The 72,089-nt window shown below is 44.0% G+C and overlaps 1 protein-coding gene across 1 annotated transcript; it reads right to left on the reverse strand.

Annotated features, from left to right (window-relative positions):
* Positions 1–15,935: 15,935 nt before the first annotated feature.
* On the reverse strand, positions 15,936–49,557 carry LOC308426752 (uncharacterized protein; the record flags this gene model as incomplete). Its single annotated transcript, XM_080924663.1, has 5 exons — positions 15,936–16,166; positions 18,573–18,746; positions 22,337–22,476; positions 37,989–38,185; positions 49,493–49,557. 5 exons carry the CDS (start codon positions 49,555–49,557, stop codon positions 15,936–15,938), a joined length of 807 nt encoding a protein of 268 aa, XP_080780789.1.
* Positions 49,558–72,089: the final 22,532 nt, after the last annotated feature.

A 72,089-nucleotide genomic window follows, 5' to 3' on the forward strand; every position in this document is an offset into this window, starting at 1 on the left:
AAAGACCCCTCACGAAATCCATCTCCTGGTTTCCAGGGGCTAAGAGTTTTTGTGAAGGTCAGTCTTCTACACTCTGGTGATACCTGCATACTTCACTTGCTCCACTGAGAATAGCAGTAGCGATTTTTGAATTGTCTTTTAACTTCAGGATCCTTTCTTTATGGAAAGAGACCACTGTGAAGACATAGACTCTTTAGTGTAGGTAAAAATCTACTGCACCTTAATGGATTTTACTTTAACCTAGATGCAGATGGCCTTATTTCTGCATATCTCTCTCTCTCTCTCTCTCTCTCTCTCTCTCTCTCTCTATATATATATATATATATATATATATATATATATACACATGCACACACACCTACCTATCATCTATCAATCATCTATCTACCTACCTATCATCTATCAATCATCTATCCACCTACCTATCATCTATCAATCACCTATCTATCTACCTACCAACCATCTATTTATCGATTTATCTATCTACCTACCTATCATCTATCTATCTATTTATCTATCTACCTATCTATCATCTATCAATCATCTATCTATTTACCTACCTATCATCTCTCTCTCTCTCTCTCTCTATATATATATGTATATGTATATGTATATATATATACACACACACACCTACCTATCATCTATCAATCATCTATCTACCTACCTATCATCTATCTATCTATCTATTCATCTATCTATCTATTTACCTATCTACCTACCTACCTACCTTCTTCCATTTTCATTCCTTCCTTTTTCCCACTCTTTTTTCCATATATAAATGCACGTAGGGCATTTCCCTATTCTTTCTGTCATTGTTAAACTCTTCTGCTATAGTTACATCAAGAGTGGGCAGGTATATCTGGAGAGAAAGTCGGTCAGGTGACTTGTGCCATAGACTATAGAAGAAAGCCAAACATTACACCTCCCAAGAGGGTGTGTGAAACTCAGGGCAAGTAGAAGCAAGGCCAGGTTGAGCTGGTGGACTCCATGGCAGACTGGTCAAATTATATCTCTTGCCCTGGGATCCTCACTAAGGGTCTGTGCCTTGGAGACATTTTGGCCTACCAAGGTGCATCATTAAGGCAGCCTGGGCATAATAACAGTAATTCGGATGAATTTAAAAGAGCCGTCTAAATTAGAACACACATTCCTGTTTCTCTTGAAGAGTCTCTTGGATAAAGGAAGTTCACTGAAGGAATCATTAGCAAAATAACCAGGTGAGGTGATCGTTGCCAGTCATCATGTGCAAGAGTTAAGAATATATATAGAGCACATCCTGTGACTGGTTCTTGTGTCTTCCCCAACATTGTTTCCTTACAGAACAGTTCTCAACAGCGCTGGGTCTACCCGGTGATTCAGTAATGCGAAGTCAGGACTTTTCTGCAAGGTGGCCCTGTCTCTACTTCATGCATTCATAAAGAAATCTTTGCATGTGCTAAGTATGCTAGTTATGTTTTTCTCAGCTACTGATGACTCTCTTGAGGTATCTAGGAAGGAGGGAAGGGCATTTCCCCCATCATTAGCCGTGTTCCACTATAATCTTTCACCCAGGAGGGTAACAGTAAGAGAGCTTCTTGGAGAAGGGGTGGGGACGGTTATTTTCTTGCTGTACCTCATAATACAAAACAGAGGAAACACATGGCACGGGCGTGGGAGTTTGGTTAACTTAAGGTAAAAAATAAACATGGTTTCCTGTATGGCTCCTATTTCCTCTCTCTGTCTTTACTCATCTCATTTTTATTTTCACCAGAATGGCTGCTGGGTACTTCCCGTCAGGGCTCACATTTTTATGCAGGCGACTAAGGTAACATTTAAGGACCAAAAATACCAGCCCCTGCCATGTTCCAAAAATTCCCACCTTTCACTCCTCAGCATCTTTTCTTGAAACACTGTTGTCTTTTAATCTGACCGAACTCATTGTGTGATTTGTGTTGAGTGAAGCGTTGCAATGCTGAGGCCTTACAGTTGTCTAACACGCCTTAGTGTGAAGGGATGGCGAGTCCAGAGAGCAGTTAGTTGTCCATCACCCATCATTGTCATCGTCATCCAGCCAGCCATTATCCCTTCCTTCCCTCCTTCCCTCCCTTCCTCCCTCTCTCCTTCCCTCCCTCCCTCCCTCCCTCCCTCTCTCCTTTCCTCTTTCCCTCTCTCTCTCCTTCTTTCCCCCCTCTCTCCCTTCCTCTTTCCCTCCCTCTCTCCCTTTTTTTCCTTCTTTTTTCCCTCCCTCCCTCCTTCCCTCCCTACCTCCCTCCCTCTCTCCCTTCCTCTTTCCCTCCCTCCCTCTCTCTCTCTCTCCCTCCCTCCCTGCCTCTCTTTCTCCCTCTCTCCCTCCCTCTTTCCCTCTTCCTTCCTCTTTCCCTCCATCTCTCTCTTGTTCTATCTACCCATCTATCCCTCCATCCACAGAAGGGACTAAAGTGGACCCCAAAGAACAGTAAGAGCAACATTCCAAAGCAGGTATGGGAGGGTATATGACTAACTGAAGTACCGTGAGGACTGGAGAAGGGAAGTAGAGTGGTAGGGGATACAGAAGAGAGAAGGGGAAGGATTGGGGGGATACAGTCATGGAGCTCTGTATAGAGCATGCGTGAAGAATCCCAATGACTTTTTAAGTATGATGGGAGCCCAGTGGTGGGCTCTGACCCAAAGGGTGACACAGTGCTGTGTAGAGTTCATAAGCATCCCTCTCTGGCTGTATTTAGGGAAGGAACTTCAGGAGGCCAAACCAGAGGCTATAGGTTCCAAAAGACATGGAGAGAAATGGAAATACTCAGGCTAAAGAACATCAACAAGAAGGACGAAGAGTGGAGGAAAGAGAGCCGTCACTTACGGTGTGTGGGCCTGTGGCTCGAGAGACTGTCTTGACACTGCTGGCTAGGACAGAAAACACCTCGGGCATAATCAGACTGGGGAACAGCAAGGAGTCATAGTGATTGTTTTACAATAGTTACATTGGCGACTTCCATGAGTCCTGGGAGAGAAGGCAGAGGATATGCAAGATGTGTGTGTGTTTGTGTGTGCACGGGTGCTCGAGTGTGCATGTGTGCAGGAGCCTTGGAGGTCAAAGGTGGGTATTAGATTACCTGGAACTGGAGTTATAGATGGTTGTAAGTTCATATCCTAATGCTGGGAACCAATTTCTGCCCTTCTGATAGGGCAGTAGGCACTAACTACTGAGCTATCTCTACAGCTCCACTCTGTGCCCATTTTGAGGCAGGGTCTCTCCCTGTACTCAAGGCTAACGTTTTCTAGTCTATGCTGGAAGCCAGCAAACCCTATTGATACTCCTGTCTCTGCTCTCTTTTCTGAATCTGGGCCTACAGGTCTTCATAGGGATGCCTAGCTTGTTATGTGGGTGCTGGGGTGTAAAGAACTCTGGTCCTTAAGATTACAAAGCAAGTGTTCTCAGCGGAGGCACTATATTCCCAGCTCTGAAAACGAGTAAGATTTCTAAGATATATTGTGTAGTCACTGCTTTTCTTGTTGGTGTGACAAAATACTTGACCAAAGATAACTTACATAAAGGGGAAAGTAATTTGACTCACAGTTTGAGGGTCTAGCCTGTCCCAGCAGAATCTTGAGGCAGCTGATCACATGGCATCTGCAGTCAGGAAGTGGAGAGAGAGGAATGCTGGTGCTCTGCTTGCTCTCTTCTTTGTATTCGGTCCAGGACCACGGACCACAAAATGGTGGCACCCACATTTTAAGGCAGATCTTCTCACCCACATTAATTCCATCCCGAAATTCCCTAGAACAACTGTCAAACGTTTGTCTTCTAAGCAATTCTAGAGCCTGTCTCAGTACCATTATTAATACCTTCAAACCTAGAAACCTAGTATCCTGGGGAAACTCAGCTTCACGGAAACCAAGGTGTTTGTTAACCCATTGTTTACCCAGTCATTTCAGTGCAGGGTTTAAAAGATGTCAGCAGCCTGGATTCCCATCCTGTTTCCGACATGTACTAGCCCATAGAGTTATTTCAGGTTCCACAGCCTCACCTCTCTAACATGCCATTTTGAGTTAGCAGAGATTGCATGGCTGTGCATGTGTGCATATGTGCACAAGAGGAACAGAAACAGCATAGGAAAAGGACAAGTGTTGGTTCTTGTTGTGATTGTTACTAGAACTACCTTCCTCTTCTCCTAAGACGGCAGTTTCTGCCCCACAGTATGCTCGGTTTAACTGTTTCATAGTTTTCTTGCATTTTTGTGTTTTATCCTTCTATTCTTTCTTTCTACTTCATATCTGTATTCTGTCTTGTGTGTATGTGTGTGTTTGTGTGTGTGAATGTGTGTGTGCATGATTTTCTTCTTAGCCGAAGATAATATTGAATTTCTTTGATCCTCGTGCTTCCGTAGGAGTGCACCATCATGTTTAGTTCTAGTTGGTGCTGGGAATTAGACTTAGGGCCTCACACATGTACAGCAAGCACTCTGATAACTGATCTATGTCCCCAGTCCAACTTCTTTTGTTCTAAATTATTAAGCAATAATCAAGAAATATGCTTACCTGTTGAATCAAGCATTGGTACTTTTCCTTGAATATGTCAACTTACCATGCATGTGTGTATGCATGCATCCATCTATCTATCCATGCATGCATCTATCTATCCATCTATCCATGCATGCATTCACCCATCTATCCATTGATGCATTCGTACATCTATCCATTCATGGATTCATCCATCTATCCATGCATGCATGAATATATGCATGGATATATCATGCATGTATGCATGCATGCATCCATCCATCCATCCATCCATCCATCCATTCATCCATCCATCCATCCATTTATCCATCCATCCATTTATCCATCCATCCATCCATCCATCCATCCATCCATCCATCCTTCCATCGATCTTTTACAATATAACTGATTTAATGTAGTCTTGTGACTCTTATTAATTGCAAATGTGTATCATTTGCTTCCTTAAATACATCTGTAATTTCTTGATGGGAAGAAGAATATCTACTACTTAAGAAAAATACGGGGCCAGATACTCAATGGGCACGCATTGTATTCGTGTTGAAGTAAAAAGTGATTTAGCCAGACTGATTGGGGATGTCTTCCCAGGACAGTCCTCTCCCTGATTTCTTGTCAGACGGCTGCAGCATGGTTGTTTTCTGACTGAGATTTCCAAGATGGGCAGAAATGCCTTAATTACACAAATCACACATTGCTGCCTAAGGAAATGCCTGCCAATTTCAGGGGAATCTGCTGACATCCAGTTTTGTTTGTTGTAGCTTTCAAACATCCAATTTGCCCCTCTATCATGGAAGCACTCACCTCCAAGTCACCTTTTGCTCTTTCTGACACCTTCTCCCACCCCTGGCAACAGCAGCTGTCACAGTGCACAGCCACATTTGATATTTTGATGCCTGAGCACCATTACCCCGTCTACTTATTATCAGAATACTTAATGAGTAGCCTGTGAGGACCTGGCACAAAAATGGGATGAAGAAATTCAATGACAGATAATCCATGATCATCACTGTCTAAGAAACCAGAGCCTTCAGAGTGCACAACAGATAACCTCAAATCATGATGATCAATAAAAGGATAAAACAGAGAATAACTAATTCTATCTGTGAGTTGTGGGAGTCCATGGTAGCCAAGGGTGTAAAGGGGAATGTGGATGGATATGGGCTAGTGATTCAAAGTAGAGAGAGAGAAGGAAGAAGTTAGGCTGGTGCCAGTAAAATGGCCCTTTGTGGATTTGGGCTCACTGTAAAACATGGGGCCATTGAAGGAGTCATTCAGAAACTCCCATCAGTGGGAATGTTCACCAGACTACTGTAAACACAGGAAATGAATGATGGGCCAAAACTGATGTGTTGTCAGGGATGTAGAGATAAAGGATTCAACCAACCTGAAAGATGTTTACAAGTGTAGCAGCCACAAGTTTCAGGTACAGAGAGGCAGGAGCATCAAGGATGCCCTGAAATGTCCATTAGAAATGGGGAGAATCAGGGGTGAAAACATCAGAATGGACATAATGGTTCGGAACAGGAGACACCAGGCGAGATCAGGGCTTTGGAGTGTGGCCTTGACCTTTGTCTGCAGACCAACAATTTTAGTGGGAGATGGAGATTGTTATCTCCATGAGTATCTGTATTAGGCAGGCTTGGGTACCAAGTCCAGTCTTTTCTTTTATCAACATGCTGACGTTGTCCTGCAGATCTAAAGACAATAGTGGAATTGCTTACGTCAACTCTCTGGGCAGATGGAGCTGTTCTTCAATCAAAACAAGCAAAATGCCACCTAAGCAGAAAATCTTCCAGAATTACACCCGTGCCTGATGCAGGGGTCCTGGTTATCAATATCTTCCTTCCTTATCTTGGATATTTCCAAAACAAAGCTCAAAGGATGCTGGGGCCCTTGAGTCCCTGCATGCATTTACTTTCCTGACACACCAGGAAATACAAAAACAAGAACAAAAACAACCAACAAAACTTGCTTTGGAAAAGCTCCCTAAACCTCATTGTTGAAACAGCAGTCTTTGGCTTTTGTTGCAGTTTCTCAATTACACACACACACACACACACACACACACACACACACACACACACACACATCTATATATTACAGGGTAACCCAGCTGAAGACTGTGGGACTCAAGCAGATAAAACTAACCTGCGGGGGTGGTGGTGGTGAAAAAAAAAAACAATTCTCAAACATGCAAACGTTGGACGTTTTCTGAGCATATGGCAGCGTTTAACTCTAGTCAGCAAGAAATAGGAGCAAGTCCAAACAAAGGCCAACTGTGAACGAGGCTGCTCCTTCCTCTCTCTGTTTTGTTTTGTTTCTCAATTATGTATGTGGCTGCCTCAGAGCTGGGCTTGGTTATAAAGAGCAGGATTTGCCTGAAAACTCCTATGTTACTTAAATGGCAAATGAATAGGCTTCCTGCGACTTCTGTCTGTGTACTCCGTTCAAACATCAGTTGTTGGGTCTGTGGTTGAAACTTGGAATTCAGTTTTGTATAGAGTTAAGGTGGTGTGTGTTGGGGGTGTAGGGCTGGGAATCCAGGAAGTATCCCCTAACATCCACTTAGTTGCCTAAGCCAGAAGCCAGAAACCAATTCAGAAACCCTTTCTGTCCTACCTGGGCTAGGCACTCCAGCATCAGGTAGGACCATCTGCATAAACCTGTCTGACATCTTGTCTTCTGTCCACAGCAATGGCATCTTGACCGTGGTCTCTTGTCTCCAAAGCTCTCCCGTTCTGCACGATGTGTTAGGGTCATTCTTTACTTTATCGTAAGGATTACATGAGCCCATTTTCCTCCAAGTATCTGATTGTCCTTCTGAGCATGTCCCCCTCCCCACGTCTCATTCTTCCTGTTAGTGCCCTTTCTTTCCCAGACAGCCTTGTTTCTGTTTTCATGTCTCATCTACATATGATTTTGTGGATTTGTTAGGTCTAGGACACACAAATGGGCGACGTGTAATATTAGTCTTCTGGAGACCGATTTAATTCACATAATCATCTACAGCCATATCTTTTATCTTTTTGTCTGAAAAACAATTCTGTTACATATATAACACTACACTATTTTCATCCTTCCTTTGCTGATCGACATTTAAGTTAGATAGCTAAGTTAGTGCTCTTCTGTTATTGGACAGAAGCCCACCCCATGCTTAAAGTGTTCCCCTGTTGTCTTTGTGGATAGCATGTGATGTCTTTGCTTTGACCTCTGACCTTATCTGCCCTGATCTAACTTTCCTCTTTGCACCAATCCCTGGCCCAGCTACCTTGGTGCCCTTCATTGTGTTTTTATGACTCATCTTTCAATTTATTTTTTTTTTTTGTTCTGTATTTTGAATTAAAAAATTAAGACTATAATTACATAATTTTCTCTTCTTCCCTCTCCACCCATATCTGCACACATATCTGCACACATATCTCCACCCATCCCAAAATTCATGGGCTCCTCTTTCGAAACCATTGTTGTTACATACACATATAAGCAAATAAACATGAATCCATCCTGATGAGTCTGCTCCGTGTTGCTCGTATGTATATGTTAAGGGGCTCATCCCAAAGGAAGACTAATTCTCCCCCTCTTGGAAATTCTTAATTGCCTGTAGCTCTTCATCTAGGATTGGGGCCCTGGGATATTTTCCCTATTTACATTAGACCTGCAGCCTTTGTAGGAACTGTTCAGGCAGCCATGCTCTTGAGTGTATAACTTCCCTGTCAAAACTAGAAGGCAGAATATTACAGCAGAATTTGAACATTATAAATTAAACACAACATACAAGTTACCCTATTAACCTCTTTAAAATACGTTTGACTAACCCTGAGAATTCCAGGTATGCATAGAAGGTCTTTAAATAGTATTTAAATGGTGTTTATTCCTTATTGCCAATCCCATCTTCTGGGTCTGTCCCTACCTTTTCACACTCTTCCAATTTCAAGTCCTCCTAAAAAATAACCCACCAAGTCCAATCTGTGCCATCTAAATACTCCTGGTATACGGCCACCCTATGGAGTGTGGTTGACCTACCGGTGGCTGTACCTTTAAATGACCCCCGCCCAGCGCCTCAGGAGCCATCAGCTCTCAATATCTACTCAGTTGCTTGTGGGGTCTTGAGAGCACCTCTCCCCTCATGCTAGGATGTGCATGTGGGGTCTTGGGAGTCCCTCTCCCCTCATGCTAGGATGTGCAGGCAGTCACAACTGCTGTGAGCTTACAAGTAAAGTGGTTCTGTCATCTCTAGAACACATTGTATCAATTGGCTCTTCCCTGACACAACCCCCCAACCCCCCTGCTATGGTCCCTGATCCTTGGAGAAGGGGGATAATAATAGATCTCCCATTCATTGCTGCTATTCTCAGATTTTGCCGCCTCCTCCTGGAAGCTTTCTTTTATCTCTCAGTCTTCACTAGCTCTTCATTCCCCCAACAGGAAGAATCCCTTACCTCTCCACGGAGGCTATTTATGCGATGTCCTTATAACTTGTATGTTTAGGGTTGAGTGGATGGGAAGGGACTGCACCTCCCCCCCTCCCCCATTCCCCCTAACAGTGCCAGGAGCATCACAGAATTCGGATCATTGCCAAAGCATAGCCACGTGCCATGTGATGATGTGTGATACCCAAGGATGAGATGTAGGGTGAACACTGCTTTCAGGAAATGTCACGGGTGGCGGCTGCTCTGGTGAGGATTTCTAGGTAGGATAGAGCTGGAAGTGAGGGATACAGAGCAGGTGAGGACCGAACAGAGGCAATGGGAAGAGCATCCTCAGAACTCCTTGTGAGCGGGGCTTCTATGTCCATTGTTTTCTGCTGAGCCTGACTCAGACCAGGCAAGGACACGGTGTTACCATACTCTTGGAGGTCAATGAAAACTACAGGCCCCATCTCCTGTTTCCATGGTAACACTAGAAATGTGGACCCTACTTAAGGCCTGGCCAAAAGAACAGAATGCCTCTGGTCTTGGGTGGGGACGTGAAATTCTTATCTTCTCCAGAGAGTAGAACATGTCATACTATTGTCTTCTCTCTTAAGAATCAAGCCAATTGGCGCTGTCAATCTTGTTGCCAAGAGACCACCCCTCAGGGAAGCTGGTTAAAGCCATGCTAAAAGAGAAGGGGAATAATTATTCCAACAGTGAGAAAATGAGCCTTTTCTTTTCAGAAACTCTACCTTCAGTGTAGTAGCTTATGGAGCCGCGGCTCTGTGGCTCCATTAGGGTCTGTTTATTTTCCGGAATTCCAATTCAAGCATAATGTTCTCCTCTCTTTCGACTTTTACTTTTGGACACAGGCTAAAGCCCAGGCACATTTTTCCTGGCACTCCAGGCTCCCCCTTCCTGGCTACTTCCTGACTTACACTGCTCACCATGGCCGCCCAGCTCAGATGGGGGGCGTCTTCTATTTCCCCCCTCCCGAAGGCTGTGAAGATCTACGGCCAGTCTGCCCTGTTGTTGTCTCCCAAACTCTAATAAAATTTCGCTCAAGTTTCCAACCGCAAGTTTTAAAATTCTTTTACTGATAAGGCTAAGAATACAAAGAGGCTACTTCAGTTTCTCTCTGAGCATATGGTGTAGCCCCACCCCCTCCAAATCTCATGGTAACTACCACTCTTACCTCTCTTTGCAGTACTTGGAGCCCAACTACAGATATGAGCCCTCAAGAACAGAGTAGGGTCTCTCTCTCTCTTTTTTTTTTTTCTTCTGTAGCTTTTATCATAAGGTAGAACTCCTCAGGGTCAGTTTCTCTAGAGTTAATGATTAGTTTCCTGCCTTTCTTACTACCGTGAAGTTTCTGGGGAGGATTTCCAAGGACCAGTATAGGGTGTGAGAGACACACCGCATCTCTCTCCAGAGGTCCTATAGGTTGTTACAGAGGCAAAGAAGATGGGGAACTTAATTCACACAGGGTAAGACAATTGCCACTTTTTATAGTCTCAGACAGAAGGCAGTGCTGGTTCATTATAAATGAACCCAAATTTGAGCCCTGTTCCTTGCCTCATGAAAAGCCACATGCAAGTACTTTCTCACAGTTCCTTGGGGGGGAGGGGTCTATCCAGTGACCAAATGCTTGGCTCTGGGAATCTGGCAAAGAGCAGTGCTTTTAGCCCTGAGTTGTACAAAGGAGAGCGCTTTGCTCTTCCTGGTGAGAGGCCCTCATTTCCTGGGGGACAAAAGTAAGGAATAGTAGAAATGGTGGAGTCTCCACGGTTAGCCCAGAGGATGTGGTCCTCACAGGAAGGACTGCTATGCTGGGTTTCATACCTTCAACCTTGACTCTCTTCTCTTTCTGAATTTGCTGCGTGTATGTATATATATATATAAGCATGCACATACATGTATGCACATGCATATGTATATACTCATGTATATACTCAGGCACATCTGGATTTGACATTTAGAGTCATGTTTAAAGAAGCAAGCCATAATGACTCATGTTAGTTAGATGCTATGTGACAGTCTACACTTTGGTGTGAAGGAGGCACACTGTGATCCCTTGCTCTCCACAAGACTAACGTTGAAGGTCGGTCTACTTTGTCATGCGTTCAGCTGGACTGTGGGGATGGAGCTGAGCAGTCTGGTGTTGAGGTAACCAATTAAAGTCACAAGCTAGGAATCTGGCGAGTTAACCCTTTAGTTACCTACTGTGGCGATATCAGCCAGAACCTGCAATTCTCCTCACTCCATTTTCTCTATGGAGCAGGAAGGGTTAGGTGGATTCAGAGTTGTGTAGACGTGGAGATGTAGATGGGCCAAGGTAGTGCTAGAAGAGCAGAGGAGGACCAGGTACTGAGTTAGAGGAGGATGCTGTGTAATTTTGTTTTCTTTAAGAAGCATGGGGATATTTTGGGAATATGTTTTTGTTTTAATCCTATCCATGGGTCATGGGGCTGCTTCACAGCAGGTGACTATGATTTGCCTCATGCTTTGGCAGGGATGTGTTTTTGCCAGCTGTAGATAGTTTTTGTGAGTGTGGGACATTTGGAATTCTGGAGACTTTTCAAGCTAGAGTCCAGATAGGAGGGGCTGGCTGGCTGGTTGGTGGTTGGTTGTGGTTTGTCAAGAAGGAGTGTGCAAAGAAGGAGAAGAACTCAGATGGCAAAGTTCAAACTTGCCCCAAGGAACTCAACACCCCTAATCAGCAGGAAGTTGTCTAACAATATCATTGCTCCCTTTTCTACCCCTGACTTTCCTTGGGGATCTCTCTCTCTCTCTCTCTCTCTCTCTCTCTCTCTCTCTCTCTCTCTCTCTTTCCCCCCTCTATCCTTCTTTCTCTCCAACTTAGTGCTATGGGGTTGAAAGGCTGGGGGAAGAGGGATAGAGATGAGTGGAAGAAAAAAGAACTCACAAAATAGCAAAAAGTCAGGTTAGAATGGCGATCCTTGTATGAGAAGCCCAGGCCTCAGCAGGTTCTGCAGACTTCTACCCAGGCCGCACATAAACAGACCTGGAGCAAGGGCCACAGACACAAAAGGAGGAAAAGTACAGCCCACACCAGTATCCTCTGAGACTGCCTCACACAGGCTATAAACCCAAGGAGGTCATCTTAGTAGACATCGGAGCTCATTTTGCTAGGACAGTATGGGGGCTGGCAAATGAGAAAGGATGGGGTAGGAGCCACCAAGTGAGGAAGATAAACCTGCTGATTGGGCCTGTTTTGCCCCTAGCAAGCATCACGGGAGAACAGGCCCAGCTTGCAGGGGCTGCTTGGTCCAATGCCTGCAGGAGAGATGGGGGAGGTTTGGAGGGTGACAACCTATGACGAGACCTTGGGACTCACCTCCATTGCAATAGTACTTGTCAGTGGAGCAAGTGTGGACTAAAAGAGGCAGCTCCCCCAAAGACCTTAACACAGTGCTTGGAAAGAGGTAATGAGACTCAGGGGGAGGATTGTAGGGGTGTCTTTGGCCACCTCTTACCTCCAGGCACCACCTTATTCAATTTCTATAAGGAGAAGACAATTTCCCCCCTTTTGCAGATTTTGCTCTGTACAGTTTAATGAGGTCTTGCTTAGCTGTATATGAAATAGACGTACTGGCAACTGTGAAGGAAATTGACAGACATTTTCAGCTTTGGGTATATGGTCAGAGTGGTGGAAATCTATCCTGTTGTCTCTCATGCTCTTGTTTCATTGCATTAGAATTGCACTGAGCTTCAAGTCAGCTTGGGTTCTGGGTAGAGCACTGTACTTTAAAAGAAGATACAGCTCTATCTGGCCATATATACCAAATGCTCCACCATACTACAAGGACATGTGCCGCACTATGTTCCTAGCAGCCTTACTTGTAATAGCCAGAAGCTGGAAACAATCCAGATGTCCCTCCACTGAAGAATGGATACAGAGAATGTGGTCCATTTACACATGGAATACTATCCATCTATTAAAAATGAGGATGTCAATAATTTTGCAGGTAAATAGATGGAACAAGAAAATATCCGGAGTGAGGTAACCCAGACCTAAAAGCACATGCCTGGTGTATATTCACTGATAAGTAGATATTAGCCAATCAGTACAGAATACACATGATACAACTCATAGACCATATGAAGCTTAACAAGAAGGAAGGTCCACGTATAGATACTTCAATCCTACTTAGAAGAGGAAACAAAATAATCATGGAAGGCAGAGGGAGGGAGGGGAAATGGGGACAGGATCAGGTATGGGAGAGTCAGGAGAGAAGTCCAACAGACCAGGAGAATGAATGGAAATATAAACCAGTGGGGTATGGGTGGCAGGGGAACCTATAGAAAGTCCTAGACACCAAGGATGTGCGAGGCTTCCAGGACCCAAGAGAATGACCTTAGCTGAAGTGCCCAACAGTGGGGAGATGAAACCCAAAGAGACCACCTCCAGTGGATTGACAGGGCCCCCAATTGAGGCATGGGGCCACCCACTCATCTTCAAAAATTTGACCCAGAATTGTTCCTGTCTAAAGGAACTGCAGAGACAAAAATGGAGCAGAGACTGAAGAAAAGGCCATCCAGTGACCAGCCCAACTGAAGGGCTATCCCATGTGCAGGCACCAAACCCTGACACTGTTACTAATGCGATGTTGTGCTTGCAGACAGGAGCCTGACATAGTTGTCCTCTGAGAGGCTCTACCAGCAGCTGACTCAGACAGATGTTGATTCTCACAGCTAAACATTAGACTGAACCTGAGGACCCCCAGTGGAAGAGTTAGAGAAAGGATTGAAGGAGTTGAAGGGGATGGCAACTCCATAGGAAGACCAACAGTATCAACTAACCTGAACTCCTCAGAGCTCCCAGAGACTAAGCACTCAATCAACCAAAGAGCATACATGGGCTGGTCTGTGGCCCCTGACACATACAGCAGAGGACTACCTTGTTTGATCTCAGTGGGAGAGGTTGTGACAATCCTGTAGAAACTTAATGCTCCGAGGAAGAGGGTGCTGGCAGGGGTGAAGTAGGAGTGGGTGGGTGGGGGGAGCACCCTCTAAGAAGCAAAGGGGAGAAGAGAACGGGAAGGGGGCAACATTTGGAATATAAATATAAACGGACCTGGAAGAGGCAGTGTTTAGGATGTAAAGTGAATAAGTGAATAATGATTAATAATAATAATAATAATAAATAACATTAAATAAAATTGAAAGTAAAATTGAAAAATAAATAAAAAGAACCACTCCTACAGAAACACCCACTGCTGTCTTTCTCAGATCCCTAAGCAGTCTCCAACTTGTCCCTCAGGGTAATAAATCTTTGTGCTGAGAATTTGTTGTCTAGGTGTGTTCTGACTTGGAAGTCCCTTCAGGAACCACAATTTCACTACGACTTCTGCAAGGCTCACTAACTGATTAGAACTTCAGTGATGTGGAGAGGTTGGAATGTTGCAGACCTAGAGCCTGTGTTATGATTTATCTGGGGGTAATCTTTAGCCCCTTAGTAACAATTCCCTGTCCATCTCTCTGACCTAACAGCCCTGTGACTGGCCAACGGAACCTGCTGGAGTGTATTCCTAGAGCAAAAACTGCCCCCAACCAAGAGACTGAGAATGTTGCTAGAAAGCATCTGTGGCCAGTAGCAGAGATCTCCCCACTTTGATTTAAGCTGTCCACATGATATCCCCACAAATGTATTTGAAATAGTCTTAATTTGTGATTTCCAAATTGTTACCGATTGGAGTAAGGAATTTGTGGTTAGCCGGAATCTGCAGTCTTGGCTATATTATTCATATTGGGTTCTAGAACAAGCCATTTCTCTCTTATCCGAGGTAAGATATTTCGTTTTGTGTCCATGTGGTCTAGTAGTTTACAGATGACCAGCAAGTGAAACCAATGACCCAGAACCAGATGACCCTTTGAGAAATGTTGGGCAATGGTGCTGTGAGACGTCCCAGCATAAACCATGGCAAACAGACCTTGGCTCAAGCACAGCCTTGGTCTTGTCCGTGAGGGTAAGACACTGACAGAGATGATCTGAAGCTTTAGATGCAAATCCATATGGTCTTCAAATACTGAGATATATACTAATCATTTTTAAAAATAACTTGTTTTTATTATGATGAGCACATATTGCTTTTAAACATCCATAGAAGATGAAAGCTACTTAGAGTAAAAGAGCTCATTTAGGAGAGCAGTATTAGTTTCAGAGTTTATAAATTATGAAAAGGTTTGCTTTTATTCATCATAGACATTTCTTCTTGTCATGATCTGATTTATAAGCCACTAAATGTCTCAGATCTTAGTTGATTTTCCACCAGCCGTGTTCCTTCCTTTTTCTGATACTAGATCTTGTCTGCCAGTACATTCCCAATATGATTTTTATTAGCTTCCTTTATAGTTAAGGTAGAGATGGGTCATTCTAGCAAAGGAGGAACTTTCTTTGAACTGAGGAGACAAACTCTCTCTCTCTCTCTCTCTCTCTCTCTCTCTCTCTCTCTCTCCTCTCTCATCTATCTATCCATCTATTCATCTATCCATCCATTCCTCCATCTGTCCATCATCTATCTATCTATCTATCTATCTATCTATCTATCTATCTATCTATCTATCTATCTATCTAAAATCTATCTATCTATCTATCTATCTATCTATCTATCTATCTATCTATCTATCTACCTATCTATCTCTCCAATAGCATAAGTACAGTATTCAATACACTCTGTGATTAGCCACATTGTGAGGACTAAACTCAAGATGCCCATCTAATATCCCAGGAGTAGCAGGTAAGCAATATTGAACTTCTAGTGTATGGGATGGCAGCCTTATCCCCCTAATTTTTCAGGCTTCTGAGGAAAGTGTCATTGAGGATTTGGGTCTGGCTGTGCCTAATGGTTAAGCCTGTGCCAGAGCATCCATACAGGGCATGATACAGTCATCTCTTAGAAGTATATAAACACGGTTGTATGTGAGGCTGGTTCAACAGTCTTGGATCCCTGGAGGTTCTGTTTTCATGTCAAACCTTGCAGTGAGGGACCACAATGCAGTTTTGCAATTTTATTTCATGTCGTTATATTTTGTTGCTTTAACTATCGGGGGAAATAATGGCTTCTTAATGTGGCTCACTGGCTTATCCTTTTCACGATGGTTGTCATCCTTTCCCAAGGCCAGCTCTTTTGGAGACAGGGGTAAATCCCGGAGATTCATGTCACTGAGGGATGAAGTATTTATTCTCCGCATGTGAGAACTCATGGGTAAGTCTCTGGGTAGCACCAACCTTCGCATCTCCTACGAAGAAGAGAAGAATTGGGGTAAGAGGGACTGTAGGGGTTGAGAGTACCTGTTGATATCTCCCCAAAATGGAGCTGTTAAGGGGAGTGCCTTGCTACAGGTTCAAATCCCGGCTTCGCTATGGAATGCTAATGTGTTTTTCTAGCTTTATGTCCTATGTAGAGAGTGGGTGCTGCTCATCCGGCAGAGTGCATGAGAATTGAGTGTTTGCACAGTCTTCGGTGCTGAACCTGGGTGGTAGTTTAAATGAGAAATAGCCCCCATAGGCTCATGTATTTGAACATTCAGCCCTCAGTGATGGTGTTTGGAGAGGAAGTGGAACTTTTGCTGGAGGAAGTACTGGGGGAGAGAGACTTTGAGAGTGTATGGCCTTACTCCACTTCCTGTTCTCCCCCTCTGCTTCCTGTGTGTAGAAAATATTGCCAGCTAGTTTCCTGTTGTCATATGCTGAAGCACCCTCACCCACCTACCCCAGCCATCATGGACTCTATTCCTCTGAAGACATAAACCCCAATAAACCCTTTCCTCCTTCCCTTGTTTCTTGTTAAAGAGTGTTTTGTCACAATAACAGGAAAGTCACTACCGCAACACGGACATGAGTTAATAACTTAACACATGGGCACTGTCCCTTCTAGCACATGGGAGACAGTCTCTTCCTATAGAGAAGGCATCCATTTGTAGGGGCTTGTTCTGCAGCAAGACTGCATGCCAATATGGATGACTCTTAGTTCCTTCTGGGTAATCAGCTTATGCCTTTTCTCATTTGCCAGCTCTCATGACTCTATGACTTTGGTTCATGGCAGTGTGGTCCTGTAAGAACAGAAGCTCCTCAGGGGTAAGATTTGGTTTTCCATTCTTGGGTATGGGTCTGGACGCAAGCACAGTGTCTGATTGGTCAGTGGATAGAAGAGGAAATCTGGCTAATTTCTAGAAAGATCAGAGAGTGGTAATTTTCAATTTCAACTTCACATGGGAATGTGGTTAGTGCGACAAACAGTCTGGTTGGCTCTGGTCCAAAGAAGCTGGGATATTTGCTTTAAGAACAAGGACCTCAGAGTCTTCTGAGACTCAAGGCTTCATTTGTTAAAAGTTGGAAACTGCGGGGACAAATGTGAAAGTCAGTCTTGGAAAACTAAGGATGAGTTGGTGACTTCATCTACGGGACTTTAAGACCTGCAGATGTGATGTCTCAGACCCAACCCCAAGCTTCTCATTTAACTATTTTTGAGAAAGGCTCAGACATTATTAGTAGATCTAACTTCCTGGCTGATTTTGATGATCAGCAAGCATGAGTACGGATGTGCAACAGCGGGTTCCAGCATACATCGGAGGGTTATGACTAATTGTAGTTGACATCTATCTCTCCCATGCTCAGGGTTCTAGCTGGTTAACCCTGTTAGCTACCCTTCTAATGGGTACCCGTTGTACCTTCCAATATGTATGATTTTCTGTGTGTACTGTGGCAGGAGAAGGCTGGGACGTGTTGACCCAGTAATAAGGCACAAAGGCAGTATACAGAATCATTCAGGAAGGCAATTCCCAGTCCCTTCCTGCCAAAAATCTTCCACATAATTGAAATCACAGAAGCTTAGCATCACTCTCTCTCTCTCTCTCTCTCTCTCTCTCTCTCTCTCTGTGTGTGTGTGTGTGTGTGTGTGTGTGTACATGGATATGTGGAAGCCAGAGGAGTGTAGTATCAGCTCTGCCTTATTCCCTTGAGCCATGATCTCTCACTAATAGCTAGACTAATATCTATTAAATCCCAGGGATCCTCCAGTTTCTGCCCCTTGGCACCCACAGAGCTACAATTGCGGGTATGCACAGGCCGTGCTCAGCTTTTTATGCAGATGCTTGGGGATTTGAACTCAGGCCCTAATGCTTGCACAGCCCACTAAGCCATTGCCACAGCCCCCCCCCCAACCTACATTTTAATCAATCTTTCCAAGTAGTGCAGAGGCACACTCAAAGTTCCAGACCACAAGGATGCATATCAGCTGCCCCTTCTTCCCAGTCCAGCTCTTCCCTTGAAGTTACCTCATCTCTGAACATCAAAGCTGTAGACACTGCCTTCTAACCATCCCCTGAACTCCTCCGACAAGTCATTGTCCCCTATAATATGAGAGACCACCTACAGTGGCAGACTCGAGGATGAGTCTCAACTCTTTACCCCCCCCCTTTTCTTCGAGCTGATGGTGAGCAAAAGTGGCAGAAGTATATTTACTCTGTGGATAATCAGTCTGAAAAATAGGTGCTTGCCATTCAAAGATACTGAGTTATGGAGTCCAGTTTTTGACCTTTTGTTACCTAGCATTATTGGGTCCCAAACTGACTAATACATTTCTGGAAAGGATGAAGGATCGAGGTTTGGTACTGGTGCCCCCAAGGACTTAATTTGAAACTTACTGTGGTGGCCAGAGCCTGGAAGGGAGAGAAGACCTGACCAAACTGATAGCATTTGTGCACGTTGATGTCACCAAATCGGCTACGGCGTTCCTTCCACCCTGCCAGCCTCTTCTCTGCTTTCATGTCCATAAGGTGCCGGAAAGGGCCCTGCTGGGGCAGACAGGCCATACGTGCCTACAAAGGACCAGTTAGCATAAGACAAGCCATGCTCTAAAGCAGGAAGCTCTTGCTCATGACCCTCATCTATGAGATCGACTTTCATTGGCTCTTGCCTTCTGCTATCTTGAGAGACAGAGGAAAGAGCCATGCCACTTGCTGTTGGGAGTTGTGATGGTTTGGATATGCTTGGGCCAGGGAGTGGCACTATTAGGTGTGGCCTTGTTGGAATAGGGTATGGGCTTTAATAGCCTAGTCCTAAACTGCTGGGAAGTGAGTCCTAGAGTCCTGCAGATGAACTCTCAGCAACTCCAGCACCATGCCTGCCTGGATGCTGCCATATTTTTGCCTTGATACTGAACCTGTAAGCCAGCCCCAATTAAATGTTGTCCTTATAAGAGTTGCCTTGGTCATGGTGTCTGTTCACAGCAGGAAAACCCTAAGACAGGAGTCTAGCACCATGCTCTGAGAGCCAGAGCAGACTGAGTTTCAGCTCAAATGGTACTGATTCACTATAGGACCTTGACTTTCCACTCAGCTCCATGGGGACTATTGACCAAGGTTTTGCTTTTTTTCCCAAGCTTTGATGTGGCATAATTTAGATGAAGAGCAACAAATTGGGCTCAGTCAGTAAAATGTTTGCTCTGATTCTGGATCCCTGGCACTTATGTAAAAAGCTGGTGATAGCAGTGCATACATGCACACTCGTGCACACACACACACACACACACACACACACACACACACACACACACACAAAATCCTGGTGCTGCATCACCATAGCAACAAATCCCAGGCCTATCTGTGAGGCATTTTCTAGGTTAGATGAAGCAAATAGATGTGGGTGACACCGTTCTGTAGATTGGGGATCTGAACTGAGAAGAAAGCAATGTACCAAGGAAGTGTCATTGCTTCCTGCTCTGACCATAAGGCTTTCCTGCCCATGGTAGACCTTCCCTTTGAACCGTGAACCAAAATAAACCCACCCTTCTGCAAATGGCTTGTATCTGGCATTTTCTCACAGTAATTAGAAAAACAATTAGTATGCTTTGTCTTCCTGTTTTTTCTAATTCCTGACCCTATGACCCTCAGCTCGATTCTCTCTTCTTATCTAGCCTCTTTGGACTGTCAACAGGCCCCAAATTCTTCCTGCATAACACAAGTCATTCTTGTAAGAGGTCTACCTTGTGATCTGCTCATGTGTACCCAGCGGGAGAATATCTTAGACTCCTCACTGGGAGACATTTCTCAGGAAAGCTTGGCTCCCTTCTTAGTAGAGGAGACCCAGAAGTTACCGTCTTTCACCACAGCTTGAGTTTTGTTTGTTTCCACAAAGCCAAGAATATGACCAGAAACTGAGTTTGGTGGCTGATGGCTTTGGCTGCTGACAACTGAGTTTCCCCCTCATTCTAACTAGGCATCGCCACAGGAACTTGGTCCCAGTGAGGGAGTTAAGCCACATCCTGTCTCCCACATATCTGAAGATAAGACCAGGTTTTGTTTCTTCCATCACTGACCAAAAGGACACGAGAAAGGGAGTGGCCAATCAGATCTCAGGGATCAAACCTTTCCCTTCCCAAATGGGAAGACTGACCCAGCAGGATTAAAGGGGGGGGGGGGAATTTTTAGGCCCTGTCACCTTCTCTACTATCAGATTTAAATGTCTAGATGTTGTTTCAGGGTAGCTGCTCTTTCAAAGGAAGACCATTTCAGGGTTTACCATAAGAGCTATGGCTTGTTAGTGATGGACCTCAAATGGACCAAGACCAACCTCATCAGGTCTGACCGGAGCTGAACTCCCATGGAGCTCTCTTTGCAATGAAGAATGAGAGCTTCTTCCATCTCCAGCTCTTCTTTTTATCCCCATCAGTTGTGTTGACTTTCTTTAGAAGACTCTGCATCGCCATCATCACCCTCGTCACCAGTATCATATCTTTCACTACCATCCTCCTCCTCCTCAGTATCATTCTCCTCCACCACCATCATCATCTTCACCACCACCACCACCACTATTCGCTATCACTGTATTTTCAGTACAGGACCTAAGTTTACATTGTTTCTGCTTGCATCCCACTCATCCTTGCCTTCTATTGTCCTCTTGCCTTCTTCTTCACTCCAAGTTCATCTTCTAAGACCCTGATTTAGGTTTCCAATAACTTATCCCTTTCACTGGGGACCATTCTAAACTCTTAACAAAACTAGCTTTCCTCAGCACTTCCATAGTGTCTTAAGGTGTTACTGCTGTGAACAGACACCATAACCAAGGCAACTCTAAATTAATCAATTAAGGATAACATTTAATTGGTGCTGGCTTACAGGTTCAGAGATTCAGTCCATCATCATCAAGGCAGGAGCATGGCAGCAGGAAGAGCTGAGAGTTCTACACCTTCATCTGAAGGCTGCTAGAGAATAGTGGCTTCTAAGCAGCAATGACTAGGATATTTAAAGCCCACGCCTACAGTGACACACCTACTCCAATAAGCTCACACCTCCAAATAGTGCTACTTCCTGGGCCAAGCATATACAAACTACCATACACAGCATCCTCTCAAAGGCTCTCTGTCCCTAGTAACTTACGCCTCATCTCTATTTGAACCTTGTTGCAGGATATCTGACTGTGCTGCAAACCTTGAGAGTGTATACTGGAAAAACCTGTTTCTAGTTGTGGTGTGGCTCAGCCATAGCATACTCCTTTAATCCAGGAGCTTTCTGTTTATTGTAAATAATATTAAATGAAGTCAACCATAGGTCAAGAGGTAGAGCAAGCAACGAGTTGACTGGGAGTGAACATAGGAAAAATCCATAGAGTAAGAGTAAGTCATAGGGTCGGATAGAGAGACGCACAGGAAGTAGAAAGGATGGACATTCAGTTCGAAGGGTTTTTAAGACAGTGTAGAGAAGGCCTTTGTCCTTTTGGGACATCAGTTGAAAAGGAAGGACAGCTGGGTGCTTTGTCTGCCTCTCTGAGCTAGTAGGGCTTTCACCATCCTAGCATCTCTGGCTCCTGAGTCTTGATGTGGTAAAATTAAATGATTGGGATTTTGTTTTAAAACTAACAGAGCCTACCCAATTAGACGCCCTCCACCTACATGGCTTGCAGACCATGTAGGAAGTTCCCCCACAGAAATTTGTCACCCATCTGAACAACTGGATTTGGATTTTCTGGATTTTTAACATGTCTATAATAGGGATAACAAATGTAAACGTTTCTGAAGTATTGGAGGAACACATTTCCCACAAAGTGAAAGGAACCCATGACTTGTGGGAAAGACTGTTGGTTAGTCGGACAATGGCGGGAAAGACTAAAGGGCTTCTGGAGCATCAAGAGGTAAAGACCACCTTATGGGGTCTACTCAGGTGCAGCAGACAGTCAGGGCATGGAGACAGAATGAAGCTATCCCAAGGGTGGGAAATGCCTACAGGAACCTTGGAGAACTGTGCACACTGCAGAGTGTTTTCTTTTGGTCACTCCCCACGTGAGGCTTACAGTATATTTCCAGGGGTTTCATTTCTTTCTCAAACAATGGCAGGCAGGTGACAGGGTCTGGGTGGGAATTCTGTCCCTCTGATCCCCTACCCAGTCAGGGTTCCTCATGCTCACAGCTCACCCTTCTGTGGGGACTCATCTTCTCAGCCTGTAATGGGTAAGGAGAAGAAAGAGGGCTCACGTCGGATATTCGGAAGCTCTTTGCTGTTGTTGGAGGGGACAAGTCACGACCTTGTCCTGTGGCTTTGCTGTCTCTTGCTCCTAAGGGGATAAGAGGAGGATTCATAGGACTTAGAGGGGTTGGCAACCTCCAATCTGTTTCAAACAGGTAGGAAGAAAAGAGATTGTATTTCAGGATTCACTGATTCAGTGATAGCTTCTTTGCTACAATGAATGAAGTTCTTTTGCAGTGAATGTCTGACCACAAGGCATGGCAAGAGAACTCAACACATGCTCCACCAAGAGCTGACAATGGACACTGTAGTGGTGATGCATGGGGGCTGGTGTGTCATCAGCTTGACTAACTGAATTCACAAGCTACTTGGCACTATGGTGAGTGAGAGATTTTTTTTTTTTTTTTGATCAGATTATTTCAAACAGGAAGATTGACCCTAAATGTGGGTGACACCACTGGAGGCAGTGCAGGTGAACATGATAGAAGGAAACTTTTCCCTCTGCTTTCTCACACTCTCACCGACAAGTTCATCTAGCTGGTTCTGGGGACATTCCTTCATCGATATTAGAACCATTTGCTTTAGGATTCTGATATAAGACCAGGAGCTCCTCAGGAATCCCCTAGGGCTTCAGTGCCCTTTTTGGAACTGCTCAGACATTCAGCCTGTGGACTGAACAGCCACTGTATTCTTGACATCACCACTGTGAGACAGCCATTGTTGGACTAAAAGGACCACATCCTTTAGCCAAGCTAATAAGTTTTCTTTTAATACAGGCTGTTTCTTTAGAGAACTAAACAGAATAGAATTAAATAAAACAGACAACTGGCTCATAAAGGTGCTGTGAAATTCCTAGGTGATACTCAGAGATGCGTTGTGGAAGCTCTTAGAACGTGTATTACTAGGAAGTTGTTCTGCTGCAGCTATGTGAGCTGAGGGAATCCTCACTGTGGGGATTTAACTGTGTAGAGAATATCATTAGAACTCCAGCATGGTTGTTTAATCGGGTCAATTAAGGAGTCAATTGTGCAGACCCTTCATTTTGCTGCACAGATGCAGAATTCTCCTACCTTGGCAAACTTTCTCCACAAAAGCTAGATAGTAAACACTTTAGGATTTGTAGACTGCATGTTTCCCCCCCCCAAATATATAGCAAGCCTATTGGAGCACATAAATAGCTTTAGTTGGGCTCTGGGAGATGGATCAGTCATAAGAGAGATTGCTGTGAAATTATGACTCAAGTTCGGTTCCCAGAACTGGTATAGATGCATGCTGTTGTGCCTGACTTTTTCACATGAGTGCTGGGAATCCAGACTCAAGTCCATGTGTTTGTGAAGCAAACACCTTACCTATTGAGCCATCTCTCTAGCCCCAAAGCTCCTTTATATTAAAAATGTCATAAAGCTCCCTAATTCCTAGAGTAAATATTTTTCAGTTACATGCCTTAGTCACCCCTTCTCATGCTGGCCAGTTTTGGGGAATCCATAAGAATTTCCTAGGTATACTATACTTCCCAAGGATGCAGAGAATGCTCTTAAATTTCCCATGAATGACCACCAATAGGTAATAAGGCCAGTACATCCTCTAGGCTTTCTCTGAAGGCTTCCTCTATTGGTCCAACCCTGCTGATCATTTATTTTCTTTTCCTCTATAGAAGTAGCTGCTGTTGTACAGGACCAGGGCTTCTGCATGCTGTGTGCGGTGTGCTGTGTGCTGTGTGCCTCTTCAATACTGCCTTCAGGCTGAGTGGAAGCCTTGAATTTCTCAAAAAATTAAAAACAGAGAAAGAAGTAAGGAAGATTACCAAACTCATTCTATGAAGCCACAGTCACCCTGGTACCTAAACCACCCAAAGACCCAAAAGAGAAAGAGAATTTTAGACCAATCTCTCTTGTAAAAATTGATGCAAAGAACTCAAAAATATACTCTCAAACCAAATGCAAGAACACATCAAAGACATCATTCACCATGATCAAGTACAGTTCATCCCAGGAATGCCAGGATGGTTCAGTATATGAAAATTCGTCAATGTAATCCATCATATAAAGAAACTGAAAGGAACAAAACCCCACATGATCATCCCCTTAGATGCTAATCATACCCTTTACAAAATCCAACACCCCTTCATGTTAAAAGTCTTGGAGAGATCAGGGATACAAGGCACATACGCAAACACAATAAAGGCAATATAAAGTAAGCCAATAGTCAACATCAAGTTAAATGGAGAGAAACTTAAAGTGACTCCACTAAACTAAGGTTCAAGACAAGGCTGTGTGTGCACCCTCTTCCTTTCCCTTCTACATAGTACTTTATATGGTACTTCTACATAAGCCTTTAGCTGGAGCAATGAGACAAGTAAAGGAGATCAAGGGGGTACAAATTGGAAAGAAATAAGCTAAAGTGTTGCTATTTATGGATGATATGATAGTATACATAAACGACCCCAAAAATTCTATCAGAAAACTCCTACAGTTAATAAACCAGCAAAGGGGGCTGGATAAAAACTTAACTCAGTAGCAGTAGAAATCAGTAGCACCCTTTTATACAAATGATAATCAGCCTGAGAAAGAAGTTAGGGAGACAATACCTTTCACAATAGCTAAAAATAATGTAAAATATCTTGATGTAACTCTAAGCAAGCAAGTGAAAGACCTGAATGAGAAGAACTTCAAGTGTCTGGAAACAGAAGCTGAAGATCTCAGAAGGTGGAAAGATCTCCCATGCTCGTGGCTCAGTAGGATTAACAGTGAAAATGGCCGTCCTATCAAGAACAATCTACAGATTCAATGAAATTCCCATGAAAATTTCAAGACATTTTTTTTTACACAGATAGAAAGAACATTCTCACCTTATAAGAAAATAAGCAAAGAAAACCTGGGATAGCTAAAACAATTCTGTACAATGAAAGCACGTCCAGAAGTATAACCCTGACCACAAGCTACATTACAGAGCAATAGTGATAATGACGGTATGGTATTAATATAAAAATAGGATGATCGATGGAATTGAATCGGAGAAGCAGAAGCAAACCCACACACCTGTGGCCACTTGATCTTTGACAAAGAAGCCAAAACTATGCAATGGAAAAGGGAGAGCATCTTCAACAAATGGTCCTGATCTAACTGGATGTCTGCACGTAGAAGAATGCAAATAGTCCCATGTTTATCACCCTGAACAAAACTCAAGTCCAAATGGATCAAAGACCTCAACATAAAACCAGATACACTAAATCTAATAGAACATAATGTGGAAATAACCTTGAACTCATTTCTATAGGAGACAACTTCCTAAAGAGAACACCCACAGCTCAGGCATTAAGACCAATTAATAAATGGAACCTGAATCAATTAATAAATGGGACCTCATGAAACTGAAAAACTTCTATAAGGCAAAGGATGCTGTCAATAGAATAAATTGACAGCCTACAGAATAAGGGGGAAAAAAAAACTTCACCAACCCTACATCTGACTGGGGTTAATACCTAAAATATCTAAAGAACTCAAGAAGTTAGACACAAAACACACAAATAATCCAATTTAAAAATGGGGTACAGAGCTAAACAGAGAATTTTTAAACAGAGGAATCTCTAATGGCCAAGAAACACTTAAATAAATGTTCAATGAGATTAGTCATCGGGGAAATGCAAATCAAAGCAACTCCGAGATTCCACCCATCAGAATGGCTAAGATCAAAACTCCTCCACTGCTGGTGGGAGTGCAAACCACTCTGGAAATCAATTTGGTGGCTTCTCAGAAAACTGAGAATCGTTCTACCTCAAGATCCAACTATACCACTCATGGGCATATACACAAAAGATGTTCCATCATTCCACAAGGACAATTGCTCAACTCTGTTCATAGCACCTTTATTTGTAATTGCCAAAATCTGGAAACAATCCAGATGTCCCTCAACCAAAAAATGCATAAAGAAAATGTGGTTCATTTACACCATGGAATACTGCTCAGCTATTAAAAACAAGGACATCATGATTTTTGCAGGCAAATGGATGGAACTAGAAAAATATCATCCTATGTGAGGTAACCCAGACACAGAAGAACATTCATTGTATGTACTCATTGTAAGTGGATATCAGCCATAAAGTACAGGATAGTTATGGTGCATTCTGCAGACCCCCCAAAAGCCAAATAACAAGGAGATACTTGAATCTTTCACAGAAGGGGAAATAAGATAGGTATCAGAGGTGGATGGAGGGAGGTTTCTGGGTGGGTGAAGGGATGGAGAGAAGAACAGGGTGAAGGGGTCAGATGTAAGGAGAACATGGTAAAGAGAACAGAAATCAGCAGTACGCAGTGGGAAGGGGTTACGTCTCTAAAATGTGCCATAGACCTGGGACAGGAGGTGGGGGAAGCCCCAGGGTGTTTATGGGGGCAACTCTAGCTGAGATTCCTAGCAGTGGGGGATATAAAGTCTGAGATGGCCACCTCCAGTAGCCAGGAAGGACTCTCAATGAAGAAGTAAGGAAAGCAACCCACCCAAAAATCTTCCCACCCAAATCGTATTCCGCCTACAAAATGTACAGGAAAAAAAGGAGCAGAGATGGAAGGAATGTCCAACCAGTGACTGGCCCCAAACTGAAACCCATTCCATGGGCAATTACCAATCCCTGACACTATTAATGATGCTGTTATGTTTGCAGACAGGTGCCTGGCATAACTGTCCTCTGGGAGGCTCCACCCAGCAGCCGAAGGAAACAGATGCAGGGACCCACAGCCAAACACTAGATGGATCTCAGGAAGTCTTGTAGAAGAGTTGGGGGAAGGACTGAGGGACCTGAAGAGAACAGAGACTCCACAAGAAGACCAACAGAACCAACTAACATGGACTCTTGAGGGCTACCAGAGAAGAAAACAATAACCAAAGAGCAAACACTGGCTGGTCCTCCTGCCCTACCCCCCACTCCCAGCACACATGTAGAAGATGTGCAGCTTGGTCTTCATGTGAGTCCCCCAGTAACTGAAGCAGGGGGCTGTCCCTGTGGATTCCATTCCCCTAACTGGACTTCCTTGTCTGGCCTCAGTGGGAGAGGATGAGCCTAGTCCTGCAGTGACTTGATGTGGCAGGGTGGGATGACATGGGGGGGTGCACAGGAAGAACTCCTTTACAAAAGAGATGGGGAGTAAGGAGTTGGGGGAAGAGGTGTGGGTGGGACTGGGAGAATGGGGGTTGATATTGGGATGTAAAATGAATGAATGAATGAATGAATGAATGAATGAGAAAAAATATTAAAAAAGAAAGAAGTCAGCTTCACTGAGTGGTTCCCCTTAGAAGCCAAGGTAGGTACAAAAAATGACTCAGCCTTTTCTGAAGATGAAGGGAAGATGGAAGGAATGGTGGAGGGGGGGGGGTAAAAGGGAGGGGCTAGGAGGAGAGGAGCTAGGAGAAGCTCCAATAGGGGTGTAAAATAAATAAATTAATAATAAAATGTGGCCCAGAATCAATCTTTCAGAGTCTGCTAAAACATTTAATTCTGAGGCTATGTTTTGTTCTGGTATGTGGGAAGCACTCTTTTTTCTTTTTTCTTTAAGCTTGCATTCTGAGTGTGTGTGTGTCTCTCTGTGTGTGTGTGTGTGTGTGTGTGTGTGTGTGTGTGTGTGTGAGTTTGTGTGTGTATGAGTATGAGTGTGTGTGAGAGTATGTGTGTGTGAGAGTATGTGTGTGTGAGAGTATATATGTGTGAGTGTATGTGTGTGTGAGGTGTGAGTGTGTGTGAGTGTGTGTGTGTGAGAAAGAGAGAGAGAGAGGAGAGAGAGAGAGAGAGAGAGAGAGAGAGAGAGAGAGAGAGTTGGGGTACTATGGTTTAATGGGGTGACTGGAATTAAACAGAGCCACAGTAAATGTTTGGGAGGCAAGTTCATGGGAAGAGGACTGTGAAGATGCTTGTCTGAGCTGGAACTGGAAACTCAAGAAACTTGTCCTCCCAGCTGCTCTGCCTCCTGGGATGCTGGTCAGGGGTCAGGAATTCATAGTGGTGTGTGATGTGCTAAGAGGGACTTCCCCTTTATATCTCAGGCACCAGAGCTTGCAGCATTCTTGGCTTTCAATCTCAAACTCAAATGTCTTCCACTATCCGGCATTATCATAAGAGGAATTAAGTCTCTTAGGGCTTTGCTGAAGCCCCTTAGCCATTAAAGGTCTGCCTTTGCAACCGGTATTGCTGGACTTGGAGACAATTCATCCAGCAGGCAGCAGGGGCGGCCCCTCCAGGCTGGGATTGAGGAGGTCCTGGGATTGAGAGAAAGCACAAGGAAGTGGGAGACTCCAGGTTGCTCTTTATGTTCTGTGTGATAACCAGGACATTTGGGTAATGTTAAAATTCCTTCTTTAGTGATGGCTTTTAGGGGTCAGGGGAAGGGAAGAGAGGGAGGGAGGATGCGGGGAGGCATTCTCTGGAAGTGATTAGATCCCGAGATAACACATACTCAGAGAAAACTGGAAACTTTAAAAAAAAAAGATTTGTTTTTAACCTCAAAATTAATCCCATGCCCTTGACGCTGAAAATACTTCTCTTTGGGCACAGAAAGGGCACCTTCCCACTTAACTCTGAGCCCTGTAAAGTAAAAATAGGCTTCTGCTGAACTGTTCTGTTTCCTCTTAAGAACACATACTTGGCAAATACCCTACCACTGAGCTGCACCCCTACAACTTGGTTTTTTTGTTTTGTTTTGTTTTGATTTGATTTGATTTTTGTTTCCTTTGAGAAAGGGCCGTGCCATGTGCTGCCTACATACAAATACATTAACTTCCCTGCATAAGTCACCATGCCTATGTCTGTAGAGGCCTTAGGACAACTCTGGTGTCATCTTTGCCTCTCCGGCACCTTTGAGACAGGGTCTCTCATTTTCTTGAAGCTCAGCAAGCTCTCCAGACCCTCTGATCTACACCTCTCAGGTGCTGGAAGTACAGGTGCACATCTTCACATCTAGTACTTTCTGCAGCTTCACGTGGGCTCTGGGGCACTGAACTCGGGCTTTCGTTCTCTCATGGCAAGCCCTGTCCCGACTGACCCGTCTCCACAACCTTTAGACCCGTCTCCACAACTTGTAAAGGGACTTTAGTGTTCAGGGCAGGGGCACTGAACTTTCACTGGCTAGGGTAACAGCTTCTGGTCCTGGTAGTGTGTGGGAGCCTCCCATGGAGGCTTTCAAAAAGTCTAGTGTGCGTGTGTCCCCCGTGCCCTTTGCATCTGAGTTTTGCTGAGTAATGCTTTGGATAAACCTCTGGGTGATTTCCACCAGGGCAGCGGTGGCTCATACACCACCCTGTTAGAATATGGACCTATGTGCAGACTCTGGCAGACCAATAGATGCTCCTCTGTGTTGCAAGCTATAAACCAAACCAGGGATTTTTTTTTAATGGTGGAAATAATAACCCTATGGATTATAGTGTTTGGCTGGTTTAAGCAATTTCTTTTCTGACAGTGGTCCCGTATGCTAAGAGAACACACACACACAGACACACACACACACACACACACATACACACACACATACATACACACGTGTGTGAGTGTGTGTGTGTCATCCAGTTGAATTAAAGCTTTAATACTTCTTGCCAACATTTGCATCAGAAGAAAGCTATTCATGCAAGAGAATTTGATTCTGTTATCGTTACTTTCGGCGCTGTCTCTTGTAACCCAAGCTGGCCCCAGACTCTGTGTAACCAAGGTCGGCTTGGACATCTGACCCTCTTTCATCTGTCTCCCAAATGCTGGGTGACATACGTGCACCAACATGCCTGGCTTGTGAGATTTCTTTTAAAACAGGTTTTACATGAATATTGTTTGAATTCCTCAGCTCCTAGCCTGTGACTTGAGTATTCAAAAGGCTTGCATGAGGTAGAACCTGAATCTTCATTGTATAGTGAATGGCAGGCAAGATTCTAAGATGCCCAGGATTCTAACACCATGTGACGCAAGTCCTAGATGATCCGTGTCCTTGGATGTGACCTGGGCTGGGGAGTGTGATGATTCAACAGTCCAATGGCTATGGCACTACATGGAAAAGATAAGGGATTTTGTAATTAAACCCCCTGAGAAGGTGACTGTAAAGGGATCAAGGAGGAGCTTATGAGTTGGAGAGATGGCTCAGTGGCTAAGAGACTTGTTCCTTTTCAGGGGTCACAAGTCTGTTTCCTAGTACCCACATAGTAACTAAGAACCATGGAATTCCAGTTCCAGAAGATCTGATTCCATTTCTGGTCTCAACCGGAACTATACACATAGGGTACACATGCTTACATGCAAGCAAACCACTCGTTCTCCAGAATAAAAACAAAGAAAAAAAGAACATATCTTGGTTTGGCAGGCCTGACCTAATTCTCTGAGTCCCGCAGAAATGATCTTGGGTTCAAAGCCTTCAAGAGACAAGCCACCATGAGTTCTAGGTCTGCAAAGAAATGGATCTTGCCAAGAACCCAGAGCCACAAGAGGATGCCAAGGATAGGAGTCAGCTAAGCTCTGTCCAGTTTCCTGACCCATAAAAACAGACATAACTAGCAGATGTTGTTTTTAATCCTCCAGATGTGTGGTCATTTGCTCTGTGGCAAGAGGACTTTGATACAGTGGTGGAGAGTTAATAACAGGGAGACGTTAAGGGACTTGGCCAGGGACACACACTGGAAGCTGATGGGGCTGGGAGTCAAGCCTCATTAACCACCATTCCTCCATCCATTTGCTGCAAAAGGCTCACGGGCACCAACCCTCTTATTTTCTGGAAATAATAAACTGGGACAAACTGAGGCTGATTCCAATCTCTGCTGGTTTGTGAAAATCAGAAGAAAGAGCTGCTAGTATAATGCAGAGTTCATACATAACACACACACACACACACACACACACACACACACATACACACATACACACACATACACACACACATACACACATACACACACATACACACACACATACACACACATACACACACATACACACACACACAAACACACACATACACACACACACATACACATACACACACACACACATACACACACATACACACATACACACACATACACACACATACACACACATACACACACACACACACACACACACACACACACACACACAGTAGCAGACTCAGGGTTTGGTTACCAGCTAGGCTCTGTTTGTGGGATGTTGGCTGTTCCAGGATATAAAAGGCAGTGTTTGTGAGTAGGTGGATTTTAACTGTCGATTCTAAATGGTGCCTCTTGCAAGGCCGTCAGTGTCCACACAAAGGGAGACTATGGGTCATTGGGGGCTGAGAGGTGCTGTTCTCTGCAGCTGCCTGTGCTGTGAACTTAGAAAAGTCTCTAGACTTTCCTAATGGGATGTTTTTGTTAACACGAATCAGGGGTAATGATACTTGGTCAGCCCTGACCCTCACCATCAGTTTCCCATCATCCTTGATCTTAAGTCATGGAGTGAGTGCTTTACATGTAGAGACATTCCATCGCTTTGTGGCTGGGATGAGTCATAGTTCTGTCCAGAAAGAAAGGATAGTCTGGCATGAGGAAGAGGGTCGTGGGAAGCTATCATTTTCTAGTACATAGCTGGAATGAGCCCGTTTCATTTTTCAGGGTCCATCTGTACCTTTTCTGCCTGTGATGTGTATGTGCTATACCTCGGAGGTGAATAGCCATCTTGTGGATGTGAGACTAAGGAGGAGGAAGAGGCGGAAGCTGTGGGAAGCTTAGGTCTCTGATGGAAACAGGGTGACACCTACCAGCCTGTATACACTATTCTGGATATCTTGTTGAGTGTGATTACTTTATAGGGTGTGACAGAATTCTTAGATGCCTAAGATTCTAATGCCATATGGTGCATGTCCTAGATGACCCGAACATGTTAATGACTATGGCACTAAAGGGCAAAGGGGAAGGTATTTTTGTAGTTAAAAACCATTATAAGTTGACTCTAAAAGTGTTCAAGGAGGAGCCTGATCACTTTATATGTTCCTTCTTTCTGTTTGTGACATGTTATCTTTAAAGAGTTCTTAAGACGACAACAAGAAAATTATGATTCAGACATTATGATGGTGGAATGATCCCTCTCTAGAGCTGTAATGGATGTAGACAAGAGATGCAGATGTAGAGCCAGACACCTCTCTTGGTGATGCCTGGGAAGTATCGATTCAGTGTGGGGGTGGGGCATAAGTATGACCCGAATGGAATTTAAGAGTAACAAGTCACCAAACAGCCTTGTCAGAGGCATAGCAGTCCCAAGAATGCACTGCATTCTGTCACCGAACACTGATACATCTAAAAATTACAAAGACTTTGGGAAGTGACAAGCCTATCTGTCAGCAAAATGACATCCTAGGAGTTGGACAGGGGAGCTGGAACCAGGAGATGGGCAGTTCTCTCCCATTCCAGTCAGAGCAGGGTCTCTGAATCCAGCTCCAGTGTTGGCTGCAGCAGGCAGTGAAGCAAATGTGATTCGTTAGTGGGAGATGGTCAAGAGTCTGGCCAGTTGAGCTGCATTTGTTGGGACTCCATAGAGAGAAACGCACCAAAAACCAAACAAACAAAAAAACAAAAATAAGGACAAAACAAAAAGACTTCTGATGGCGTACTGCAGTTTCTTTGTACTTCCTGTGACTCGGCTGCTTTGAATGCACATGCTGAGGACACATGATGTTTGGAAGGTATAAATTGGACTCCACAGAGTGACGGAGACAGAGTCTGGCTTGCCGGTGCAGCTCGCTACGCAACGCTTGTGGGTCTTGTGTCTTCACTGATCTTCCCTTCCCTAAGAGAGGCGCAGCCGGGCACTTCTCCTGGTGTCCCTTCTGGTCCCTCTTGCTGACTCGAGCCGAGGCTGAGGCCTGGCTGTCTCTGCTAGGTCGTGTCAATGCTATTGCTAACCCGACTCTACCGAACTAGACGGCTGGTGTATCCGTGAAGTGTTTGCGAGTGGCTCAAACAGCCGCTGCCTGCTGACCTGTGAACTGAACTGATTTCCAGACAACACAGACGGGAGTTGCTCCCAAGAACCTTTCTAAGCAGCTCCAATCCTCTCATATTTTCTCTTTTCCACTACCCCTGGTGTGTGGTGGGCTACAAGGGAGGTTAACGTGTAACAACTATCATTAAAACTAGGATATTAAAAATTTTAAAGTTACAGGTCTATCCACTGTCCTTCTTTTTTTCAGAGATCTGCTCTGTCCCAGAAAAACAGCCATGCTCTGCTAAACAACCCAGCCTCAGTGGGCATGCCCCACCAGGACGCGTGGTTATGCAACACTGGCCTGAAAGACGAGCTTTCTCGGAGACCGGATAAATTGGAGCAGGCCTTTTTGATCTGCAGTCTCCAAAGCTTTCCTTGATACCCTCAAGCAGAAACAGATTCTAAGCAAGGTTTGTGGTTTCAGTCACATCCAATACATAGCCTTAGGATGAGGGAGGACTGAGAGCCCTCCGGTCTTGTCATCTCTGCCATTTGTCTGCACATAGATTCCCAAAATTACTGTGGAAACCACACATTTCCAAGTAAACCCGTTTTTTTTTTCAAACAGGCCTGACTCTGACTCTGTCTCTCTGTCTGTCTGTCTGTCTGTCTGTCTGCCTGTCTCTCTCTCTCTCTCTGTCTGTCTCTCCCTCCCTTCCTCTCTGTCTCTGTCTCTGTGTCTGTCTCTGTCTCTCTCTCTCTCTCCCTCATACACATACACACACACACACACACACACACGCACACACATGCCCGAGAGCACACTACAAATTCCATCTGAAATGCCAACATTTCAACAACAAGGTGCCTTGTGCCACTCAATGGAAGCCATCTTGTTTCTGCAGCTCATTAGCTCTAAAACCAGCAAGGCCGCCCAGCTCCGGCCCTTTTCTTCACAGTCCGTCAGGCTTGGGAGATGAAGGGAGAATGAGTTGACAGACGTGGAAACCTGCCTGGGTCTGGCAAAAAAAAAAAAAAAAAAAAAAAAAAAAAGTCTCTGTTGGAAACTTGCTTTGTCATTTCCTGAACATTCAGGGTCAGAAGTGGGAGGACACCCCGAGATAAAAGAAGAATCGAGTCACTTGGATGTGGGAGGTAAATAAGAAACACAGAGACTTGAAAAAGTGTGGTGAGTGGGTTCTGAACTCAGGCTCAAGGATAAATGGTCCCCAAAATCTCCTTGCTCAGAACTTGAGTGCTAACTGCCTGAGAAAATTTACGTGGCCCAGATGGGACCACCTTTGGATGAGACAGAAGCTCAGCACCCCCGCCCCCCAACAGAACTCTTCTCTGCAAAGATAGGAAGGCTTGGGGTCTGAGTAATACATTATCTCCATGCCTTTGACCATTTTTTTTTAAATTGGTTCCATTCTCCAGAATGTTTTCAGCCCTTGGAGCAGCACCTGGTGCACGGTGGGTGCTCAGCAAATATTTGCTGAGTGAAAAAGACAGAATGCGGTTTCCATCTGCAGCTCTGTCTGAAGCTCCTGTCACTCAGTTGGCTGCATAAATGAGGCATAGAGTAGAGGTAAGAAACCTAGGGGGAACCTTGATCCCTAAACAGAATTGGAGAGAAAGATACGCCAGGGAAGCCGGGAGTAAGGCAATATGGATATATGGGGCAGAAGGAAAGCTGAGGGCTCCTGGGAGACCCTTAGAAGGTGACCGACAGAAGATGGGTCCAGCCCTTGTTTCAAGCATCTCCTTCAAAGCACTGATGTGTTCTCCCTTCCTTGACTTTAAAGCCGAAGCTTTTATCCCAAGATAAAGGATCTCCATTCCTCTTCCTCTTCCTTTCAACTTTGCAGCAGGTCATCTTTTCTGCGTCCTCCACAGTTCTGCTTGAGGACTAGGAAGGCAGGCAGACTTTGTGGGCAACCCATTTGCTAAGCTCTTCCTCGTCAAGGTCCTGTGATCCCAGCTCTCAAGGACTGGAATGCCACTGCAGCAAGGGTTTTTCTGGGGACCAAAACTGTACATTTGCATAAAGCATGTGGTGTCTGAATAGAGCGAAACCCATTCTGGTCCTTGTGTGGCTTGGTCCCCGGAGGAGGTCACTGGGAGAATTTGGCAAATGCATTTTGTCAATCTCCTTAGCACCAATGGCTCCAAGTTCATGACCAGGAGGCCCTTTGTCTTTCAGAATGTAAGTGAGGTCATAGAGAGCTATCTACCTCAAAATCATCTCCTGGTTTGTCCCCTCTGTCCTTGAAGTCCACTTAGCATTAGCAAAGAGTTTGATTCCTTTAGCTAGAGAAAGACAAGAACATACAAAGACGCTCGCCTCTCCCAAGGTTCAGGCAGTGTGGGTACCTCCGGGATGGAAGGTCCTTCCTTGCCTTTGGTGCTAAAATAATTCTGTGTGTAGATCACAGGTGAGGCTGAGAGCAAGGAACAAAAAAGGGGAACAAGGGAGAATCTGCCAGAAGAACTAGGTTGTAGCTCACTTGGTAGTTCAGTGGCTAGAGTGCTTGCCTATGATGCAGAAAATCTCAGGGTTCTCCAACATAAACTTGATCCGGTGGTACCTGACTGTTGCTACAGAGGTGGAAGCAGGAGGATCTGGAGTTCGAGGACATCCTCTCTTACATAGTGAGTAAAAGGCTAGCCCATGATGCACGAGACTGTGCCTATAGATATGTAAGTGAATAAACAAATAAATATAAACCATTGTCTCACAAGTAAATAAAGATAGGGCTAAAACACTCCTTTGCAAGAGTACCAAGGAGGAGGGCCTGTGACATGACTCAGTATCATCTGCTACAGTATCAGTACCCTGGCTCCGAAGGCACCTTCTGTTGGCACTAGGCAAGGTCTGTTCTTCACATGTGAAGAGAACTCTCATTGGCTAGTAGCTATTCTCTTTCTGGAAGTGTTTCTGGGATTCAGGTATGAACCTTACTGGATTTGGAGGCTCCATTCATTCAGCACAGAGGAACCCAACTCTACACATGCAAAAAAACACAGGGACAAAGAGTAGTGGGCCTCTAAACAAAGCCAAGTGTCCCCAAAGTTCAAGCTCTGTCCACTTCAGTCAGATCTTCTCTCTTGAGGATTTGTTTGAGGTAAGTACAATCTTGACCAGCTATGAACTCTGGGAACTATATTAACAACCAGCCTATTGAGACATGCTCACTGATACAATATTGTTCTAATGTCATGAAGGTAAAGACCTGCTCCACCAAAGCCTGGCATTGTTAACGATATAGTCAAGAGATAAGGTTACATCCCTATTGGCTAGCTATTAAAGTACTGAAAGGTGCTATAAACAGTACTGAAGAGACATGTAACCAATAGTCTTACCTGACTGCGAGCCCTGTGACCTATAACTGACCTGGCAAGACATGCCCACTGGTGTAATAATGGTATGAACATCGTGGGCAGAACCAGCCACTTTCCGAGTGGATTTAAGTCCCATTCTATAAGACGAAATTCATACCGGGGTGCCACTATCAGGCCAAGAATCTGTGTCTAGACAGGTAATAGGCCCTGATAGAGAACACAATGCTATCATTCTACTACATGGACATAATATTAAACCAATTCCTAATGCCATCTATAAACCCTCATTAAAGAAGTTTCTTTTCTTTTCTTTTCTTTCTTTCTTTCTTTTTTTTTTTTTTTTTTTTTTTTGGTAGAAGATGGTGGTTACTTAGAGACTCATAACTAGCCACAGTTCACAGGATAAGAACAATTGGGGTACTCATCCCTAAATTGGACATCAGTATTATGTTTCTCCTCCCAAGGCTCAAGGGTCACCATGAAAGAGGGAACAGGAAGGTTGTAAGAGCGATACAGGCTTCGGATGAATAGGTTGAAATAGTGTTTTCCAGACACAACAAGAACATTTCACACCTGAACTCATAGCATTTGCGACAGCATGTCCAAGATCTGTGCACACCCCAAACAGAAAAAAAAAATCTCTGTGTGGAATGGGGAAGAGTGGGTATAAAAAGCCCATCTCTAGCTATTGTCAATTCATGGCTGTTTGAAGCCATGGTCCCTTTAAGGGTGTGACTGCTGGTAGGTTGATCATGCTCCAGCCATTGACCACACAGATAAGAGTCTATAGATCAAACAAACTGGACTCGATGTGTTATATTTTAAAAAGAAGATTAAAGTCTGGGGCAGGTAGATCTGGGAAGAGTTATGAGGAGGAGTAAGGACAAATATGGTGGAAACATGAAATTCAAAAAGAATTAATAATACTTCTTAAATGAAAATATATGAAAACAAATCTCTCCTTTCCCATGTTGTTCTTGTCAGGAATTTTGTGTTAACAATGAAATAAAAGTAGGTGATATGGAAAATAGAATTTTTGAGCCCAAAGTTTTGTTGTGGATGGTAGTCGATCTGCAGATTTGTTATTAGAGCAGTCTATATTCTCTCTCTCCCTCTCTCTCTCTCTCTCTCTCTCTCTCTCTGTATATATATATATATATATATATATATATATATATATATATATATATACACATATATATAGTATATACTATAGTATATATATTATAGAATACACTACATATTGTTTATGATTAGTCTGATGACACTCTCTTTGCTCTGTCCTGGGCATGGCTCCTAGCTGCAGAGCCCTGTTTTGTAAACCCCTTTATTCCCACAAGTGCACCAGGGCTGGGCTCTCTTACCTTGCGTATCTTTTCCTACTTCTGCTTTGCTGAGGAAAGGCCTTTCCTCTGCAGCCCTGTCTTCTTCTGCCTCTTTCGTTCTGCTCCCAGGACTCCAGATGCCCTCCTTGTCCTGTAGCGTCTGACCATGGGATGAGTGGTGGCCCTCTGGAAGTTCCTCACGCTTTATGTTCTCTCTTTTCCTCTCATGAGAAACCCTAAGCATGGAGAAAAACACAAGCCCACCATGAGGTGGGTTCAAAATGACCCAGTGACCTATAAACGACCCAGCTGGTGTGTGGCCAAGTGAGGAAGAGACTGAACTGAGACCTCTGACTTCACAAAAAGTTGTTCATTATGGACAGAAAAGAAATTGATGATGTCGGCTGATTCTTGACGAAGACATTGCTAGGAGAAGGTAATCCTGAGAGGTAATGTTGGTCGTTACAGCTTTTGAGTTACGTTTCTTACAGCTATGATCAACTACCTGACAAGAAGCAGTCTTAGAAAGGAATGATTTATTCTGGCTTGCAGTTTGAAAGGAAACAGTCCACTGGGGTGGGGAAGCCATGATAGCAGGAATCGGAGGCTGACAGGTCACACTGCACCAGTCCTCAGGAAGCAAAAGGTTAACAGGAAGCTGGGCAGGGCTTTGTAACCTCCAGCCCTACCCCAATGACGTACTTCCTCCAATGAGGTTCCATCTAAAGGCTCTACAACCTTCTCAAACATCCGCCAGCCAGCCCATATCTTCACCTTCTCTATTACTCCCTCCCCAATAATGTTTCGGGCTCCAGCGCCTTGGTGACTTGGCCCAGGTCTCTCTCTCTGTCCAGAATACAGCAGTTTCCTTCCTTCTGCCCATTCTCCTCCTGTCATTCTCCTGGAAGCATCTAGGGTCACTTCCTTTGTACCCTCTGATTCCCACCTCCAGGTGCAGCCCCACCTTTCTCCTGGTTATCACTTGGGAGTAAATTCTCACAACAACCAGCCGTACTTCAATGTTTAGGCAGGTCATCTGTCTACTCAGTTATGAGATTAGAGGTTCCATGACGCCCTGGATTATGCCCACAGGTAGTTCTCTCTCATGCAGTGCTGTGCTGGGCATGAGGTGGGCAGTCTCTATTTCATGGGCAGATGGAAGCACATTGGGTGGGAGGTTAAAGAGAAACAAGCAATAAGTGATTTGAAACGTTTAACTAGAGGGGAGGAGAGTTGAGGTGTACCTGTGGGGGGATGGAGGAGGGAGGGAGGGGAAGAGAGAGAGAGGGAGAGGGGGAGGGAGGGATGAGGGAGAGATGGAGGAGGGAGAGATGGAGAGAGACAGAGACAGGGACAGAAAGATCTACATTATTACTACATTTAGGATTTGGAGTATACTAGGCAAGTTCTCCACCACTGAGCGATCCTTCCTCCCTTTCTAGCCTCCGCCTCCCCTCCACCCCATTTCGACATAGGATCTCATGTAGCTTCAGCTGACCTTATCTTCACTATGTAGCTGAAAATAGCCTTGAACTTCCAATCTTCCTGACCTTGTTTCTCCAGTGCTAGGATTACATATATGTGCCATCATATTTGTGTATGTGGTGCTAGGAACTGAACCCAGGGTTTTGTGTATTTGTGTGTGTGTGCATGTGCTTGTGTGTGTGTGTGTGTGCATTTGGCAAGCATTCTATTAAAGGAGCCACATTCCCAACCTCAACCAGTCTTTTTTAATTTTCCTATTCTTATTTTCATTTTGATACAGGGTATTGCTAACTTACCAAGGCAACTGAACTTGGAATTATCTTTCTTCAGTCTCCCAAGTAGCTGAGATTACAGGCCTGTACCACCAGGCCTGGCTTACATTGTGTGTGTGTGTGTTCTTTCTTTTTTTGATCCGTCCCAAATCCACAGTCATGACCAGAAAATTAAAGAAATGAAGTTCTATCTGAGAAGGTTTCATCTGGGATTGATTAAGGGTGCCTTGGGATTGAGTCAGAGTACTTTAGCTCTGGCTAAAGGTGTCCTGAGATTGAACCAGGCTGTCTTGGGATTGGTTAAGGATGTTCTGGGGTGGGTCAGTCTAGCCTAAAATTAGTAAATAAATTTTTAAGATTGAGTCAGGGTGTTCCATAATTGGGCCAAGGCTCAGAACTTTTCTTTGGTATTATGAGGTTAGTCCATCTGTAGGAATACTAAGTGATAATGTTATCTACTGGTTTTAATTATTTGCTTTCTGCCCAAACCAAAGAAACTAATTCTGAACACATAACAGATTCCTGGTTGGCCTCTCCTCTCCTCATCTGTCTCTAACCTGTCCACACTGATACTGGACAGACAACAAGACAGTTTCCTCCAGCATCCAGACGTAAGAAGCTGTACCATTTGTTTTTTATGGGTTTGACCTTGGTTTCTGGCATTGTGGTTTCCAAAGCCTACATTCCCTTCTGATGTGTCTCTTGTTTCTCTCCAAAGACCCAACTTAAGCAATTTTTGCATATGCAGTGGCAGGAAGCTAGACATTTTTCCCAAAGGAAAACAAAATTGTTGAGCTTAGGAAAGCATCTGCTCTGTGTCCACCCCCTGGATTCCTCAATGTTTCTAGCAAGCCGTGACACTTGAATTGACAAGCCTGAGGCATAGTTTGGCACATGAAGGAAATCTATACTCAATAAATAAGCACTTATGTATTTCTCCAGCGGCCATCTCTGAAAATGCTCCTCACACCTTTCACAGCTTGCCGTTCTTGTGTACAAATCTTCGGTGAGGCTTTGGCAATTTACCTTATTTGGCAAATGTGCAAAATATGTCTGAACCCACAGGATTCAATTAAGCTAGACCTTGTCAAGAGGAATGGAGTCATTCAGGGGCTGCTGGGGAGCTGGGATGCTCTTCCAGAGGACAGCTGCTGACACCTAAAAATTATACTCATAAAGGTATCGATGAAAAATAATAATCTTTAAAAGGCTCCAGAATCCAGTAACTAGCAGGATGTGGTCAGATTTCCTCTCTCTGAAATTAAACATGCTTATTACCATCCCCTCAGTATAATCAGAAAATATCTTCGGCGATCACAATAACTATTTAATAAGTTGATGTGGCTGCTTGCTTGTACATTACACATGCAAAGTAGTGGTATTTCTTCCGCTCCTGCCCCCAATATATGCTCTATTGAAGGGGGACCATGTTGTCCATTGGCTTTTTTTGCAGCAACATTTATTTTATTTATTTATTTTTGGTATCTGTTCTGCTGATACTCCCCCCTCCCCCTCCCCCTCCCCCGTCCCCGTCCCAACCCTGGGTCCCAGGATCTATGCTGGCCGTTAGAGATACAGCGGGATCAAGTCAGTAAAGAAATCAGGAAGGTGACTGTCGCCTATGGAAGGTGCCAGAAAGAAATACAGGAGAAGCTGAGGGAGTAGCAGAAACTAGACGGTTGCAAAAGGTCCTTTGGCAACAGAATTTAGAGCAGAAACCCTGGGGCTTGTGGCAGCCACCCAGATGGAAACCGAGCTTCACAAAGTGTGCACAGGAGAAACGAAGTCTTTGAAGCAGAGCTGAAGAGTCTCTGAGGAACAGAGAGAAGCCACTGTGGTCAGAGTGGCTGAGACGAGGAAGCGGCATGTGATGAAGCTAAAGAAAAGCCCGAGCAGGGCACAAGACCTCACGGGTAATAACAATGATGTTAGATCTTAGTCTGACAGCGATGAAAACCAAGGGAAAACGCCATGGTGGAATTTGCATGTTATGAAAGTTAATCTGGCTGACCTTTGAGGAACAGATTGAAGAGGAAAAGGATGCGACGGGAGGGAAGGAGGAGTCGGTGTGTGTGTGCGTGTGCGTGTGCGTGCGCGCGCGCGTGTGTGTGTGTGTGTGTGTGTGTGTGATAGAGCGCACAGGACCGGTGTCACAGGAGGCAGAGAAGGGAGGATGGATGAAGGTTCCGGAGGCAGGGCTGATGTGACTCACTGGTGCATTGGATTGAGGGGATTGAATGAGGCGAGTGGATTTCTTTACATATGTATAGATTCCTGTGCATGTTCTGGTGCACAGCTCTCTATGTATGCACGTACATACGGAAGCCAGAAGCCTATGCCATCCTCAGGAACTCCACCCACTTCCTTTGAGACACGGTCTCTCATTGGCTGGGTATTTGCCAGTTAAACTAGACTGACTACTGAGTTCTAGGGATCCTCCCATTTTGAACTCCCCAATGTTGGGATTGCAGGCAAATGCAGCTACTCTCAGTACTGGAGGTGCGTGGTGGGTGGAGAGGGGCCCTGCTCTGGGGACCAAACTCAGGTTTTCATGTTCCCAAGGCAAGCATTTGACCCACCGAGCCACCTCCCCAGCCCCATTGCTAGTGCTTGGAACGAGTAGTGAGGGCTGTTGACGTTGCCAATGGAGAAAGGGTTTTCATAGGAAGACACAGGAACTCGGAAGTTGGGGAAACCTGTTGCTCATGCTATGAAGAAGCGAAACCTTTATGGCAACACACCATTCGAATGTCAAGTCTTGTCATTCATCGCTGCAACTCTCAAAACCGTGCTAGAAATATTCGAAGAACAGGTCACAGAGCTTGAGACACCCAGTCTGGGTCGGAGGCGAATCAAAGATCGACGATACATTTAGCAAATGCTGTAACCGGTGGAAGTGTGCAATCGCAGGTTTCTCTTTCTCGCGGCTCGCCTGGTCAGATCCTGTTATTGCTTTTGAACTAAGTGGACTCGAGGGCATGCAGGTACAGGGAGAGGGACAGCTGTGCTGAAAGGCATGGCCAGAGCGTCTGGAGAGAACAAGGGTGATTCAGGAGAGAAGAAAATGAGCCAGCAAGATGGCTCAGTGTGTAAAGGGGCTTGCTGCAAAGTCTGAGGCCCTGAACTTGATCCCTGGGAGCCACAGGATGGGAGGAGAGAACGTTCTGTCTGTCTGTCTGTCTGTCTGTCTGTCTGTCTGTCTGTCTGTCTCCACCAAATAATAAGTAATAAATAAAAGGCAGAGGGTGCTTGATACTCATACATGGCACAATTCACTTACTTAAGCCTTGCTCTCGGTGTTTCAGGACACGTAGCTCAGGGTTTTAAAATAACCTACTCTTTAAAGTGAAATTTTCCGTTATAAACCAAGTATTCCACAAAAAGGTGAAAGCCCCAAAGCCATCTGTGGCATAATTCAGCAGAGCTGCCTTCCTATTAAATTTCCCCGGCCTGTTTGCTCTTCTTCCAGCCTGCCCACTTCCGAGGACACACTGTCCTGTGCTCGGCTTTGCTTATCTCTGCTTCTGTTTGCTCTACTGACGGGGGGGGGGGGGTTCACTTTTAGGAAGCATAATATTTGGATGGTTGGTTAGCAGTCAACGGAGCAGAATGCATAATTTTGAGGCGCACAGAGGGTAAGGCACCTGACCTGGAAGAATGGATTGTTGCAGAGGTTTCTGGTTTACACATCTAATACCTTGGTACGGTGTAGGACTCAGCTCTCTGTGATGGGTATAATGCACTTAAGCTTTAAAGTGAGAGAGAAGCCTGTGTCCAGTGCTTAGCTCCCCTGTTCTTTGCTTGGTAACTTTAGGCTTGTGACTTCATGTCTTTGAACCCTGTGTTGTCATCAACGAAGTGTGGATAATTATAGATATGTAAATTGCAGAGACCTCGGGAAGGGTAATTGCTATAACTCATGTAAAGCGCTTAGCACACTTCTTAATTCATGCTGGGAAGCACCAAGCCTATTCTGTCCATCAAATTATAATAATTGAGCTTGTAGACATGGCTGCCAGTTTGATGGGAAATACATTCTGAGTTTGGAACCCTGGAAAGGCTATTGGTAGTCCCAACGTCACAAGTGTGGGGGAGTGTTGAAGTGGTGGGGAAGTCTCTCTACCATGGTCAGCGATGGCTGGAAACTGGAAACTCCTGGCACCTTGCATTCATTCAGCTTTTGAATTCAATTTAAAAAAATCAAAGTTAAACAATTAAGGGTGGATGGGCATGGAGAGTTGGGTAGATCACAGGCATGAATGGAAGCATGCTTGCAATACCAGCACCCAGGAGAGTCAGGAGGGTGAGGCAGGAGTATCCTGAGTTTGAGGCTCATCATGGGCTCCTTGGAGAGCAGCTACCATGGGGATGGGGGAGAGAAATGACTTAGTTGGCAAAGTGCTTGCTTTGCAAGCCTGAGAGAACTTGGGGTTGACTCTTGAAGTTCACTGGTCACCCACCCTACCCTACTCCGAGAGTTCCGGGCTAGTGTTTTATAAATCAAAATGGTTGGTACCTGAAAAATGATGCTAGGGGTTGTGCTATGGCTCCCAAAGGAACATAAACACATGTGGATGCAATCAGCATGCACACACATACAAATAAAAACTTCAATGGCCCAATGGACCCTTTCCCATACAGTGTAGACTGTTAGAACCAGGACAGAGCCAAACACCCATCTCAGGGGGTCCCTGAAGTTCACTGGTCAGGCACCCTACCTTACCCTACTTGGCAAGTTTCAGGCTATGCTCAGCCATCTTTTCCCCACCTTTCTCCTCCCTCCCCAGCTCCATGCCTGGCTCGACAATTTGGTTTCAGTCTTAGACACTTCACTAGCCCATAATCTTATTCCTTTGTCATTTCCTTGGTTTCTGAGCTTTTCTTTTTTTTTTTTTTTTAATTTTAGCCTTAGATGGCCTTTCTGTCACCTGGGGATGGTAATGTTGTTTTCCATCAGAAGGATCTTATGAAGATAAAGTAACCAACTTGAACAGATTTGCCAGGAGGGACAGAGACTAACCACTCTTACCACCAGGAAAGCTTACTAAGTGATGGGCATCAAAGCGAACCTATTAACAGATTTACCATGAGTTTGTGGAGAAGTGGGAGAAGGATATATCCTCTTGGAGGAGGTGACTCACTGTGGCTGGGCTGAATAGTCTTAGGCAACACAGAGGGAGGTACTGCTGACAAGTTTGGAAGTAGTTTCTGAAAGATTTCTTAATGGCTCAGTGGGGATAAGACAGTGGGGAATTAAGGATGCTTAGTGGGGCTGTTGAGATGGTACAGTTGCCATGAGGCATGAGGGTCTGAATTTGGGTCATCCCCGTAATCCTACAGATGGAGACAAATGATCCCCAAAGCTCACTGGTCAACCCACCTTTCAGTGTTCAATGAGAAACTCTGTCTTATTAAATAAGGTGGAAAAGTAAGATACAAGAATATCTTCTGACACTGACTTCTGTAATGGCTATTCCTGGTTGGCAACTTGATTATATCTGAAATGAACTACAATTCAGAATTGGAGGGCTCACCTGTGATCCAAGATCTTGAGGCTGAAAGACACAAGTTTTTGACCTAGATCTTGGTGTGGATATCTTGAGGCATAGTGCCCATGAAAAGCTTAGGCCCAGGCAAGGTAGTACACAGCTTTAATCCCAGGAGACTAAAGCAAGGAGATCTCTGAGTTCAAGATCAGTCTGGGACAAAGCAAGTCCTAGATTCAGGTGTGGTGATACACACCTTTAATCTGAACCACACCTTCTGATGGAGAATTACACAAGGACGTTGGAAGAAGGAAGACTCTTCTTCACCTGCTTGCACTTACTTGCCAGCACATCTGTTGGAACCCACTTCTATAGAAGTCTATCTGAAACAACCAGCCTCATGGGACTGAGTACTAGATTCTTGGACTTCCCATGCATAGTTGCCCATTGTTGGGTTGGTTAGACTACAGACTAAGTCATCACAACAAATTCTCTTAATATATAGACAATCCATAAGTTCTGTGATCTAGAGAACCCTGATTAATACAGTTTCTGACCTCCACATGCACACATACAGCATCTCTCTGCATGCTGACACAGAAATGAAGTTGTACACATGTATACACCACACCACACACCGATGCAGTTCACTCATGCACATACCAAATACATAGCTTCTCTTAAGTTTCACAGTTGTGGCTAAATACACGGAGCTGCTATTTGCTGAGGCCTGTTGGGTCATTCTAACTCATGGTCTAAACTCCAGATATTTCTCTCTAGTCAAGAATTCTGCAAACACAGGTTCAAACTGCTGTATATTGAAAGGCTTCAGAGGGAAGAATGTATAGGTCCTGCACATGGGTAGACTTACTTTCTGTTCCTTCATCACATATACAACAAAGCATAACAATAATTTCCAGTGTATCAGGGTGACTGGGTGTGCAGAGGTGACATGCAAATGCTACACCAAGTGCCCCTGTTTTTAAATTGATTGCCTTGATGACTTACAATATGTTTTGTTCATATCAACTCCCATATTCCCTCTCCAACTCAATACAGATGTCCTACCTCACTCATTTCCCAACTTCCTGACTGTTCTTCACAGACTTCTTGAGTCCAATCCTTACTGTCCATGTGAGCATGAGTGTACTGGCTGGTTTTGTGTCAACTTGACAAAGGCTAGAGGTATCACAAAGAAAGGATCCTCAGTTGAGGAAATGCCTCCATGAGACCCAGCTGTAAGGTCTTAACTAGTGACCAAGCGGGGAGGGCCCAGCCCATTGTGTGTGGTGCCGTCCCTGGGCTGGTGGACCTGGGTTCTATAAGAAAGCAGGCTGAGTAAGCCAGGGGAAGCAAGCCAGTGAGTAATATCCCTCTTTGGTCTCAGCATCAGCTCCTGCTTCCTGACCTACTTGAGGTCCAGTCCTGACTTTCTTTGGTGATGAACATCAATGTGGAAGTATAAACTGAATAAACCCTTTCCTCCCCAACTTGCTTCTTGGTCATGATGTTTTTGCAGGAATAGAAACCCTAAGATAATGGGTGTTGGTCCACCCACTGAAGCATGGCAACCCAACAAAGACTAGTTCACTGAAGAAAACTGACTCTCCCTCTCTTAGCAGTCTTCAACTGTCAAAGCTTCTCAGCTAGAACTGGGACTTCATGAGTCTCCCTCCTGTCTATGGACATTGGTGGGTTTGATCTTATACAGATCTTGTGCCGGTAGCCATGGCTGCTATGTATGGGCTGATGTGTCTAAAAAACATGGCTTCTCAGAAGTTCTTCCTAATCTCTGACTCCGACCACCTTTCTGTTTACTCCTGTGCAACATTCCTTGAGCTACATGTGGAGGGGGCCCACTATAGATAACTTATTCACACAGACTGACCATTTCACAGTCACTCATCCTCGGCCCTCTGACCAGCTGTTTGACTTCTGTATTGATTGTCATACTCCGTGAAAATGAAATGCTTACATCATATTCTTGGGTCTTGAGCATCTATGCATGAGCCAGGCTCCCAGGACCACTGCTCATACATAGACGAACACTGACTTGTCTCTAGCATCCAGCCTAGTTGGGCCAATCAGCTGCTCCAGTGGGTTCTCAAAAGATGCTAAAAGAAAGGGTAACAATGCTAGTGTTTATAACTTAACCCGAGAAGTGGGCTTAGGGTCCTTGGGACCTTAATTGAAGGTTATATTTCCTCTTTGTATACCTTCTTCTGAGTTACTTGCTCATTCCCTGAGTTCAGCAGGCCTTGGGCCCTGGGTTGCTAATAATTACCTAGTCAATTAGTTTCTTGCAGTATTCTCTTTTTTCCCCACGTTCCTCTTTTTGTCATAGCTCTGCCTGTCTTTGAACCCATGATCTCATCTACCTCAGTTTCCAGCGTACTGGGATTATAAGTGGATTATAGAGGTGTTCCATTGCACCTGGCATGAAATGTCCTATTTTGAATAAATGAAAAGTGGTGAAATGTCCAAAGACATTGAAAAAATGAGGATGGTAAAGTAGAAAGTGAATAAAGAGTCAAGTTTAAAGTTTAAAGAGACTTAGAACAAGTCTCAAGATGATATTTTGAGTCCACAGGAAGATGTTCCAGAAATAATCTGCTATGGAGAGAGGAAATGGTTTTCAATAACTCTATAGAGTATTTAAAAATATGTGTAAGGAGTCCAGCTAGATCCTACAGGATCAAGGTTACTGTATAGAGCAAGCAGAGAAAATGACTGATGAAAATTTCTGGTAGAGAGGAAGAGGAAATGAAAAATATTAGCAAGGGAGGAGGGAGGACACAGGAGAAAAGAGGGGGAGAAGCAGAGAGGGACTCTGAGAGGGTACAGCCAGTCACAGAAGACTGACTATGAGCTTTCTCCCTCTATCACTCTTAAGCTAACTTGGAACAGAGACTGATGATACATTAAACACTCAAGAACCCCCAAGATGGTGTGAGGAGGAGTCAATCTTCCCTAGCATCCCCATTATATCCACCATGGCCAAGACAAGTTCGTCCGTCTGTCTCTGTTAGATGTCACCAATGTGCTGGGGACAACAGGCTTGGGACCAGGGTAAAGAAGCAAGAGATCACAAAGAGCAAGCAAGGAGTGATGTGAAGACCACAGGGACCTTGGTCTTCAGCAGCAGATGACAGCATTGCTATTCCACAAAGAACGACAGGACCAGCTAAACTCTAGCAAACACTAGTCAGATGCTTCGGGACAATAGGAATCTCTAGCCAAGGACACCAGAAGCTTCAGAGACCTTTACAACAGGACATTTCTACTTTCTTCTTCAAGTGTTGGAGTGTGGGCTTACAGGCTTTTGTCAATGACTGGTTGCACCTACTCAGAGTGTTCTTCCTCCTTCTTCTGCTTAGCAATGCTTTCTAGTTCCTTTCCCTATCCTCTAGAAACTTCCTTTAGTTGTTTTTTTTTTTTTTTTTTTTTTTTTTTTTTTTTTTTTTTTTTTTTTTCCCTCTGCCTGTGTTTAGAAAAGAGGAAATGGGCAAAGTGACTTCTGAGAAGAAAAGTTTCATTTTTTGAATTTAGCCTTTTTTCTCAATGAGTTTTGAGTTTATGTACTAGTCACTTGTTAATAACAGGGGCATCATAATCGAGTGCCCATTGACAATTTCCAATCTTCTCCACCATTAGACTAGACGGGGGCTCCGGAGATAGAGAGTAATGACTTTCTTTAAAAAAGAATGAGTCAGGTGTAATGACACATACCTTTAATCTCAGTGTTTATGAGGCAGAGGCAGGAGAATCTCTGTCAGTTCTAGGCCTGCCTTTTCTACATCTCGAGTTTTAGGCTACATGAAATTACATAAAGAAATCTTGTCTAAAACACAATTAAAATGAATTTCATCTTCTTAGGAAAAATGTGTGAATGCTTTGCATAAATTTTGATTTCATTTTTTGGATTCTCTCACAAAACTGATCCATTCTTGGACCTTCATTTTGAGCCATGGAGTCAATATAACAGGTGGCACAGGTAGCTTTTGTCAAACATAATCACTACATCTATTTACTAAGTCATTTTCAAGAAATGGCATGAAAGGAAATTAACACAAAGAGACAAATGCCTATCCACAAAACAAAAGCATCCTTTCCATATGTCATCTTTGTGTTAAAAATACTGGTTGGCTGACTGATCAAACCTTCTGCCTCAGAAAGTCTGTGGTACCCATCCTTTGCTTGCTCCTGTCTACACAAAGCAAAAAAAAAAAAAAAAAAAAAAAAAAAAAAAAAAAAAAAAAAAAAAAAAAGAAAAGAAAAAGAAAAAGAGATGAGCGATTACCTGATGTTGTCATGTGGCATGAAGCTTTGGCTCATTTGGGTCTTCCAATTATTGAAATGGGACATTCTCAAGATGGTGTCCAGACTCAACAGTGTTGGCAGGGGGGTTGCGATTTCTTTCCTTCTTAGCCGTTGCCTTTATATAAAACCCCAGGATTTGTGGAGATTGCTCTCCATCCTTTCCCTGGCATCCTAGATCCTGACTCTGAGGCTTGGGACTCCTTTGGAATGTTAACATTGTGATGCTATGGAAAGGAGGTTGGCATTGTCATCCCCAGGATTCCGAAGAACCAGCACCAGAGAACAGATGCCAGCTCTGTGCAACCTCTTTACCCTTCCGTCCAAGTGTTATATAGCCCATGACATTTGAGTGCCGTGTTTGCCTTGACTGAAGAATGGGTGTGCCCCAAACTCACAGTTCTACTTTCTTTTTCACTCTTCTGGTTCGGAAGCATCTGAAGTTTTAAAGATTGCCTTCTTTAGCTTAGAACTCTGCCCACATCTAAGAGGAGGGGAGGTCCCAGTGTCGGCATAGCAACTATTAGAGTTAATGTGTGCAACTCTGGTTGTGAAACCACTACTTAACTTTCACTGTGCTACCAAGGATGACCACATGAATCAAATCAAATGTGCTTTGCTTATAATTTTCATCATGGTTTCCTTTCTTACCATCAAGAGTTGTGTCCCCTCCCCTCTTCTCTCAACACTTTCTCTTTTAAAGGGCCATGCCTCTTTCTTATTCATCTTCTTTCCACTGTCTCTTCTCTCTCTCTGGAAGTCAGTTCCTATCTTGCTACATATGATGAGCAGAGATTATAATGTTTGTGGCTTTAAAATTTTTTATTGAAACATCCTTGATAGCCTGGAATGTGCTCAGTCTTTGAAACTATTTCCTGGAGGACTGGAAAGAATGTAGATTATCAGAAGAGTAGACAGAAGGGTCTACAGATGCGAGCACCATCAGCTGCCTGTTGTTTTTTGATAATTTAACAGTTTTCCTTAGTTTGATATTAACATCATGCTTGAAAACATTTGTGTTTTTATAATTCTGTTGCCTTTTGATCTCAACACATGGCTGTTTAGTTGACAGAAACACGGAGACACCAAGTCAAAGGTCGGCCTGACTCTGTTTCAAGCCCATGTTTTAAGTATGCTCTTGATGTTTCTTGGCTTACATTTGTTAGTTTTCTGATATACCATGCGATAGCTTCCCATCTCACTAAATTATGTTATAGTCTGAAACTCATTTAACCTGAACTTCTATGATTGAAGGGTCTTAATTTTAATTAGTATTTAAAAATATAATTTATGTTTCTTTGTTCTAATTTCTTTTGGGGGGTTGATGTTTTGTGTTTCTATTGTTTTTGTTGTTGTTGTTGTGCTTTGATATAATTCTTTATTCTACCTTTCTTCAGTGTGTTTAATCCTTTACACTATTCTTTTAGAAGTTACTTATTCTATTTAATAAGCATTTCAATGGGTAGCTTATTTTAATATGCTAAGCAAGCACCCTGCCACCTAAACTCCATTTTAGATCTTTCCTCAGGTTTATTAGGAGCTTAAATTTTGAGTATTTTAATGCCAAGGAAGTGCTTTGGTTAAATCAGTGTCTACTTAGTTTAATCCTCCCCCCACCCCAAGTTGCTACCATTGCTTGTTATAACAATTATAGTTTGTTTTTAATCAACCTGACACAAACCTAGACACACCTGGGAAAAGGGAATTTTAGTTGAGGAGTTGCCTCCACATTTGTCTAAGGTCATTTCTATGGGTATCATTTTCTTGATTGTTGATTGGTGTAGAAGGGCCCATCCCACTGTGGGTGGTGCCATTCCTAGGCAAGTGGACCTAGGATGCATAAATTAAGGTAGCTGAGAAAGCCAGAGGAAACAATCCTGTAAGCAGTATTCCTCTGTGGTTTCTGTTTCAAGCTCTTGCCTTGAGCTCTTTGCCCTGGCTTGCCTCTTGTTTGGATGATAGACTGTTACCTGTAAGATGTAATAAACCCTTTCCTGCTCAAGTTGCTTTTGGTCATGGTGTTTATCACGGCAACAGAAAGCAAACTAGACCAACTAGAACAACCATATATTTAACATATTAGAAGTGCATTTCTGGACCTCATTTTTTACTTTACTCTGTAACCCAGTTCGTCAACAAAATCACACAGATAGAAAAGAATGCTCCAACAACCTCATAAATATCTGAGGGAAGAGATGAAGGATGTGAAATTCCTCAAGCCAAGAGCATCTTTATGAATTCCGGGCAAAAGATTAAGAACTTCTAAAGCCTGTGACATGTTTTCTTCTACTTTATATGTTTGTTCATTAAGTAAGCCTCCATGTAACATAAAGACACTATAACATACATTTTATTACTTATAATTTTTATTGCACTTGCAGTCAGACTGGTTAACAATATATTCCTACTGACTATGTCACCTATTATGTGTCCTGTGATATATTTTTGCTTTCAGCCATTGGGTAGATCTATTTATTCTTTCTTTATTTAGAGACATTGTCTAACTGTGTAGCTCAGGCTTGGCTACACCCCATAGCAACAGTTACATGCAGATACTGGACAGTAATCCAGATCCTGGACAAAAGGCTCAATAAGTAAAATAAGACATTCTGATTTTGTGTGTATTTGGGGGTGGGGTGGGGATAAACCTTGTGGAAGATTACTCATTTCTCAGAGCCTGGTTTGTTAAATCCCATCACTATACACAGATGCTCTCTTCCGTACTAGGCAAACATTAAAGAAAGTATCTGTACACATAATTAACCTTAGGGAGTTGGGCTTAAATAGCAAGCAAACAATCAAAATGTTGCAAGTTAAAATCCTCCTGAATGCCACGCTTCTACGCTTACTCATTCTTTGCTAGGTGGACTGCCTATCTGCTTCAGGTCTTCTCTCCCTGGTGTTCACCTGCCCCCCTTCCCAGCTCCCAAGGCTCTGTGGTGGGAAAGAATGAATCTCAAAAACAATGAATTTCAAACACAAGCAGAAGTAGGAAAGTTTTAACAGTGTTTAAGACTTCCTCAGGTCTGCCGCTAGCTGGTGTTTGCAGCGTTTATCTCTGTGGGTCTGGGTAAGTCACTCACCTTCCTCGTGCTCTGGTCTCTTCAACTTCATAGTGACTCCTCCCCAAGAAGTGACCATGATGGTTAAATAAGCTAATAGCTCAGGGACATAGAAAACTACAAACCAGATGCCCAATAGAGAGTAGCTCTTATTCCAGGGTCAAATCTTTTTGCTAGTTTGAAAGGACAGGTGGGAAGACGAAACAGAAAACATGTGTAAATTAATTATAATACCATCTGTATTTATATGTACATAAAAAGATGTATAGGATTTCCTAGATTATGGCATGTTGTGTATCATTATTGCTTTGTTTCTTCTAAAATGACTGTGTATTGCTTGTTCGGAAGTTGGTCTGCTTAAGTGTTTTCTGTATGTGGATTCGAACCATCAGGCTGTAATTGAGAGAGTCCACAGGAAGGTTGGCCATCTTTCTGGCTTTCCCTTTGTTGGTAGAAAGCCAGACAGGTAATCTTTGTTTAACAGAAAGCGGTTCCCAGAATTCTAAAGCTTAGGAAAGACTTCACAACTCTCAACAATGCTCGGTGTAGGGTTTCATCAGAGAAAATCAGGTCATTTTCCCAAGGCCCTTAGGGAACAAACTATTTTTTATTCTATTTATTGGGGGTGGGAGAGAGAGTTGGGTCAGAGAGTCCACAGGGAGTAGAAACCAGGAACTCTGCCTAATGGTGGTAGGTTATCCAAAACAACCTTGCTTTTTCCTCTGATGTTTCTTGCTCTTCTTCAAAAACAATGAGCAAAATTGTTCTTCCAATTTTAGGGGAAGCAAACATGGCAGATTTCCTAAGAAGCCATTGTTCTGTGCCATTGTTTTGGTGGTAATTATTTCTCTCAGTTCTCTTCCTTTTTCAAAAGCACTTCAGGTTGGAGAAAGCAATCCTGGGGTGGGGGTGGAGGAGTGGGAGGATGGGGGAGATGGGGGACTGGGGGGGATGCCTTTTGAAGTCTCATGTGACTCTTGACTCCTGGTGGGTTAGATACTTCAGCTATGTGCCAGACCTAAGGCTGATGTGGCAACTGCAACCTGAGACCTAAATGTATCAAACTGACTCTTAATGGCATGAGAGATAGACCACCTCTCAACACCCATCAGAGAAGAGTCTGTTGCTGCAGATAGACATTAACACAACTGGTCATGATGCTGAGCATAACTGTGGACTCCGCATCCTTAAATGAGCCTTCTCTGTCACATGCCCCTCTCCCTAGACTCAGGGATCATGGCAGACGAGGGGACAGAAAGGGGTGAAGAGCTAGACGTGGCAGACGACTATAACAAAATGTCGTTTTCTGGACACGGAGGGGACAACTGTCCCTGTGAACTCACAGTGACCAGGACAACATGTAGAAGCTCTGAGCAAGCTCAAGCCAGACCAAATCCCACCCTGAAGAGGGGAGGTGGGAACGAATTGCTGCTCCTAGAAAAGGAGAGGGAGAGTTAAGTAATTTGTAAGGAGTGTGGCTCCTGGTGAGTTAACTACCCTCCAGTGAAAGGCCACACATGCAAAGATATATTTGAAGCACACACTGGACACACACAGGTGCACACATGCACAACACACACACACACACACACACACACTCACACAAGGCACATAAGCATTGCCAACACTCCACAGGAGAGTAATTAGCTATTAGAGGAACCAAAGGATCTGTTGGACAAGGATGCCTGGCTTCTGGAGGGCATCCAGAACTTCTAGTTCTAGTCCATCCTGGGGTTAGTGTTGTGTCTGACAGGCTCCATGCAGAACCTACAATTTTGTTTCCCATTTTGTAAGCCAGTCGTGGAGAGTTCCTTGTCCTGCACACAGATGTTCTGGGGACTTTCTTAAATTGCTTCCTGTGGCCCCTCAGAACCCTTTATGACTAGTCCCTTTGCTGGCTTACTTGATTTTATTGGAAGTTTGCTTTGGTTTAACAGTAGTGGGGTGGGTGCGAGGAGCCTTAGTGTTAGCTGTGAGCTCGGCACATACTTCCCACCGTTGTTAATAACAACGGGCTCCAGTCCCGGAAAGAGAATCACAACCCTGCAGTGGCGGAAGGCGTCCTTCGAGACTTCCCATCCTGAATCTCAATTTCTCAGAGAGGACTAGGGTCAGGACATTCCCTTTAGATGCAGGTCACAGAGGCTCCAAGAAGAGAATTACAATAATGTCATGTGACTTCATTTCCATTTCTGAATATTTGCAGCGGAATATCAAAACAAGAAGATTTCAGCCCAGGAAACCAGAGCTTATTATACTAGGACACGGCCATTTCCGCTGTGGAGAACTGGATGTCATCTGAGGCCACGGAAAACACTGAGCTTCATATGATTTTTCTTTTAAACTAAAGAAGAGAAATATCTCTCTGGTTAATAATAAAAATGAACTCAGAATTTTGATCTCTTGATTCATCATTCCACGTATGAAGCCACTCAGGCGTCCCCCGTGGTTAGGGTTCAGGAAGGTATCTTTTATGAGGCACTCATTTTAAGTGATCATATACAAGTTACTATTTATTATTATTATTATTATTATTATTATTATTAAATGTTTGGGTGTGAACAGGTGTGTGCAGGTCAGGTGTGGTCCTCGATTACTTCCTGTCCTAGTCAGCTTTCTATTGCTATGATAGAAAACAGGACAACAAAAGGAATGTATACAGAAGAACGTTTATTTGGGGCTCACAGTTTCAGCAGGTTAGAGTTTGTAATGTCAGGGACAGCTAGCAGCAGAGATGGAGGTTAGAGCTGGAATCGGAGAGCTCACATCTCAAAGCAACTGGAAATGGTGCAAGTCTTGAAGCTGTCATCTTCCACCCACCCCCACAGTAAGGTCTTGCCTCCTAAGCCTCCCCAAACAGGGCCACCAACAGAGGACCAGACACTCTAACGCCAAAGACCGTGGGGGGACATTTGTCATTAAAAAAAAGCCCACATTTCTCAACCTTACTTCTTTGAGACTAAACACTAGTCCCTCACTCACCTTGACGCTTTCCAGTTAGGTTAGCCTGGCTGGCCTACGAGCTGAAGGAACCCTCTCAGCTCTGCTTCTCCAGCTGCCAATTTTTTTTTAAATTTCATACAATATATTTTGATCATATTATTATTTCTTCTTTCCCGACTCCTCTGAGGTCCATCCACCTTCCTACCACCCAAGTTCATGTTCCCTCTTTATTTCTAGGTCTCTCTGTCTCTGTCTCTCTCTCTCTCCATGTATCAAATATACTAATCAAAACAAACACACAAATAAAACCCCATAAGAAGACAAAATCCAAACAAACAAGAAATATGACCAAAAAACCCCAAAAAGACAAAAGTGCACACACAGACAGACAGACAGGCAGACACACATACACACAGACACACACATAGCAATACACACAGGCACACACAGACACACAGACAGACAGTCTATTTTGGACTATCTGCTCCTGGATATGGGGACTGACCTGCAGTATGGTTGATAGACCCAGTAAACATTGGGTATTTCTATATATGCCGTCATTTGCTTCTTTTTGTGTGTGTGCATACAGAATATTGAACTCAGGACCTTGCGCATGGTAGACACTCTACCACCGAGCTTTAGTCTCAGCTCACGTGTGATTTCTGGTGAGTTGTCCACATCTCCTATGTGCCCATTGCAAGCTAGGTAAGGTGTAGCAGCATCCACACTGCTTGCCTTCAAGGCTGGCTGGGAAAGTCAGTAAGACAAAGGACATGTACCATGTGAGCCTTAAAAGCATCATGCTTGGCATGAGGATCTAACTAAAGGAGACTAAGCTGGCGAAGGGCCACTATGATTGTGTGTTTTAAAACTGTTGGAATTCTGTAAACCCCACCCTCAGTTACCTAGCAACAGCCAGGTATACCCCTCCCCTCAGTTACCTGGCAATAGCCAGGTATGCTCCTCCCCAGTTACCTGACTATAAAAGCGGCTGCTTGCCTCCTCCTCTCTCTCTTGCTTTCTATTGCCCTCTTACTCTCTCACCCTTGCCTCTCCTTTTCCCCTTCCCTTCCCCCCTCTCTCTCCATATGCTCATGGCGACCTCTACTTCTCTATTCCTCTCTTCTCTCTCTCTCCTCTCTCTCCCCCCCCCTCCTGTCTCTACTACTATCTTAACTCCTCCATGATCTGAATAAACTCTATTCTGTACTATACCATTGTGTGACTGGTCCCTCAGGGGGAAGGGATTCCCAACATGGACCCCTCAGAGGCATCTCCCTTACCCCCAGGCCTTGCCACACCTCCATGGGCCATATCCCCCTCCCTACTCTGTTCATCCTTTTCCTATCATTGGTGCCAAAAACAAAATTTAACAACAAAAATTTCTGTAACAAAGTTAATAATACTTCTTTAAAAGTCCTTTAAAATTAAACAAACAATTTGTGGACTCGGAGATGACTCCATCATTATCTGCTTGTTGTCTAAGCATAAGGTTCTGGAGTTTGATCCCCAGAACCCATGTTTTAAAAACATGGAGTGTGATGGTGTCTGCTTCTAATCCTGGTTTCGGGTAGAGCTCCTGTAGAGCCAGTCTTAGTTGACCTGAGTTCCAGGCCACTGAGAGACATTGTATCAAAACAAAAAGCAGAGACCAACCAATCAAAAACAAGGCAGAACGAACAAACAGAAAAAAAAACTTCTTTGATTGGTTATTCAGGATGACCTAAGATGATACTTAGCAAGGATTAGGTAGCCTGAGTAGGCATGGCTGCAGCATGAATCTCGTCATCTCTGTGCCTCATCTATGATACAGGACCTGTCTCATGGGCTCAACAAAGAGCTGAATAAGTTGAGATTTGCTCTGCAGTGAAAAAAAATGAATTCAAGTATTTGATAAAATAAAAATCTTCCCGATTCCCAGTCGTGAGTATCTCTAAGTAACACCAGACTTGGAAAAGTCACACACAGGATTCGGTGTCGCAGTCAACACCTGGTTGTGGATATTTCCTTCTGGGTCTGTCATCTGCAAAGGTTTGGCTCTCTATGCCAGGCTTCCTGTCACAGTTTAACTGGGCCCTGGTGTAGCTAATGAAACAGTATTCATCTAGGACTGAACTGAGCTCTTCAGGAATGCTGGGGCAGGCATATTTGCTGTTGGGGTGATTATCAAGCACACAGTAGGGGTGCAAACACAAACGGAAGTTATCTATTAGTGTTACTCCTCACGGTTGATAAAAAGTCACCTGCATTTCTTATTTGATCTGATGTCTTGCAGCAGGGCTGAGTATTAAGCCCTTTATAGAAATCAAGAGAACTTGCTTGGGGTTACCCTGGAAGACCCTATCCAGAGATTCTAAGTTCCTTTCTGGAAAGGGTTAAAGGAGTCAGAACTTGGGGAGGGGGAGGTGGAGATGAAGCCTTAGAAACACTCTCTGGAAATGTCACTGGACCTCTTTTTTTGTTTTTTTCAGTAGGACCAGGAGTTAGAGAATCGGACCGCAGAGATGGCTCAGCTGTCAAGAGCATGCATTGCTCTGCAGAGGACCCGGCACACCAGTTCCCAGCATCCATATAGTATCAGGGGATGGTTTCGTGCACTGTGTATTCAGATGCTGATTTCTACATCCAGACATTTGGTTGCAGACTGGATGGTGGCGTGGTCAGCCATCTCTGGTGTTTAGGTTATTTAAAAATAGTTTTCTATCTCGTTTGATTGGTTAATAAAAGAGCTGATCAGCCCATTTAATGGGCGGAAGAGAATAGGATGGGGCTTCTGATATCAGTTAGGGAGGGTCCCAGAGTGACCAGACAGGGAGGAGAGCGGGGAGGGGCCATGAGGAGAAGCGTGGAGAAAACAGATGCAGAAAGCAGGAAGAGGTTGCGATGACGGAGCGGCCATGAAGACGCACACGAACCAGTGCGAGCCGGGGTAAGAGAAGATGGCAGGTAGTGGAGCATTTGTCTCGTAATAGCAGCCTAGTCCGGTTGGAACAGCTCAAAACCTGCCCAGCCCAGGCTTGCAGCTTGTTAATAAAAATACCAGGTCTCTACATCTTTATTCCGGAGCTAAAACAGACTAGAGAAGCCACAGAAACACCCGCAGTTATTTATGAACAAAGTGGGTGTTAGCAACCTCCAAAGAATTACTTTTACAGTATAGCATCTTACAGCTAGCTGTAACTCCAGATCCAGGGGCTCTTCTTTATCAGGATCTGTGGTCACTCAGTATCTCAGAAGTTTCCATGTTCACAAGGTGTCAGGTGTGCTCCCCCCAAATACACACACACACACACACACACACACACATACATACATATATACACACACATACACACATATACATACATATATACACACATACACACATATACACACATACACACATATATATACATATATACACACACACATACACACACATACACACACATATACACACACATACACACATATACATACATATACACACACATACATACACACACACACACATACACACACACAACCACATACACCTATGAGTCCAGTGCACGAGTGTGACCTGATTCTTTAGGAACCCATATAAGCTCTCACAGTCTGAATGCCCCTGCATCCTCTCTGTAATTGTCTTGCACCATATTGTGCTAAGAGAATTGCAACCGTCTATAATTCATTAGCTTGAGAGGGAAATAAAATCAGAGCTGGGCAGATTACCTAGGCTGCCTCCATCTTATTTACGACAGGAACTTTCCAGTTTTACTTTAATCTTTTCTGGCACTATGTTCTTTCTCGTTCTGAATCAGGATGCTCTGAGGTCATCCAAGAAAAAGTGTCAGTCTCCTGTAATGCCCAAGATAAAATGAAGACAGAAATAGACTGAGACTCCTCCCTGTTCTTGAAAGAGAATTATGAGGGAGTTAGTTACTCTGACTGGGAAGGAAATACTCAAATAAAAATGCAGGCAGCATGTACATTATTGAAGGGCTTCAACACTTTCCTGTTTGAACAAATTATATCTGAGGATCAAAATGAAATATTTAAAGGCTACAGTGTGACATTTCCATGAAAAAAAAAAGGGGGGATTTTTAATGACTCAGATATGGTGGCCAGCTACCTGCCTCCCAAGGGTCTGACTTGCTTTCTGTTGCTGTGATAAACACCCTGACCAAATAAAACTTGGGGAATAAATAGTTTATTTGATTTATACCTCCTGACTGCAGTCTAGCACTGAGAAAAGCCAAGGCAGAGAGACCCAAGCAGGACAGGACAGTGGCTGAGCCCTTCCACAACAATCATTAAGTGGCTCTTCATTCTTTAACTGATCATGAATTAAATCAAGAAAATGCCCCGCAGACCAATCTGATGGAGGTAATTCCTCAATTGAGGTTCCTTCCTAGTTGCCTCTAGTTTGGTGTTGACAAAAACAGACCAGTATACCCAGTGAGGGCACAAATACAGACAGCGTCATTCTTCATTGATAAAAGTCATGTGTACCAGCATCACTCCTCATTGATAAAAGTCATGTGTACCAGCATCACTCCTCATTGATAAAAGTCATGTGCACCAGCATCACTCCTCATTGATAAAACTCTCATGCACTTTCACATTGTCCTTCATGAGGAATGATTTATCTCCATTCTAGAAGTGGGAGAAACTACAGCTAAGGGACAGACTGAGATTTGGCTACTATGGCCGGTTATGAGTAAATCTAGGACATTCCACACAGTATCACTGTTGTGATTTGAATGTAGAATGTATCTCATGGGCTTATGTATCTGAGCCCTTGGTATCTAACTGTTGGTACTGTTTTGGGGGAGGTTGTAGAACCTTTATGAGGTGGAGACTGGATGGAGGAAGTGGGTTACTGGAGGTTGGACGTTAAAGATGATACCCTGTCCCCAGTTCTGGCCTGGGTTCTAGTCTTCTTGATCAGCTAAGATATAAGTTGTGCCACAAGCTTCTCCTGCCATAGAGGGAGATGCATCGGCTGCCATTCTTGCTGTGATGGACTTATGGACAAGGCAGAGTAAATACTTGCTTTTTAAAGTTGTTCCTGTCATAATTCAGATCTCCAGAGAGGACAGATCATCCTTGTGCATTGGGTTATGCAGGCTACGACAACCCTACACTCTACAAAAGGAGTCTTGCTGAGTCCAAAGCAGGGCTCAGATCATCCCAGCCCTTCCCCCTTGTGGGCTGCATGCAAAACAAGCCTGCTTCCTGCTCTGGATACTAATGAACAGGAGAAACAGAAACATAACAACCGGCCTCTCTTCCCACAGGGATTAAGAGTCTCTTCCACCTCACTCACCTCTCAATGTATCTTTTGGTTGACTGTTGTTCTCTATGTACTGATGCTGATTGCATTTTTGTGACATTTGTCCTCCATAGACCCTCTCAACAGGGTATGGATAGAGTTTTTGTTTATGTATCTGTGTGTGAGTGTACATGTCTGCATGCTCACATGCACACAATGGTACATATGTGGAGATCAGAGGACAGCCCATGGAAGTTAGTTAAGTTCTTCCACCATGGAAGTTCCAGGGACTGAACTCAAATTCCCAGCCTTGGCAGCAAGCATCGTCAACTACTCAGAAATCCTACCAGCTCGGATAGGCTTTCTTTACCCTCCCATCATCTATATCCCTTCGCAGGACTTAGGGTCTTATATTAGTCAGGGTTCTCTACAGTCAACGAACTTATGAGTAGTTTCTATATCATAAGGGAATCCGTTGATGACTTACAGTCTGTAGTTCAGCTCCCCAACAATGGTCAGCAGGAGTGAATGGAAGTCCAGGGATCTAGCAGTTGCTCAGTCCCACAAGGGAAGCAGGCAAAAAAGAGAACGTTTTTCTTCTTCTAATGTCCTTAAGTAGGTTTCCAGAAGAATGTGTGGCCCAGATTAAAGGTGTGTACCACCACACCCGGATCTAGAACTTGCTTTGACCCAGATGACCTTCAACTCAGAGATCTCCTTGCCTTAGTGTCCAGGGATTCATAGCCACTATGTCTCAAGATCTCCATGACAAGATCCAGGTCAGAATCACAAGATCAGGATCACAGGTGAGCCTTCCAATTCTAGATTGTAGTTTATTCCAGATATAGTCAAGTTGACAACCAGAAATAGCCACTACAGGTCTCTTAGAAAATGTGCAGGTTTGCTTGTTCATCAAGTGTAGGTTTCTCAAGTTTGCTGTTTCTTGCACTCATGAAGCAGGTCTGACTATACCCTCATTCAGTTCTGGTTGAAGCTATTCACCGGTAAGAAGCCCCTGTTGTGAGTGAAACGTAGGGTTGAGACCTTTACGAGAATAAGTCAGTGTATGCCTCCCAGAGCCTTTCAGGCAGGAGAGTTCTCATTAGCTTTCCACATTGTCAATTGACATATCCTGGTGGGTCTGGCTAGTCGTGAGATGTGTCATCAGAAATGTTGCTACTAATAAATAGGATGAGTTGTCATAGAGAAGCATAAATGTGAATAAACTTAGAATGACTTTTTTAAAGTTACCATTTAGGTTTTTCTAGTTTCATGAGTTGTGAAGCTACAGTTTTGTTTGTTTGGTTTTTTTTTTTTTACTGTTTTTGTTGTTTCTTGTTTCACCTTTTTATATAAGAACTGACTGCTTCATTTCACTTGATACATGAATAAGCAAGGTGCTGGAGTGTATGTGTGTGTGTGTGTGTGTGGATTTGTGTGTGTGCCTGTGTGCATATGCATATGTGTGAGTGTGTGCATGTGTCTGACCCTGTGTGTATGTGTGTGTGTGTGTGTGTGTGTGTGTGTGTGTGTGTGTTACATATAGTTCCTTGGCTCAGTCTCTGTATTCCTCACAAATATCATAATAATCATCAAATGCAATGTCATTGCTATAGACACTGTCTATTGGGAGAGAGAGTAGAGGGCAATAAAAGCAAGTAAAGCTATTGGAAAGGGTTGGTCTAAGTTATGTCTTAAAAAGTGGGTACACCTTTGACAAGTGGTTTTGGTGTGTAGGAGTTATGCCAGTACTAAGAGGATTTGAGCCATGTTGCCTAAGAGGAACAATATGGAAAATGTTCTATGAGTTGCTCTATCAGAAACAGAATAGTGGGGAGGGAAAGGATTAACAGTGTCTCTAGACTAGGCAGGTAAATTTCTTGGAGGTCATTAAATGGAAGACAGTATTATTTAGATGGAGAATCATCCAAGTTACTCAGATTGGGCACAAGAGCAAAACAATAATAGGTGTCAGATATAGAATAATTTGAACTGGCTCTTGTATGCCTTTCTATTGTTTGAAAGCTTTTAAATATCATTTCTAAATATAGCATAGAAGCTAAAGCTAGAATGGCTTTATTTACTTCTCTATTTATCTATCATCTATCAATCTATCTGTGTTTGTTGCTGCAGGGTCTATATTCCCATCTGGCCTCAAATTTGCTGTGCAACCAAAGATAACCTTGAACTTCTGATCCACCTTCCTCTACCTCCTGAGAGCAGAGGTTAGAGAAGTGCTCTATCATGCCTAATTTATGTTATGTCTGGAATTGAACTGATGGTGTTAGGCATACTAGGAGAGAATTTTGTCAATGGTAATCATAACTTTTATCTGGTATAAAACTGGATTATTTGAGCTTCAGTTTTGGCATCTACAATAGAGAAATGGAGCAATCAACATCTCAGATTCATTGCGCCTCGAATAGGTTGAAATACAGAATAAGCATTCAGTACATTCCAACTGCTGGTAAATTGCTGTTGACAGCACTCTTTTGTGCATGCATATATGTGCAGAGGCATTGTGATGGTTTGAATATGCTTGGCCAATGGGAAGTGGCACTATTAGGAGATGTGGTCTTGTTAGAGGAAGTGTGTCACTGTATAGGCAAGCACTGAGGTCTCCTAGTGTTCAAGCTCTTCCCAGGGCTGAAGAGACCCTCCTCTTGGCTGCCTACAGATGACAGTCTCCTCCTGGCTGCCTTTGGATCAAGATGTAGAACTCTCAGCTTCTTCTTCAGCACCATGTCTGCCTGCAGGCTGCCATGCTTCCTGCCATCATAATGGACCGAACATCTAAAACTGTAAGCCAGCCCCAATTAAATGTTTTCTTTTATAAGAGTTGCCTTGGTCATGACGTCTCTTCACAGCAATAAAACTCTAAGACAAACATGTAGAATGTTATGGTTAATGTCAGGTGTCTTCCTAAACCTCTCTATCTTTTACTTTTTCTGATAGTCCTTCATTGAACTCGAAGCTTGCTGATTTCTGTAGACTGGTTGAGCACTGTACCTGACTGGTTTTGTGCATCAACTTGACACAGGCTGGAGCGATCACAGAGAAAGTAGCCTCCCTTGAGAAAATGCCTCTTTGAGATCCAGAAGCAAGGTATTTTCTCAATTAGTGAACAAGTGGGGAGGGCCCCTTGTGGGTGGTACCATCCCTGGGCTGATAGTCCCGGGTTCTATAAGAAAGCAAGCTGAGCAAGCCAGGAGAAGCAGGCCAGTTAGTAACATCCCTCCATGGCCTCTGCATCAGCTCCTGCTTCCTGACCTCCTTATGTTTCAGTCCTGACTTTCTTTGGTGATGAACAGCAACGTGGAAAGCGCAGCTGAATAAACCCTTTCCTCTCCAACTTGCTTCTTGGTCATAATGTTTTGTGCAGGAATAGAAACTCTACTAAGACAAACACCAAGCTCCAGGAATCTGTCTGCCTCTGTTCCCCACCCCACACCCATCCCAGGGCTTGGGTTATAGGTGTGAACCACTTTGCCTGGATCTTATGTGGGATCTAAAGTCAGGACCTCATAATTATGCAGCAAAGCATTTTTGCCCACTGAGCCATCTCCCAAGACACCATTGACAGGACTTCTTTTCTGGGTGGCCATGTGCATGCCTTGGACGTGTTTCTAATGTTGTGAAGAAAGTAGGATCGGATCATGACAAACACACGCATACGCGTTGAGTGGTCATTGTGGGCACTATTCAGGGTTCCGGGGACCTGGAGAAGAAAGGCAAGGACACAGTCCTTGGCAATGTTCGAAGCAAATGTGACACACCTGTTGGCAAAAACAAAGCAAAACAAAACAAAAATAATGAGCCATAAAGCAGAATCTTAGTAGCTGATTGGACGACATAACCCAGTGCCAACTGGCATTCACGACAATACACTTCTCATTAAGGATGTAGAGAAAGAAGAAATGGTTAGCTGAGTGTTTGGGGGAAATCTGTAACACTGAAGAGGGTTGGCCTAAGGAAGAGAATGAAATGGTTCTTCTGTCTTTCTGGATGCATATTATCAACACAGCTTTTCATCTTTATACCCTTCCATTTACATGATGTTGGGAAGTTAAAGGTGTTATCTACATTTCCTCAAGTTTCTTCATTTTCTCCTCTATGTGTGTACTTATGTTTCTTGCTTCATGTTTATCTTTGTAGAGCCTCTGTTACTATGTAGGTCTCTGTTACTAGGCTTCTAAGAAATGACCTTTCTCTGCTGATGGCATACTGGGGGGCCTCTGTGTGCTTTGAGTCGACTGGAAAAAAAAGAAGCCTGAAGAACCTCATAAAATAAGCTCCCCTGACACAACCAGAGGAGGGAGAATAAAGGGAACCTGGAGAGAGACAGTATTGTGTATCTAAAGAAGCCAAATATAAGAAAAATAGAATCCAGGAGTATTTTAAACAGGAAGTTGTCAGGGACAATGCTATTCCCTGCTTATTATTATTTTGTCATTTTCTTTAATTCCTTGTGATGGGGACAGAGTCCACGGAAGTAGGAACTGCCTGTGACACAAAACAGATGGCCTTGGGTGTGAGGACATGTTTGTAGAGTGTCTAGGTCAGCATGTCTGTACCTATGTAGGGGACAAAGGTACAAAGGAGGAGAGTCACCAAGAGAGCAACAGATGACAGGTCCCATCCTGTGAGCAGGGGTTTCTAAAGTGTCTGCACTCAGCAGTGCTTGACATAACAAGATTAAGGGGGTTGGATAAACAAACGCATGGTTTGAGAATAAGAAATGTGATGGAGAGGCGACCATACTGACCTTCAGTGTGTGTTACCACTTGTGGTTTAAGAAGGAAGGTCTCTCATGGGCACATGTATTTGAGTGTGTCATGGTTCCTGGTTGGTTGTGTTATTTGGGGAGGTTATGTAACATTCAGAAGAAGAGGGGGGAAGGGGGGACAGTTGTTGGAGAATGTATGTCATTGGGATTTGAGTGTTTATAGCTTTGCCTGATTTTCTGCTCCATCCATCCATCCATCCATCCATCCATCCATCCATCCACCCACCCACCCACCCATCCATCCATCCATCCATCCATCCACCCACCCACCCACCCACCCATCCATCCATCCATCCATCCATCCATCCATCCATCCATCCATATGTTCATCTATCCATCCATGTGTCTGTTCATCTGTCTGTCCATCCATCCACCCGTCCGTCCATCCATCCATCCATCCGTCTGTCTGTCCGTCCGTCCATCCGTCCGTCCATCCATCCATCCATCCATCCATCCATCTATCCTCCGCCCCATGTATGGATGAACATCAGCTAGTGCTCCTTAAACCCTATTTTCCCTGAATGTTGAAATGCCATCTTTGAAATGCTGGACTCTATCCCTCCGGAACTGTAAGAGAGAAAATAAATCATTTTCTTCTTTAGCTTGCTTCTGGTCATGGTATTTAACCACAGTCACAGAAAAGTAATCAATACATCATCGTAGTGAATGATTCTAGAGTTTAACTTACCAAGCTACAATGCCCAGATAGTTGGTCAAAAACATTGTTCAAAACATCTCTGTAAGGGTGTACTTGGATAGTACTAACATTTAAATCCATGTGATGGTCTTCAACTAGAACAGATTTTCTTTTATAATCTCAAAAAACTGCATCCTATCTGTCAAAACCTGACAACCCTGAACAGGAGGAACTTTTGCCTTTGACTTTCTTTGTAGCCTTGGCACTTTATGGTTTATTAACATGGTCATTATCCTTCCTGGTCAGAGTTTGGGTTTAACAAAGTCACCACCACCACCATCACTACCTAGACCAATTCTTCAATAAAATAAAATAAAATAAAATAAAAAGAAGAAGCTCATCTCCTGATACCACCTACCTGTTCATCCTCTGGAGAACCATGACAACTTCTCTGGGCAGTATCAACCATTGAGAACATTGCCAGGTCTAATGGCTACTCAAGGTAGAGAGAATATTCTAATCCAAATCTCTCTAATTCCGGGTCCATGCTCTCTCCATCCACACATACTCCTTGGAGTCCGTGATATGACTCTGGAAAGATGGAAAGTTGTGCCCACGACCTCTTGTTAAGATGAGACTCCCAATGGGAACTTGATTGGGTGGTCTTGATGGTCAACTAAGGAACAGCAGCCGTACTCAGTCGAGAATAGCCTTTAGGACTCAGCAGACTCAAGCTGGAGTCTTGGGCATCTCAGACTGGTGAGTAACTGGGTGATCTGATTACTGTGAGTCTGTCTGCTTTGGTGGAAGGAAAGGCCGGGGACTTCTGTCACCATGCTGGGAAGCTCATAGAACAGCATATTATCCTGCCATAGACATACCCCATCGTCCCTCTCCTTCTCACTGTCCCCTGAGTCAGACCTCTCTACCATCTCTGCCCCTTCCCATCTAACTGTGGGACCCGAAAAGCCAGACATAGCAGGGAGTGAGGAAACTCCAGGTCTGTGACAAGGGAGAAGGGACACTAGTTACCAAGGGTCCACAGAAGCACTTTCATTAGTTAATTAATTTTTTGAGATAGGCTCTCCCAAAATCTGGATTGGCTTCAGAATCACTGAGGATGACCTTGAACTCTTGATTTCCAACATCTCTATCACCCAAACACTGAGATTGTAGGCATGTGTCATCACATCTGGTTAACTCAATGCTGGGGACTGGAGCTAGGTATTTCCTGCATGCTAGGCAGGCATGCTACCAACTGATCTAAAACCCCAGACTTCCTTCCCAAGCTTCCTCTATTAGCACAGAGAAGAGCAGAAGGCCTGAGATGAAGGACTTTTCTTGCAAGTCCTCCTTTTCTTTGGGCAGCTTGGAGCTCCAGAACTGTAAAACAGCAGATTTTTTTTCCAATTGCTTTGAGCAGCAGAGGGAGTTCTACATGTCACATACTTGAACTCCTTCTCTCCTTGAAAGGAGGGCCAGCTGCTGACAGCTAGCAGCCAGGAGGGTGGAGGAGCCTGTTGGTACAAGGGAAAAATAAAATCCTCCACACTAACCAGCTTGTGGTTCCTCGGGGCCCCAGAAGCGGGAGATGAGACGAACAGCATGCTTGTTTTATCCCTCAGTGGTTTTCTTTGAAAGGACGCTACAATGGGACTGTAAATATTCAGTATGTCAGAAAGTTATGCATCCCGGGGAAAGCAAAGCACATTAATCCGTATCAAGTCCTACCCACAGGGACCCAAATCCTGATAGAACGTAAGTTTTCCGTAATCACTATCTCTTGGACTTCATTCAGAACCTTGCACAAGAAAACAGTGCATTTAACTGAGTTAAAATCAAACCCGTCCAGCACCTCATTTACTATCAGTGGGCTAAATACCGTAATTTGAAAAACATGACTGGATAACAGAAGTCCATGGTAAGCAGAGGAAAGAGACTTATTTAACACGGAGTGGCTCGAGGAATATAGAGACAAAAGCAAGAGAAGAGACCTGCCCAAGAAAAGGGAAGTTAAAAGACAGCGTGACATTCAGATGGAGACAAAGGCGCTGCTCTTCCAGAGGTTCCCAGCACCCACATGGTGGCTCACAACCATCTGTGATGAGATCTGATGTGTCTGAAGACAGTGACAGTGTACTCATATACAATAAATAAATAAACAAATGAATCTAAAAACAAACAAACAAACCCTAAGACAAAGTAATCAAAGACATCAGCTAACCCTACTCTCTGCCACAAAACCCCAAGATCAAAAAGACACTAAATGAAAGAAGATACTTTATAACCTTAAAGACAATCATATTTAAGTGCTAAGTATGTCCTTGGGTCCACAGGACCACAAAGAGTAGTGTTCTTTCATCTTGTGTATGTGTAAGAACCTGAATCCAATCCCCACCACAAATAACAAAAATAGCCACTGTGAAAGAAAGAAAAGCAACAGCTGGCTGCTACACCTTTAAATGGAACACAAGCTGGCCACTTGTTTAGTGACTTTCCGGTTATTTCATTCACATCGCCCGGGGCAAAATCCAGTAACGGTGACAGTGACACCTAGTGCAAAAAGCCTAACAAAGTAATGCAACACAACACAAAACTCTTGCGTGCAGGTGCTAGGAGGCAGCCGAAGAGCAGTCGACGCCCCAGAGCCAAGATTCTGCAAAGCAGAAAAGCCCTAAGGCTCCAAGTTTAGTTTCTTCCCCTCAGGGAATTTGCCTGCAGCACCACAGGTCCCAGAGAACAAAATGAGGTTGCCTGCAGTTTGGTGCTGCTGGGCTGGCAGGGTGAGTTCAGCGTCACCAAGGGAACCAGGACTGCAGACGCCTGAGTCCCCTGGAAAGTAAACTGCAAGAGGGTGAACAAGCATGTTCTAAGTACATCTTCCCTTTGAAGTAGCTGCTGACGCCTGACCTCCGTGTTCTACATCCGCTCCTATTTTTTTTCTCGTTATTTTATTAGTTCCTTGAGGATTCTGTACAATTCATTTTGCTGATATTCACCCCCCCCCGTACCCCTCAAACTCCATTCCTCCTCCTTAGCCACTCAAGTTTGCCCTCCCCCCACCCCCTACCTTCAAACTTATTTAATATAGTTTGTAGCTTATATACTCTTAGATGTGTGGCCTTCTCTGGAGGATGCTCTATCTACCCGAGAGGACCACACCATTAAAGAAAATGACTGTCTCTCCCAGAAGCTCACAGCTTCTGATGGGTCTTTAGCTAGGGATGGACTTCAACGCCCACCTCCGTGCGCTCCAGATGAGACGCTAGATGGAAGTTGTGGGACTACCACGCGCTGATTTGTTTTGTTTTGTTTGTTTTGTTTTTAGTTTGATAAGTTTCCTGGGAAGATTGGGAAGCATATCTTAGATCAGGTTCGGTAGGCATCCCAGAGCAGATTTGCTAAGCACCCAGTGAAGGGTTTGAGATGGACCCTGGCGGGGTTTTCAGCTCAATCCCCTGAAATACTGACTATTCACCAGGGTCCGGGGCAACTAGATATTCACCAGCTTCAATGTCGGTTATAAGTGTTATTAGTTAGTCTACCTCACTCTACCCTCACCCCACCCTCACCCCACCCTCACCCCACCCTCACCCGATCCCTCACCCCACCCCCCATTAACTGAGACTGAGTTCTACTAGATTTATTTAATCAGCTTTAGCACAATTGCTGGGCGAATTACCTCTAATCTAATTTTCTAAGGCTAGACTGTCTAATTCCCCGACGTGCTCCCCAAGTACAAGCTGTTTGAGTCTTGCCTGGGGCTATTTTTGCTCCATCAGTCTGTCCTCAGGGGGGCATGTCACTCGCCACTGGTCCAATTAGTCTAAGGGAGACCTCCTGTGCTTTCTCCTTCCCCTCCTTTCTCCTTTCTCCTTCCCCTCCTTCCTCCTTTCTCCTTCCCTTCCTTCCTCCTTTCTCCTTCACCTCCTTCCTTCCCCCCTCCTACCTGTAACCCCCCCCCCCCCCAGTCCGGCAGCCAAAGCCCCGCCCATCTCTATTCTTTCCAGTAATTGGCTGTAGCCACTCTTATTTTTACCTATAGCTTTGAATTTGGGAGCAAGGTTTATACTACCTCCTCTGGGGGCCAGTAACTAGATCTTCCAGGCCAGTGTTTAGCATTTGAATACACAGCAGCCAACAACACTCTTTCTGAGCCTGAGGAGAGCTCGCTAGACCTTTGTCTCCAGGTAACTAAACATTTATTCACTCGTCAGAGGAAGAAAATAACATTAACAAGAGTCTCCCGGTGTGTGTTGGTGGGGGGGGAGTTGTTTGGTTTGGTTTGGTTAGTTTGTTTGTGTTTTGCTTTTGTTTTAAAGTTCTGGATATCAAACCAAGGACAGGACACGTGCTGTTTAAGGCAAATATTTCACTGTTGAGCTGAATCTCCAGCCTGGGACTTCATATTATTTTGAATGTATAATGTCTGACAGCCAAGTAAAAATTAACAGACATGCTCAGAAACTGGGCCAACTGACCTGATATTAGAAAGGAAACCAGACTGCAATGAGATACAGGCATTAAAATAAGTATGTTAAATATGTTTAAAATAGATCGCAATCTGGAGAGTTGCAACAGGGAATTGGAATCGATCTCATTTATGTACAAAATGAGTCAAGTCAAAATTATTGATTTAAAAAATAAGAAATTAAGAACACAGTAGGTGGATTTAATGGGAGATTAGAACCAGAAAAAGAAATGATTAGCAAGTTGTCCTTAATTTTGGTTTTTGTTTTAGAGAGTTATATAAAACCATTTTAGAAGATGGTCGTTAAAGGATAGGGGATAGATGGGAGCTCGGATATTAAAATGAAGAATGGAAAACATCGAAAAAAGCACAGGAAACATTTCTGAAACTAACATGTATAATTCAGAAATTTTCAGAAAAAAATTCTGAAACTAACATGTACAGTTGACGTGCCGGAAGGAGGAGGAATTGGGAGGGAAAGGGAAGCCTTAAGGGGATGCTAATTGCCGGTTTCCCTGTTCACAGGTGACATCAATGGACAGTTTCAAGAGTCTTGTCCTCTAAGCAAAATATATAAAGAAAACCACACCAGAGTCTTTCCAAACTGGGACAAGATCAGCAAGACAATAAAATTAAGAAAAAAATTACAATACTGAAAAAAAATCGGAAAAGAGGATGCCAAGAATACAATTCCATCCCCTTAAACTAACAACATCTGAGTTTCTTCCTCCCCAAATGTGGCCACTTTAACAGGTCTAGAGACAGCCACGTATCCCTCGAGAAGAGGCACAGTTTGATATGCTGTAATTATTAAGACAAACAAAGAAGATCTGATAAATACAATAAAAGAAGCAGCAGTGAGCAGTCCAGAAAGGAAGCCAACCCACAGTTCACAGCTCACTCTCAGAATTCGGCTCATCAGACTCAGACGGCCTCAAGGAAGAGGCTGGACCTTGCTGTGGGTGGGAGAGCAGACAGAGACAGAGACAGAGACCGAGACCGAACATTATTCTATAGAGATGGAGATTTGACGGGGCCTTAAAGGGAGAGAGAAGCTTCGCTTTCAAGGCTGGAGAGGGGCTTTCCTTAAGAGAAACACAGAAGGCCAGGTGTGGTGATGCCTGTCTTTAATCCCAGCATTGGGAGGCAGATGCTGGTGGCTCTCTGAGTTTGAGGCCAGCCTGGTCTACAAAGCAAGTTCTGGCAGAGCCAGGGCTATACAGACACATGGTCTAGAAACCAGTGTGTGTGTGTGTGTGTGTGTGTGTGTGTGTGTGTGCTGGCCATCATTTATTTCAGCAGCAATCCTTTTAACTGGAGAGCCCCCGAGTCCCTGTAGTTCAAGGAAAATGCTCATAGTCTTGTGCTCCTGTTTCTGAGCCTGAAGGAAGAAGATTGCTTGCTTCTGGCAGCCAGAGAGAGTCTGAAACAAGAATGGAGTTTTA

Source organism: Micromys minutus (genome assembly GCF_963924665.1).
Source record: "Micromys minutus genome assembly, chromosome: 10".
Lineage (NCBI taxonomy): Eukaryota > Metazoa > Chordata > Mammalia > Rodentia > Muridae > Micromys > Micromys minutus.